Here is a 72,089-nt window from a genome sequence, read left to right on the forward strand (position 1 = left end):
GCTATGCTTTTATTGTTAGGCCACCCAGGGACACCCTAGATCATCTTGTGACATAAGCTTGCATTCTTGGGAGCAATACCCCCTGGGCAGGGAAGGGCAGGGAAAGGTCAAGGCAGAGGAAGCGCAGATGTCAGAGATCTGAGAGCCTGTGTGGAGCCTTTAGCTGGAGTACAGCTGCTGCCTTGGCTTCCCCCCCCCCACTTCCTCCTCTTTGACAAAGCTTTCATGTTCCTGTTCCTGTCCAAGGCAAAATAGAACACAATCGAATTACCTAAAGAGGAACCAACCGATGTTCCTGTTTGCCGTCAGGTACGTGGACAAGGATGTGGCCATGTCTGTAAGGGGCTTCTGCAGCCTTTGGCTATTGCATTTCCTTAGCCCATCTCCTGAAGGAGTGGGACACCGGGAGGTTCAAGAGCAGGGTTATTTTCATGGAGTACAATGGCCGGTTCAAAAAGGACTGCCATTCAGTTGGGTCTTACTAATTTGTCCTCAAATATACTCTTGGGCAGAATAATTTATGGAGTCAAAAAGATCTTCTGATTAACAGACTTACTCTGTGTATGTGACCCGTCAGATCAATGGTTAGGGGATGGTTTACAAACAACGTAAAAGAAGCCCAGAGCTAAAGGCTCATGCACCTTGTTTTAGGTTTGTGCTATATCTGAATGAGGTCTTTGGAGAAAATTATTTCTGTGACTTTGGATAAATTTCCTCCAGCTAAGGCAGTGAGATGAAAGAATATGCATGTGGTTACAGTCAAAAGGAATAGGGCCCGATGTGACAAAGAAAGGTGCTCTTGTCTACAATGATAGTCACTCAGGGACATGGAGGAGGAGGACAGGCATCGATTTGAGGCTAGGCTAAGCTACAAACTAAGCCTCTGATGCAGAAGAGAAAGGGGGAAAAGGAGAAGGAGTGTGGAGGGGAAGGAAAGGAAGCAGAAGAGGGGGAAGGAGGAGGACAAGAAGGAAGAAGAGGAGGAGAAAAAGAGGAAAAGAAAGAAGCAGAGGAGGAAGGAGGAAAAAGCACATGGGTTAAGAGGTTTCAGTGAAATGAATCAGAACATAGTCTCTTTCAGAAAATTACTACTTACATTTCCAAACTCTTGATATGAAGATAGTCAGTTTGGAGCCCAAATAAATAAATAGAAGCTCAGGGTCCAGTAAAGGAATTCAAACAAATAGGAAAACCTAGCTACTTAAAATTGACACAGGAAGTTGATGGTTTCACATTCATGGGCTTAATAGCTGAAGGTGAACCTGAGAAAACATCTGTCAAACATCTAGAACAGTCCTGGCTGCACAGCTTTTGTTTCCCTTAAAGCAGTCTTCATAAAGACAGGAAATCCGGAAGTCTGTTCTCTGTCTGGTGGTCAACCTTACAGTTTCTGAAAAGGGCCTCAGCTGGGCTCATATTACTTAAAAGCACAGATGGGCCAGTTACAGGCCCTGCTTTTGTACAGTCTACAAGCAGAAAATGGATTTGACCTTTGTAATGATGAAAAAAATCAAAGCAAAAATACTAGCTTATGGGATATGAAAATTGATTGAATTCAAATTTCAGTGCCAGCAAACAAACTTTATTCAGAACATAACCATGACCAGTGTTTCCATTTTATTTGTGGATGCTTTAGGACTCTTGTGGTACAGTCAAGTAGTTGGGACAGAAAAAATATGCATATATGCGTACACACATATCCCCTCTGAAAAAAATATTACTTAACTTTATGGACATACTTTGCCAATTTCTACTCTAATAGGCAAAGACTAATTTAATCTGAGAGTAAAAGCAGGAAAAGATGGATTAAAAAGAGAAAGCTCTGTTCAGAATTAATTCTTCTAGCAAGATGTGGTGGTGTGTGCTTGTCATCCAAGCATACAGATGGCTTGAGTACAGCCTGGGCTATATAGTGAGATTTGACCCACTCCCCACAATAGCCAGATGTCAGTCTTCTTACATGGCCATGAGAGCCTCTCTGGCACATAGGCTGTCCTAGCCCCGTCTGATCAGAACACTATTCTCTCATGAAAATATTGTTATTCCTGATGTTCCTTCTGTAATATCAGAAGTGTCTTAAAATTCTATAAAGGGTTAGAATTAGCTCTTATTTTAGCTGTTCAGGGTTACCTAGGTTACACAAGAAACCTAAAATAGCTGAAATCTTCATCTAAGTGTAAAACAAATGTCTACAGAGGAGGAGGACTCATAATTTTTCAGAAGACAGTGAAATGGTCTTTTGGATGGATACCTCATACACACACACACACACACACACACACACACACACACACACACACACACGGACTCTTTTCATTGCTAATACATTCCCCGGAGCTAAGAGAAGGGACTTCTTCTGTAGGTCTCAGGCAAACCTCCAATTAGTTGACCTTTGTTGAGTGGAGGCCTAGGAAAAAAAATTAAGATTGCCTGTTTGGTACTGATGCTTCAACTTCAGTGGGTATTGTGATGATGAGCTCCCTGTAGTTTCACAGTGGAAGAAGAACCATACCTCTGAGGATTAGACCTATTATACAGTGTGTGGGGTTTTTTTCACAGTTTTTTTCCTGTCTAGAACACTTTAGACATGCCAGAGGTTAATATAACCAGATATAGCCCTTGCTGTTACAAACAGGTTTATAGACGAGCAATACCAACATCCTTTTGGAACTTATTAAACATGCAGAATTGTGGATCCTACAGATGCTTCAGAAGGTTAAGGTGCTTACTACCAAGGCTGAAAAGCAAAGTTCTGTCACTGGGACTCACATGGTGGAAGGAGAGAACTGACTCCTACAAGCCGTCCTCTAACCTTGATGCAGAGACCATAGTACATGCATACACACATGCACACACACACACACACACACACAATTTTATAATTCAATAAACAAGTATCTTGTGTTCTCCTACTCATATCTGCTGAACCAGAATCTAAAATATTTTAAATATTTATTTTATTTAAGTGTGAATCAGAATCTAAAATATTGTAATTTTTTATTTAATTTTATTTAAGTGTATTATGTGTCTGTGTGGGTGCACTGGTATTCCTGAAGCTAGAGTTACAGGTAGTTGTGAGCTTCCTGGCAGTGTGGGTGCTTGGAACTGAACTTGGATCCTATGGCAGAGAAATAAATACTCTTAACTGCTGAGACATCTCTCCATCCCCAGAATCTATATTTTAAAAGGATTCTTGGGTTATCTGAATATTGATTAATTTCTCAGAGGCATTAGTCCGAGAAAGTGTGCTAGACTTGGGCTCCTAAAAATCCAACTGCACAATTTCTGGTGGTAATTGTTGGTGCCTATGAACTAAATGCTCACCAACTTTTCTCTTAATTCACTGTCTTAGTCAATTTGAGTTGCTCTAACAAAAATGCCTCAGACTAGGCAGTGTAAACAATTTGTCACAGTTCTGGAGGCTTTAATTTCAAAATCACAGCTGGGCCAGTGTTGGAACTCACTTCAGTGTACAGAGTGCTTTCTTATACACTCCTAAGGAAAGAATGGAAAGGGGGAAGGTGTTCCCTTTATAAGATCACCAATCACTTTCATGAGGGCTCCACTCTCCTCTAATTTCTTCATTAAGTTCTCATCTGCAGTATTATCACACTGGAGGCTAGGATTTCAACACATGAATTTCCGGAAGCCACAAACTTTCAGAGACACACACATTCAAGTCTGTTGCGATCACCTTCCCCTGCTTCTTGAACAATGATGTCTGTCTTAGTGTTTCTATTGCTGTTAAGAGACACCAAGACCACAGCAACTCTTATAGAGGGAAACATTTAGTTGGGGTGGCTTACTTAGAGTTCAGAAGTTCAGTCCATTATCATCATGGTGGGACATGGCAGTGTGCAGGCAGACATGGTGCTGGAGAAGTAGCTGAGAATCCTGCATCTCTCAGGCAACAGGAAATGGATTGTTTCATTGGGAGTAGCTTGCACAAAGAAGACATCAAACCCCCACAGTGATGCACTTCCTTCAACAAGGCCATACGCACTCCAACAAGGCCACATCTCCTAATAGTGCCACTCCCTTTGGGGGGGGCATTTTCTTTCAAACCACTACACTCATTGAAAATAAGAGAACAAAGTCAGGCATGGTATCTCACACCTGTAATCCTTGCGCTCAGGAAACAGAGGCAGACCGATAAGGATTTCAAAGCCAGCCTCAGCCACATAGAAAGTTCAAAACCAGCTGGGCCTACTTGAGCATGCATCTCAAAATCAGCAAATTAAACTAAAGGAGATGATGAACAGGAAATTGCTTGGGAAAGTGTTTCATACCCCATGGTTTGGAAATAACGTGAAGGATGATGGCTAATGTCTGCAGTAACTTTGTCTAGTCCTGCTCTGCTAACTTCTGAAGACCACACTTTCCTCAATGTCACTAAAAGTCTTGGATTAAAGTACTAATGTCAACCTTAGATTACAGATGAAGAAACTAACCTAAGGAGAATTCAGACTCTTATAAATGGCTGAGGCTATAGCTCAGCTTGATAGAGTGCTTGCCTACCACCCATAAAGGTCTGGGTTCAATCCCTAGGACTGCATAAATTGGGCATGGTAGTGTCTGGTATAATTCAACACATGGGAGGTGGAGTCATGAAGATCAAAAGTTCAAAGTCATCCTCAGCTGAGAGGTGAGTTTGAGGTCAGCTTGGAATACATGAGGCAACATCTGAAATAAAAATTTTTAAAACCAAAGATCACTTATTTCCTTAGTCGCAGAAGTAGAATCTTTTCCTGAAGTTTATTTCCTTTAGCTTGTATCTAAAACATAGTTTTGAACATGAAAATATCATAGTGAGCCCCATTAGGCAACATGATTGATAGCTTTTTACCTTCTCATATTCATGCTTTTTCTTTTGTAATTTTTAAGTGTTTTATGAGAATGTATTAATTATATATAATAATAGATTTCATTATGATATTTCATGTACAATTATATTCATCCCCATTATAATCTCGTCCCTTTCCCACTCCCCTTAATCCTTCCCTATTATCAACTAGTCCTAGCTTTACTTTCATATAGTGTGTGTGTGTGTGTGTGTGAGAGAGAGAGAGAGAGAGAGAGACAGACAGACAGACAGACAGACAGAGACAGAGAGAACGAGCCAATGATTTTCATTATTTACTTATAGGAGTATGGATGAGAGTTTATTTACAACATTCTCTTCCTTCTAAAATAGGGTTGAGAGCTAGGGATAGAGACCTTACCTGAAAAGCAAAAAGAGCTGAAATGAAAGCTAAAGGAAAGCCAAAAGCTTTAAACATTTCACTTATTTGTTGACTTCATGGTGGGTGGGGGTGTGCATGACCAGGGCAAGCATGTGATAGTCAGAGGACAACTTGAAATAGCTGAGGTTTTCTCTTTCCATCATGTGGGTTCTAGAGATCCAGCTCAGGTTGCCAGGCTTGATGGCAAGCACTCTTCCCTTCTTAACAGCAGGTCATCTTTATTTTCTGTTTGAGACAGGATCTTGTGCTCAAGCTAGCCTTGAACTTGCAATCCTCCCGCTTCAGCTCCCCCTGCTCAGTGCTGGTACTACAAGCATGGATTGCATTTAATGGAGATCAAGTCTTTATTTATTTATTCATCCTTAATAGTTTTGGACTTTTGAGATGAGGTATCAAGTTAGCCTCACACTCACTATGCAGACTAGGGTGACCATGAACTTTTGATTCAGCCTTCTCCACTTCCTGAGTGCTGAGATTACAGTTGTTCACCCCTGTTCCTGCTCAAGGCTTAAGATTAGAGCCCTAGAGAGTTGATTATACTGTTACAATTTCGCTGCAGTGATAGAGATATGGAGATGTTTTGTACATTTCCACAGGATCGAGGCTGATCCCTTTGGCCGCAGAATCCTAAGGCTTTAAAGTATTTCTAAATAAATGTTTTTAAATCTGCAAACTTCTTGCAAATCCCCATACTTCTCAGCTTCAAGCCAAGGATCATATCTTTGTTTGCTCTGTGCTGGGAACTAGTCTAAGCGCTTTAGAAATGTTAATTCAGGGAGCTGGAGTGATGTCTCAACAGTTAAGGTACGTGTTGCTCTTGCAGCGGACCCGTTTCATTCCCGATCTGAAAACTCCAGTTCCAGGGTATCCAACACTATCTCCTGGCTTCCTCAGACACCAGGGACATATGTGGTGTGTGTTCATGTAGGCAAAGCACTCATACATATAAAATTTTAGAAATTTAAAATAAATATTGAGTGAGATATCAACTTTCTCAATGATTTTTTTGGCATGTGGGATTACTATTTTTCTAGGTTATGATTTAGAGTAATTGGGTTATTAGTCACTGAGAAGGCACAGAGAATTTAAGCAACTTCCCTAAGATCACAGAGGGAGTAACTGGTAGAATTAGATTTCTTTTGTTTTCAGACAGGATCTCTTGTGTACCAGTCTGGACTCAAACTCACAGTGTAGTGGAGGGTGAACTTGAACTCCTGATCGCTCTGCCTCTACCTCCTGAGTGCTGTTAACTACAGAATCACCTCCAAGCACCACCATGCCTGGCTCCTCTCCTCTTCCCTCTCCTCCATTCTTTTCCTCCTCTTCTTCCTTCCCTCCTCCCTGTTCAAGACAGGGTCTCATATTGTAGCCAACCTGCCTGACATTTGCAGTAATCCTCCTGCCTCAGCCCCCTGAATGTTGGGCTTGCCATTGAGTACCACAGTCAGTTGTGCTCTGTTTAAAAATTGTATTTCAAATTGAAATAATTCATTCCACATTACTTAGAGAATCCATGAGTAAACTGACTTCCTAGACATACTTAAAAATAGAAAAGAAAAAGAATCTTGGTTTCAGTGAGATTTTAAAGATCTAGGTTTAAAGCAGAATGTGAAAACTGCCTTGGTAAAACATTGGTGCCTTCTTCTAAAGTAGAAAAAGCAGGGTAAGCTTCCAGGTATTTTAGTAGTTGATAGTTGGGAAGTGTACGTGTGAGTAAGAACCATGTGAATAAAACCATTGAAGCCACATTGAGGGCAACTTGAAAATATTATGAGTAGGTCTGAGGAAGTAGCTCAGGTGACAGAGGGCTGACCCAGCTTCCATGAAGCCCTAGACTGTGTAAAACCCAGCTGTAATCCTAGCACTTGAGAGATGGAAGCAGGAGGATTAAAAGTTCCACAGCATCCTGGCTACATATCAAATTAGTGGTCACCCTGTCACAAATCCCTAACAAAAATGTATAAACTTTTGTATTTATACCCACAGATAAGTATGATCTTCATCCCTTATCAAGGAAACTTCACTTTGCAACAGCAGAAAAGTAGAACCAGTCAAAATACAGAGTCACAGAGTCCAGTTTCAACTGATGCATTTACAACATTTCTACACCTACAGTTCAGAGAACGTTGCAGAAAAGGCGGCAGAATGATTGTGAAGAGCCACAAGATCAGAGAATTTGCTGTGAGATTGTGTCTCCTAGTGACATCAGAAGCTACACCCACAAAGTCTCACCAATATGACTGCCTAAACATGAGCTGAACATGAATGACACCAAATGTACATTCCAAACTGCATAAGGAAAAAGCCCACAATGCCTCCATGCTACATAAAAAAAAAATTAGGCAACCGAGGAAAGCTGGGAGTAGGAGAGGTGGTCTTCCCTAGGGAAGAGCACACCAAATGCTTGTCCAGTGCCAAACGATCAGCTCAGAAAACATGTGTGTGTGTGTGTGTGTGTGTGTGTGTGTGTGTGTGTGTGTGTGTGTGTGTATACATTATAAGTACTGAGCAGGTTATATTTAGGAATATATATATATATATATATATATATATATATATATATATATATAATGCATGCAATAAAATTTAAGGAAAATAGAGGCCATGAATTTGAAGTAGAGCAGGGACAAGTATATAGGATGATTTGAAGGGAGAAATGTTCTAATTACATTATAATATCAAAACAATTAAAGTAAAAGAAAATCAAACATATATGCATTTGCACACACACACACATATGAAGTAAAAAGAAATGTTTGCAGAAGATGGAGATGGTGATTTAGGTCTATAATCTCAGCATTTGGGCGGCAGAAACGGAAGATCGACTACAAGTTCAAGGCCAGTCGGGGCTAGGTAGTGAGTTTCAGATCTGCTGAAATTACAGAGTGAAATGCTGTCTCAAACAAACAACAACATTATGTATGCATAATCTTGCAAACTTCAAAGTTTAGCAACACAAAGCACTGTGTGGTAGTGGCTGTTTCTAATGCTTAGCCTCCCAATAGAAGATCACACATATATCACTGACCTCGGAAGACATCTAAATTCAAAATTTGAAAGACCTGCTGGTACACCCCTATAAACACAGTACTTGGGAGATGGCAATAAGAGGACCCAAAGTTTGAGGCCAGCCTCTGACCCTGTCTATAAAATTCTTCTACAAGAGAGTTTCTACTAAATTGAATGTGTGAACGAATTATTCTTTATAAGCTGGGAGCCATCTATATTGTTCTATAAACGTGATCCCTGAGCCTTAAGGAGATATTTGGCAATGTTTGGAGGCATTTTTTATTTTGGTGTGTTGCCCTTAGCATCTAGAAGGGTAGGTTTGCTGCCAACATCCTGCAGTGCTCAGGATGGTTCTCACCAAAACAATTATTTGGCTCCAGAAATAGAATAAGTTGAGCATGATGATGTGTGTCTGTAATCCTTGCAGCAATAGGGAAGAGGAAGCAGGGGTATCAGGAACCCATCCTCAGCTACACAGTGAGTTCAAGGGCAACCTGGCCTATAGGAGACCTTGTCTCAAAAGAAAATAATTAAATTAAAAGGCATTAACACCTCCCCCACCTCAAACTGGGCTGGAGAGATGGTTCAATGGTTAAGAATGCTCGTTTCTCTTTCAGAAGGGCTGGGTTCAATTCCCAGCACCCACATGTTGGCACACAATTGTCTGTAGTTCCAGCTCTAGAGAAGCCTATGTCTTCTCTGTTCTTCTTGTGTACCAGGTATGTGTGTGGTGCAGAGACACATATGCAAGCAAAGCACCCATACACATAAAAATAAAATTGAAAAAAATCAATAGGACAAAGACTGTGAAACTCTGTTTTATGGAAATAAGGATAGGTATCAATTATCTATTACTTAAAATAAAAGGACTTGTTAAGAATAGTCAAGGAACAGGCAGAAGTGATGGCAGACACTGTGATGGCAGACACTTGGAAACGCAGGGTTTTTGAGGCCAGAGATGCAAAGCAACACATACACACACATAGACACAAGCTGAAGGAGAGAGGAATGTTGAATGTTAGAAGTGACAGATAAGCAGACAAATAGAGAACCACAAGAAATGTTCTGGAATAAATACTGCAGAGTTCGTAAAGGTAGGTTACTGTTCAGTGTTCACATTCAGCTGGGGCTGAATGTTCTAGAATGAAGTGGTCATGTTCCTCAGCTATTTAAGTTTCCAGAGCAGAGGAAAGAGCAGCCCATGACTTGGGTTCTGTTTCATTTGGCTGTGACTCCCATACATCTTGTGTAGTGGTGGCTTGTCTTATTGCCTGCATTCTGTCTGGGACCCAAAGGACTTCTCTCTTTGCCTTTTAAAAACATTAATGGAAACCTTTGGAAAGCACAATTCCAAATTACATGCAATTATGAATTTTTCAATACAGAAAATCTCTGTGGAGGGTAGAAAGCCCTATCTAACTGTGCTCTGAAGGAAATGACCTTGAATTCAGGCATAGTGGTGCACACCTGTAATTCCAGTACTCAGGAGGCAGAGGCAGGAGGATCACTGCAAGTTCCAGGCCATCCAGGGCTGGAGCATTTGGTCTTGATGGAAAGAGGGGGGGGTGGGGGAGGAAATGAACTTAGAAGCATGGTCATCCCGGGTGTGGTAGTTTGAGTGAGAATGACTTCCATAGGTTCATATATTTAAATGCTTGGTCCCCAGTTGGTGGAACTGTTTGGGAAGGATTAGAAGGTGTGCTTTTGTTGGTGGAGGTCTGTCACTGGGGCAGGCTTTGAGGTTTAAAAATCCCTCGCCATTCATGTTGGTTTGCTCTCTCTCTCTCTCTCTCTCTCTCTCTCTCTCTCTCTCTCTCTCTCTCTCTCTCTCTCTCTCTGATGAGATGTGGGCTCTCAGCTCCTGCTCCAGTGCCATACCTGCCTGCTGCCGTGCTTCCTGCCATGATGGCCATAGACTCTAATCCGCTGGGACTCTGAGCCTCCAAACGAAATGTTTCCTTTTATTAGTTGCCTTGGCCATGATGTCTCTTCACAGCAATAGAAAAGAAGCTAAGACACCTGGAGTTTGGAGACTTGCAGGAAGTAGCAGTGTGAGGTAAATGTTCTGGTTTACTTGGGGGCAATAAAAACTTTAAAGGAACAAAATATAGCACCAAAATATAGAGCTAAATGATACTAAGAGAAACACTGCCATCCTTCCTGTCAGGTTTCTGAAAGCGAATGGAAGATTACCAAATGCTGTGATGCTAAATGTTCCCCATTAGTCAATTTGCTTTTCAAGCTCCCAAGGAAGAGGTTAAGCTAAAGGGTATTAGAATCTAAGCTGCTAATGCAATATGTCTAAACCACCTGAGCATCACAGTGATAACTAAATATGACATCCTGTTCTTTAAAACCTCTAATTATAGACAAGTTTTTTTGCTGTTTGCTATTGTTTTATACTGAGAAGTAGTTTTCATGACACCCATGGTGCCTTTGAACATAGAATGTAGCCAGAACTGGCCTTGAATTCTCAATCCTCCTGCCTCCATGTACTGAATACTGGCATTATAGGCTTGTGTCATCATATCCAATTTATATGGTGGTGTGCTCTGTACCTATGGTTCATGTATGTAAGACAAGCACCCTACCAAATGAGCTATATCCCCAATCCTAGCGTGGTTTGGAAGACATATTCTCCTGTAAGGTTCCCTTGCACTGGTAAAATAGACCAATTAATTATAAGGAAAACGATGAGACACAAAATAACTTTATTAAGGCAAAGGGCACTGCCCTCTCCACTCTTTGTAAGACTGGTAACAATTGAAATAAGTTAGCAATAGATGAGTTTATGGACAAAAGGTACACATGTGAGTTAATTATGTGGGCAATTTTAAGGGAGAGTAAAAGACTCATAGGCAAGAATAATGGGACCCAAGGATACGCAAGCAGCTAGGAAAAATTACACCTAGACTTTGGGAGCACTGTCGAGCCTAATTTTCTTCCCTAGTATAACCAGAGCTCCTTGGCATCTATTCTTGTCATGTGTAGATGCCAAAGAACAGAAACAGGAACTGAATTTTTAAAGCTGAACTTCATTCAGAGAGCTGGCAATCTCTGAGAAGACAGAGGATTGATATCCTAAGAAGTCTGTCTCCCTGGCTGGCAAGTCTGTGGGTAAAGCACTGGCTTCATCACCTTGAATTCAATAACCAGGACCTGCTTGCCGGAAGGAGAGAATTGACTCCAACTCCTCCAAGTTGTCCTCTGACCTCCACACACATGGCCTCCCCCCCACACATTAGTAATAATAAATTTGTCTTCCATCTCCATCTATAGCTGGCAGATGATAAAGGAAAGGAGTAGACAAAACTACTTATTCTTTCCCCTCTGGCTAATTATAAAACATCGAGCTCCAATGTTTATTCTAAAAAAGCATTTTATCCATTGTGGCCCCTCTTGGACCCCGTTGCAGTACAAGGCCACACATTCAAGAGCATATGGGCAGCAAAACTGGACTTGATGGGCTTAAAAACAGTGAAAAAGAGAGGAAGACATGAAGGAGGGTGAGTAGGGAAGGAGGTGGATCTGGGAGGAGCTGGGGAAGAGAGGTGAACATGATCAAATTACATTGTACAACATTCTTAAAGAACTAATACAAATTGCCCCCAAATAGTAAAGTATTTTATTCAATTCCACTGCTGGAGAGAGTTGGGAATGGAGCAAAACTGCCACAATATGGGAGGGAGTCCATACGCTTTTTGTCATGTTTTATTCTGTGACCCTTTGCGGGGAGGCGCGTAGAGTTCAGGTCTCCTTCTGTAGCCCTGAGTGGCCTTTGCAGCTAAAGCTGACTTTGAACTTTTCATTCTCCCTCCTCTGCCTCCAGAGTGCTCAGATTACAGGCCTGTGCAACCACAGCTAGCTCCTTGGTGATTTTTACAGTAATAGAAGCTGGCACAGTGTGTGACACACGTTTAATCAAGGCACATGGAAGACTAAGACAGGAGGATGGCCACCAGTTCAAAGCCAGCCTGTTACTTAGTGAGCTCAAGCCAGCTTATGAAAAAGAATGAGACATTATTTCCAAAAAAAGGGCTAATGATAACAATGAAAAAGAATAAAGTAATAGAATGAATACAGCTGAATGTCTCCCGTTTTCTAGACCATGCTCCAAGTTTTAAATCGTTTCGTCTCTGCAGCAGTCCTTGATGGAAGTTATTAAATCTAAAGATGATGAAACTACCAACGAGAGGTAACTCCTACCCCAAAGCCATTGTTCTGGAAACAACCCAAATAAGGAAAGACAGCAAACACATTCCTTCTACTTTCTAATAAAAAAAAATAGTAGATTTCATTGCAGATGCCTTCCAGTGGAACTAATCAGTGTTCTGGCAGTTTAGCAAGATCCTGCTAAATCCAGAGTTAAAAAAACGTAGTTCCAAGAGATGAACTTTATTTTTTTTAACTTTCTTGACATTTTATGTATTTTTATTTCATGTGTATGAGTGTTTGCTTGCATATATGTCTCCGTATGCCACTTAACCACTGAGACATCTCCCTGGTACCCTCACAAGATGAACCTTAAAGAAAACTTGAATTCTTTTGCCATAGCTTTATAAACACCTCACACATTTTGATTGCTAGAAAGACAAAACTTCATGGGCTCAAGGAAAAATTAATGTCTTACTGATAAGCCTAGGCCCTACCCTGCCTTTTCCATTGTAAGCAGGGGGCAGAGGGTTCAGAATGTTCCTATGATAACAGTGAACAGGCCTTAAATTCAGGATGGAATAACATGGCCAAAAAGACCATGAGGGACTTCATATCTTCTCCATCTGCTGGCTTGCCACCAACCTTTAGCAAATGCCCAACTATGATGTCTTTAAAAAGAAATCCAGTTGAGAGTAGCCCTTTCCCTAGCCTGCCTTTCATTAAAACTGTTTAGAAAAAAACTTGGTGTGAACAGCTGGGTGGAGGAGCTGGCCACTTCTGTATTTGTTCCTCATTGCAAATGGCTATGAGAAGTCTCCTAGGATACGGATCCTCGGGAAGAATGGTCAGCCCAACAGTCCTGTCCCGAGGCCTTCCAATAAAGCAACTTAGCCCTGACATGATGATGTAATTACATACCACGCTTCAAGGAGGCATTGTGAACGGCAGTCAACAATCTGGCTTTGTGAAGCAGTTTGAGGTGTGAACTACATCAGGAAAAAGGCTGGTTCGATAGCTAGAGCAGAAGGACTTGTTCTGGCTTTTGCAGAGAAAGAAGAGTGGAAAGAGAACACAAAGGGGTCATGGTGAGAAACAGAGCATTGGACCAGTGTGATGGCTCAGTAAACGTAATCAGTTGGGGACCTGAGGTTGATTGCCTGAAACCAAAGTGGAAGGATTTGTCTAGAAGTTGTCTTCTGACCTCCACTGTCGCCATGGCTTGTGTGTGACTGCTCTCACACCTACACATCATCTAACACACACACACACACACACACACACACACACACACACACACACACACACACACACACACACAACTGTTTTTAAAAAGAAGCAGAACATATTCAAGGGACCTCCTGTTCTCTTGCTCTTTTTTTTGTGCCTGCTACTGAACGTACTTTATAGTTCAGGTGATTCTCCGGTTTCCTGTCTCACTGGAGGAGTTCGGGGATTACAAATGAGGGCTACCACTTCTGGCTTTTTATGTGGGTACATCCTAGGGATTTCATCTGTGTTTGTGTAGCTAACACCTTTACACACTGAACCTTCTCCCCAGCCTTGTGCTTCTTTTGAGACACGTTCTCACTATAGAAGTTCTCAATGGATTGTTGTTGTTTTCCCTCCCTTTCCCTTTCCCTCCCCTTCCCCTCCTCTCCCCTTCCCCTCCTCTTCCCTTCCCCTCCTCTTCCCTTCCCTCCTCCTCCTCCTCTTCCTCCTCTTCTTCTTCTTCTTCTTCTTCTTCTTCTTCTTCTTCTTCTTCTTCTTCTTCTTCTTCTTCTTCTTCTTCTTCTTCTTCTTCTTCTTCTACTTCTTCTTCTTTCTCTCTCTCTCTCTCTCTCTCTCTCTCTCTCTCTCTCTCTCTCTCTCTCTCTCTCTCTCTCCCCCTTTCCATTTTTGTTGTTGTTTTTGAGTGTTGTTTTTGAGAGTCTTGCTTTGTAGCTCTGATGTGGAACTTGCTAAACCAATTATCTATATACAAATCGATACTGGCACTCCTGTACAAGTGCATTTGTGGACTGTAATATAAGTCAGATCAGAGCTACAAAGCAAGACTGTTTCATCTCTTTGGGATACTGGAGACATGGCTCAGTGGTCAAGTGGTTTTCATGGGGACCAAATGCACTTGCTGCAGGCAAACACGCAGGTAAATACTCATACACATACAATTTAAAAAAATCTCAAGAGAAAAAGCTCATCCCTTGAAACTACATTTTTACTCTGTGTTTAATTGGATCCTGTTAAAACGCCAGAACATTGATTAGTTCTCCTGAAATGAATCTGCAATGAAATTTACTTTTTTTATTAGAAAGTAGAAGGAATGTGTTTGCTATCTTTCCTTATTTGGGATGTTTCCTGAATAGTGGCTTGTGTGTGTGTGTGTGTGTGTGTGTGTGTGTGTGTGTGTGTGTGTGTGTGTGTGTGTAGGGGGAGTGTTCTTTTCTCAAGCCAACAATCGTAGACACAGTAAATTCACTTACGGAAACTGTCTGGTTTTGGTCTGTCATCTGTGTTTTTTAAATATACGTGAGCTATTCTACTATTCTTGTATTTAGCCTCCACCTGTATGTGGAATGCTTCCATTTTGTGTGGCAGACATATACATTTTTTCTCTTCTTCCCAATTTAGAATTTGGTTGAGAATTTAAAATTTGTCATTCAGGCTCCAGGACGGACAGAGAAAGATAATATCAATGCTTTCTGTTGTTGCATTCTGTATGTGCTATTTTTTTCCAAGACAAGGTCTTGTATGTCTCAGGCTGCTGGCCTCAGACATTTGTAGCTAAGGATGACCTTGAACTTGGCCCTTCTGTCTCCATCTCCCAAACATTGAGATCATAAGTTTCTTTCACCAATTCTGCCTTAAGACACTATTATTTTGGGGGGGCTAGGAAGATGGCTCACTGGGTAAAGTGCTTGCTGAGTAGGCATAAGGACCTGTGTTTGGATCATGAGTAAAAGTCTGACACAATGCTCGTGTCTATAACCTAGAGGATGGGAGGCAGAGTAGGCAGAGCCCAGGGACTCAGTGGCCTGTCAGTCTAGCCAAAACAGCAAGCTTAAGATTCAATGAGTAATTCTCTCTCTCAAAAATAAATAACAAATAAATAAAGTCATCCTTGGCTACAAAGTTAGCTGGAGTTCAGTCAGGGATATGGGAGACCTTGTTTCAAAATAAAACAAAAACAAACAAATTAAAAGAAAAACACAAAATCCAACAAACGTTTACAAAGTGATGATGTACTTCTGTAGTAAAAATATTTTTATTAACCAATAGGATTTTACACTAGTTGTTTATTCTTTCACAGTAGCCTTACTTTTTAAAAAGAGTTTAACATATTCATTGGAATATACAACATAAGCAACTGAGTAATTATACAGACAAAAATATGGACTATGAAATATGAAAACTGAGGAACTTCTCTATTATCTATTTCATCTGTGCATGTTGTAAATTATTGTGATAATGGAAGAAATGAAAAACAAGTAAAATCAAAGTAAGCTCCTCAGAAAATTGAGGCCAGCCTGGGCTACACAAAAACCCCATCAATCAGAAGGAAGATAAGAGGAGGAGGGGTGGGGGAGAAGAGGCAAAAGTAATCAGAAAGTTAAATGTAAGATTCATGCCTATGAATTTCAAAAAAACAATTGGAAATAGGGACTCAATAGATGCTTGCATACCAATGTCTACAATAGCGGTGTTCATAATAGCCAAAAGGTAAAAAATAAACAAACAAATAAATAACAAACAAAAAATCCTAAATGTCCATCAACAGGTGAGTGGATAAATAGATATGATATATATGATTACAATGGAAGGTTACTCAGCTATTAAAAGGAACAAAGGATCAATACACAATACAACATGGATAACTTTTGAAAACATGAAAGAAGCCAGTCATCATAGGTCACATATTATATTCTTGAATTTATATAAAATTTCTAGAATTCACAAATCCATAGAAACAGATTGGGAGTCACCAGGATCTATGAGGAGAAGGGATTGAAGACTAAATTCCATTTTTCCTTTAAGATGAGGATACCACCACAAGCAATATGAAATGATTGTGTCTGGCTATGTTACAATAAAACTTTATTTGTGGACACCAATATTTGACTTTGAAATATTTTTCAAATGTCATGAAATAGTCATCTTCTGTTTTGTCTTTTTAAAAATATAAAGTCTTTGAAAAAAACGTAAAGGATTATCAGTGGGAAAGCTACATAAATGCAGGCGACCAGGTGGTATTTAGTGCAAGGCCAGAATGTACTAGGTCCTAGCCTTACTGGAAGGCAGGCAACCAAGGAGGACATTGTAGAGAGAAAAAGTGAAGCGTAGTTTGAGTTAAAATGTAGAGTGGAGGATGAAGGGAGAAGGAGAGGCCACTCTTTTCCCAGGGTTAGTCTACATAGGGAGCTCTGCAAATTCCTGGTCTCTGTAGACTGAGATAACAGCTCCAATAAAAGAGAGCTTATCAGCCCATGGCATGGTGGAATGCTTTTGAAAGCACACTCGAATCATAAGGTTCATATAAACAAGGCAGACAGTTACAGAAGGGAGCAGCAGCAGGAATACCCCAAATTCTTTCTTTTGAGAATTATTTATTCAATTTTATATGTATGCTTTTGCCTACATGTGTGTCTGGGCAGCACATGTGTACCTGGTACACACAGAGGTCAGAAGAAGGAGTCTGATTCCCCTAGAAGAGGAAATACAGATCATTGGGAACAACCATGTAGTAGCTGGGAACTGAACCTAGGTCCTTTGCAAGAGCAGTAATCTCTCTTAACTGCTTGGTGACTACTCTTAACATCTGAGCCATCTGTCCAGTCGCCGAATTCTTTTTAATTTCAGAATGTGATGTAATTTTTAAACCAACTGAAGGAGACTTCATATTTCATCACCCATGTGCTAGAAGAGCTTCCCTACATGTCATTCCATGGCACATTAGGTGCTGACCTTCTTGCTATGAGAACATCAAAGATCTGCCAACCTGAGATAAAAGCCAGAACCACATTGATACCATTTTACTTCAATTAATTGACTCTGATTTAATTTTTAAAACTTTTATTTATTTTTTTAACTTTTTATTTTATGTTTGAGAGGGTCTCAAGTAGACCAGACTACAGACTGGCCTTGAAATCCTGCACCTTTTGCCTCCATCCCCTGACTGCTGGGATTGAAGGTATGGATCACCAAGGTCAGCTTCCTTCTCTTGAATGCAATTAAACAGAAATCTGAGTGTGATACCAGTGCTCTATTGAAGGGGTTAATGAAACTCTTTGCTTCCCAGTGTACATCCTATAGAAGTAAGCGAATACATTCAAGATAAAAATTGTAAAAGATTAAAATTACTTTAATGAAACATTTCTTTCAATCTATTAATGCACATGTATTTTGAGGCTTTGATTTTATTCACAGGCATAAGAAGCCCAAGAAAATAAGACCATATTAAATTTTAACTCCAAATGTTTAAGCTAATGACCTCTATCTGATCTTTTTTTTTTTGGTTTTTGAGTTTGAGATGCAATCTCATGTAGCCTAAGCTGGCCTCAAACTGACTATGTAGCCAAGTCTGACCTTGAACTCCTGATACTTCTGCTTGGCCTCCTGAGTGATGGGATTAGAGGCCTGGACCACTATGCTTAGCTTCAATTCTTTCTTTGAAAACTGCACAATTTCAGGGTGCATTGGTACACATTTTTAATCCCAGGACCTTGGAGGGAGCCCTGTAAATTTAAGGCCAACCTATCTACATAGCAACTTCCAGGACAGCCAAGACTACATAGAGAGACCCTGTCTCCAAAACTAACTAACTAACTAACTAACTAAATAAATAAATAAATAAATAAATAAATAAATAAATAAATAAATAGACAAATGTAGACAATTCTGTGGTTACTAGAGTATTCACAGACACACACAAACATCACTAAAGCTAACTTCAGAATATTTTCTTCACCCCTAAAGGAAACTCATACCTGTTAATAGTCACTGTTCCTTCAGTCACTAGCAAACTCTAAGGTGCTTTCTGGCTCTGGGTTCAACCATTCTGGACATTTCTAATAAAGAAATCACATAATTTGTGATCTTCTCTGACAGGTTTCCTTCACTTAACCTAATGTTTTCAAGGTTAACTCACATAATAACTTGAATTGGTGCTTCATTTTTAAAACTGAATATTACTTCACTCTATTATCTATCACATTTTATTTACCTGCTCATCTGATACTGATGGGGTAGTTTTCCTCTTTGTGATGGGTAATGTTAATTGTCAACTCAGCAGAATCTAGAAGCCTTGGGAGATGAGGGACTAGGCATGCTTGTGATCTTGATAACATTAATTGATGTGGGAAGACCCAGCTTAACTATAGGCAGAACCATTTCCTGAGCAAGGGATCTTGGATTCTAAAGAAAAGAAAACTGGGCAGTGTGCACTCATCACTCTGCTTTCTGCCTGTAAATGCAATGTGACCAGCTGCCTTATGTTTCTACCGCCTTGACTTTCCTACCGTGACAGACTATATCCTTGAACTGTGAGTCAGAATAAACCCCTTTCCCCTACAATATTCTTCTTGGCTGTCACAAATAATATTGCTGTGACCATTTGTATAAATGTTTCTGTGCAGATGCATGTTTTCCTTTCTCTTGGGTGTAACTCCCAGGAGAGGGCCTGCTAAGCTATGTTACAGACAAACAGCTGGAGAAAGAGGCTCTACCATTTTGTATTCCTAGCAACAGTATGAAAGCTAGGCTCAGTGACTCATGCCTCTGATCCCAGCACTTGGGAGACTGAGGTAAGAGGACTCCCATTGAGTTCCAGCCTAGCCTGTACTACACAGTGAGATCAAGGCCAATGTTGGTTACATAATAAGACCTTGCCTCAAAACAAAAAGTAACACAAAACAATAGAAAAAATCCAGTGTATGGGAATTACAGTTTGTCTACATCCTCACCAACACTGGGTTTTGTGCTTTGTGTAAATGAGAGCCACTCTTATGGGTGTGGTTTTGATTTGCATTTCCCTAATGACTAATTATGTTGAGCAATTTTTCACGTGGGTATTAGCTACTTGAAAAGCTTCTTTGGAAACATGTCTATTTAAAATCTTATTCCCTCTTAATTTATTTGTTTGTTTTTCTGATTTTCTTTAGAGACACTTTTCCTATGTAGCCCAGCCTGGTATGGAATTCATTATTCTCACTCAACCTCTCAAATACTGGTGTTATAGGCCTCGTGTATCTTATTTATTTATTTGTTTAGAGATAGATCTCAGGTATCTCAGGCTAGCTTGAAACTCCATATGTAATAAATGATACCCACGAACTTCTAATCCCAAGTGCTGGGCATGAGGATATACCACCATATTCAATTCAGTTCCATTCTAGGGACCAAACCCAGGGATTCACACATGCCGAGCAAGCTCTGTACCAACTACGCTATTAATCCATTTCAAGCCTCCTAATCACACTGTACGGTGGCTTCTATATCTGCCTTTCAGCTTTTTACTGAAAACCTCAGCTTTCTACCCCTGTTCATTTGGGAGTTTGATGGCACACTGTGTACCCAGGATCCAACAGGGAGTCCGGAACATAGACACCCATCAATGCTGTGCCTGCATGCATCATCTGCTTCCTGCTGTGTTAACTAGAGCCTTCAGAGAAGCAGGAGACTGGATGCTTCCATCTATAGCAATCTCTCTTCTGAGCGTACTGAATCTCTGTACAACCTGCTTTGACTTGTAATAACATCTCCCTTGGGTTTAACAAGGACGTGATAATTGGATTTTTATTTATTTTTTGGTGGTGCTGATGTAAGAAATACTAAATGTGAGCCTTTTCTATCAAATACTATAAAACTTGTGTTTTAAGACGAAGAATTCAAATGCTTTCGTCTTCTATATCTTGAGACTTTTATGCAAAAGTTTTAACCCCCCTCCACATCCAGTAAAACCTTTGTTCACACAAAAGCTCCCAGCTACATTCCAGGAATTCAGTGGCCTGGAGCAGTGACCCCTTTCCCCTCGGAGCAACCGCCCTTTTCCCCCCCCTCTTTCATTTCCTGTGCACAAATTCTTTTCAGATTAGCCAATCAAATAAGACTGTGAGGTCAGACCCCAGCCAATGAAGAATTGACACAGATACCAGCTGCCTTTGCATAAAAACCAAGTGTACTTCCTGTTCTGTGTTAACTCCCCTGAGCACATCCTCTTGATCAAGAGTGAAGTTTGCCTTGTCCAGACACTTCAGTTGGAGCGGTGCTCTCTTTCTTTGTGACCCTGAAACTTATCTCTAGCACTGAGAATGGAACTCAGGGTCTCTAGCATGTTAGGCAGGCATTTGACCATGACCATCTAACTATGCCAGCTCTAAAAAGCCTCTTTCTAATCTCAGTATCAAAAATTGGGTTGGGATGAACTACTGAATCTTTGCTCCATCCACTGGATGTGCCGTCCCTGTGCCATTTACCCACAGCTTTGCTGCTTGATTCTCTGGCATTCCATGGTACATCAGAGCTGAAGGAAAGGGAAATGGTGATTACTGAATTCTAAAAACACATTTTTTTCAAATTAATATGGCTAGAGAGAGAGACAAGATTGAATGATTTTTGCTTAGCTTTTTCATCCAATAATAGGAATGTCATGTGTTTAAAAGAGTATTTCTCACCATTCTCAAATTGAAGACTGCAAAAAACAGAAGAAGTGCTTCCTTTAGTTGTCCTTAACATGGGGAGCAGAGTTACTGCTTGAACTTGCCAAGTCTATCCCATAGCACTTTACAAAACAGTCCTGAAGCTTAATCAAATAAAACAATTGGGCACAACATTTGGCTCTTCCAAAAACTGGAGTTCCTCTGAACCATTCAAATGGTGATCAAAAAAATATGTAAGATTGCTCTGGATTTACTTTGAAAGTCAGACCTCACCCCACTTGTTATTTTTCTTCTCCTTGCTTGATTTCACAGCCACTTAAAGGTCTATGAGACTGGATCAGCAAGATGGGTATTCAAGCCTGATGATGTGTGTTCAGTCCCCAGGATCCAATGGTGGAAGGAGAGAACTCAAATTGTGCTCTTTCCTCTGTAAGCACACTATGGGGGTACAACAACAACACCTACAATAAACGAATAAGTGCATGCATGAAGAAATGAATACAAGTTTGTTTTTAACTTCAATTAGGTCATCTCAAAGGAAGATTAACTTTGTAAGAATCAAGAATTCAATGAACAAAGGGGAAACTGAGTACTGACTAAGATCATCTATGTCAGCTATTATCCACTACTATTTGACTAAATACTTACATTTTCATGATAATTATGATGATGATTATTTTCGTTTTTATATTAAGTGTGAATGTTTTACCTCCACGTATGTCTGTGTACAACATGTGTGCCACTAGAACACATTTGCAGATGGTTGGGAGCCATATTGTAGGTGCTGGGAATCTAACTCAGGTCCTGGGGAAGAACAGGAAGTGCTCTTCCAGTCCTTGATCATTACTTTTCATTATTGCTGTTTTAAGCCAGGGTTTCAGGTACCCACCCCAGGCTCTTCTTGAACTCTGTATGTACACAGGATGATCTTATGTTTAAATGATAAAGATTCCTTCTAGATTTAATAGAGAGAGATGCAGTAAGAGAGATTTCAGGTGAAATATCCTTTACTCTTGTAGCCCACCATTTGAAGCTGGCCTAAGAGATCCAACAACAAAATTAATTCTTTACTTTTAAATATATTCAAAGTGCGAGGTCTCTGAGATTAGAGGGTAGGAGTCTCCGAGTTTAGCTCTTTCATGAAAGTGCTAGTTAGGATATAGGGTCATTACTCAGGAGGCTGATCCTCCTGGCAATTCCTTACCTCGGGGTTGCATCAGGCTAGGATCATAGCACTTTAGGGCAGATACTAGGTAGGCTCTAAGACATGGCTGGTCCCTTCTGTAAGGGCAGTATCATTGTTTCTTTTCTGTTGCTATGATAGGATAAGTCAACACAAGAAATCTAAGGGAGGAAGAGTTTTTTGGGTTTACATTCCAGACTGCAGTCCATCCTAGCAGGGAAGCCAAGGGAGGGGGAGCTTGAATCAGCTGGTCCGATCACATTCGGAAACAGAAAGCAGAGCCATGAACATATGCTGCTCAGCCTTATTACTCCATTATCTGTAGTCCAAAGTCCCTGCCCAGGCAACAGTCCTGTCCACAGTTAAGATAGGTCTTCTTCGGTTTATCAATTTATTCAGGGCCATCCCTTTGAAGCTTTCTGAGATATTAATCCTAATCTAAACAGCCTCTTGTAGGTGTCTTCAGAGACCTGACTCTCAGGTGTCAGATTGGCAATTAATATTAACCATCACAGGCAGCGTCTTCATTTAACCCTAGGAACTCCAGTTCCTCCTCTACCTCCCTGGTGCTGGGATTATGCATATGGTCCATCGCTCTCAATGTATTCTATTCTGGGGATTGAACCCAGAGTCTCCTATGTACTGGGCAAGCACATGAGCAACTGAGCTACTGCCATAGCCCATTTTTATTATTTTCAATAGTTGTATAACATGGCACTATAAGAATTTAATATTATTATTTATCACCGGGTGGAGACAGGCAGACAACAAAATAGTGCATATAAAATCACCCCATCATTGTTTCAAAACTAAGTAAAGGTGGGCATGGCAGTGCATGCTTCATGAGACACTGTCACAAAAACAAACAAAAATTAGAATAAAATAATCAAATTGTGTAGAAAGAATGAATTATTGCACAAATTCTTATTAATAGTGTTGGAGGTGATGGATGCTTTTAGTTTATATCCTCTTCCTTTTCCTTCTTTTGTTTTGATACAGGGGTCTCACTGTGTAGCCCAGACTAGCCTTAAACTCACTAAATATTTCAGCCTGGCCTTGACTTTCAGCAATCCTCCTGCCTCAGCTCCCTGCATGCTATAATTATAGGCATTAGCTGCTATGGCTGATCTACTTTTTCTTGATACATGTGCACTTCAAATTTTTGCTCCAGTGAAAGTATATGAATTGCACAATGTTTTATGGAATAACAATGATTTGCAGACATTAGGAAAGAAGATCCTGTGTTCACAGTCAGCCTGTGGTGCCTGTGACCTAGAACAGACATCGCCTGCCTTGCTCTGCTCTGTTTGGGGCTCCTCCCTCCTTCCCCCTGGCCCTGTTCTGTCTGCTGATCTCCTTGTGAGTCATTCTTTGCTCTATTTCCCACCACACCCAGTCCCCTGGGTGAGTGACTGTTCACTTCCTTGACTTAAAGTTGATGTCTGGTTCTTCATCCACAGTAGATCAAAGTTCAGACAGCAGAGAATTTACTGAGCGTTTCAGTTACCGGGCTACTCTTTTCTGCTATGGAGTTACTGTCTACTCTGGAGATCCATGCAATCCTTGCAACTCCCCCTCCACCTTACAGCCTTACAGCAAATATGCCTTCTGCCCACACCTGAAAAGTCCCTCTCTGTAGGGATTTTTTATGGACTTCCCTAACTTCCATCATAAGAGTAAACATCTTCTAATCTCTTCTTAGCTGAAAGAATGCCCTCCTATGACTCTCTTCCTAAAAGGTCAACCACTGTCCATGTTCCTTCTGCCTCTACCCAATACCACCTCTCTTTGAGACTGTAGAGGTTTAAATTAATCTGTACTGCTAAAGCATTAAAGTACTGGAAATAACCTAACTGTCCAACCAAACGGGATGAGGTGAGAAGCACTACTCCAAGTGTTAAGAACTTAGACTCTGGGGGAGCAGGAGAGCTAGGGCAGTCAGGAAAGTACTTACCTTGCAAACGTGAGGATCTAAGAGTTCAACCCCGAGAACCCATGTTGGAAAAAATGTCTAAGATTTGGGGGTGAATATGATATATATATATATATATATATATATATATAGATAGATAGATAGATAGATAGATAGATATCATATATACTCAATTGAGGAAAATATATTCTTAAAAATTGAGTGTGGTGGTGTGCACCTGCAATGCTAGCACTAGAGAGCAGAGCTAGGTGGATCACTGAGACTCTTGAAAGAGCCAGCCCAACCTCTTTGGTGAGGGGTCTCAGGACAATGAGAAATTCTGTCTCTAAGAAATGGACAGTGCCTCAAAAATGCCAAAAAGAACACTCCAATCCTCCAAACCAAAACAAAATGAAATGTAATACAGAATTAAAAGAACAGAAGAACAGATTTCCATTTGCAGGACAGCACCTACAATATAATTATTTTACTTGTATATTACTTATTTACTGGTATATTACAGGGTCTCACTCTCTAGCCCAGGCTGGTATGAAACTCATAATGTCACCCAGACTGATCTCATTCATGAACATTCCACCTCCCTCTGTTTCCCCAGTGCTAGGATTATAGGTATGTACCAGCACATCCAGCTTTGATCCTAATTTATATATACATACATCATCTACATAGGGAGATTCACAGGAATATTGCTATCAATGGTTTTTACTGGGTGCTAGTTTTAAGAGCTTTCACTTATTGATAGGCAATTTCTCTACTTTTCTAATATTTCAGTGTTAATTATGCATGACTTAAATGTTTTAGAATAAAGAATATAATTTTCTGCTTTCGTCCTATGATTCCATGGCCTCTGGTTTCAGGTCCCCTTTATGTGGGAGGCACATATGGTTCAGACTGCTGTTTATTTGTTTGCCCTGCTTTGGGGGTGAACTATATTTAGAGAGAGGTTGACCATTTTGGTTTTAGTCTTCTTACAAATTTGTCTCCTTCAATATCTATTCTCATGTAAGCTTAAGGAGGCACAGTTAAGCTTGGGCAAGCAAAAGGACACAGGTATTTTATTCTTTTTTTTTTCTTTTTAGGTTTTTAGGTTTTTCGAGACAGGGTTTCTCTCTGTAGCTTTGAACGTTTCTTAGAACTCATTCTGTAGACCAGGCTGGCCTCGAACTCACAGAGATCCTGCCTCTGCCTCCCGAGTGCTGGGATTAAAGGTGTGTGCCACCATCACCCGGCTGGACACAGGTATTTTGCCTCCTGATTCATCAAGTAACAGTTTTGGTCACTTAGATTTACCAGAACCCAAAGTGTTTGAGTTGCTTTAGAACATTTGGTGACACTACATAATTAATGGAAACATTCATGCTGGGGATGTTGCTCTCATGTGCCTAATATGCATGACTTCTTGGGCTCCAACTTCAGCATCTCATAAAACTAGCATGGAAGCTGTGTATAATCCAAGTATTTGTGGAAGCGGGGGCATGTGAAGTTCAATGTCATCCTTAGCTACCCAGTGAGCTCAAAGCCAGTGTAGAATACACGGGACTATACAAAATACATACATACATGTGTGGATGCATATATAGGTGTGTGCATCTGTGTGTGTGTGTGTGTGTGTGTGTGTGTGTGTGTGTGTGTGTGTGTGTATTAGAAACCTACCACAGGATTAAAGTAACATGTTTTTAAAACAATTGTGTCAACAGAGAAGCACCAACAAGTTTGAACAATAACTTTTGATCAATTACCATGAAGAATCAGGTCAGTCCCAGTTGGCTCCTGTTGGGAGATAAAACTTACATCACGCTGCTTATATTCATGTGATGCCACAGCAGTTTGTCAGATTCAGGAACCGCTCCAGGTCACCTGGCTGTCTGCTAGCACAGAATCCAAATATCTGCTGTGGAGACTTTCCAGGGCTGAGCGTTCGGTTGCTATTTGTTTCCTTTTCTATAACGACAATGTTGACACTCCAGCATCGTTCATTGGCTTATATGCAAATAAACCAAATAAGTTCTATTTTTGTCCAGAAAAATAACTATTTTAAGTCTAAAAATGGTCCATGTGTCACTAATAAGAAAGGTCCCGATGATATCCTATAAGAACAGGACCTGAGGAGAATGTACCAGAACCCTTTGCAACCCCATAGCTGCCCATCTAATTCTCCATGGAGAGAACACTATTAAGGATGGAGATTAAGAGCTTACTGATACTGTTGTTGTTTTGAGACAGGGTCTCACATTACCAGGGCTAGCCTTCAACTCACTAAGTAGCTGAAGATGACGTTGAACTTCTGATCCTCCTGCCTCTCTCTCTTTAATGCTAGGACTGCAGGCATGTGCTACAGTGCTGTGGACTTGAACCCAGGGCCTCCTTCATGTTTAGCAAGCACTCTAACAACAGAGTTACTTCCCCAGCCCCTGACTTTTAAATGTACCATAATGTATGTATCACATGTGGGCTGGGAAGATGGTTCAGTTGGTAAGAGTGCTTGCTATGCAAGCATAATATCTGAGCTTAAATCCCCAGCACCAATGTAAAAAGCTGAGCATGGCTGTGTGAGCCTGTAACTCCAGCATCAGCCATAGCCTACGATAATGGTCAGTGAGAGACCCTGCCCCAACAAAATAAGGGGAGAGTGACAGAGTAGAACACCAGACATCCTCTTCTGGCCTCTGTACATGCATAAACATGCCCACATACCACATATACATATGTCATAAACACACATGTACACACACATACACACACACACACAAATAATATGACAACAAAGTTTTTTTTAAATCACAACTAAAAGTCAATATTTTTAAATTTTAAATTTTATTTTAATTTATTGCTTTTGGAGATGGTGTCTCATCTAGCCAAGGAACAGAACTGCTGATCCTCCTGCCTCCATGCACCAAGTGTTGGGATTGCAGGCCTGAACCACAATATTCACTCTGGTTTTGTTTTTAAGACAGGGTCTCTGTAACCCAGGAACTCACTGTGCTTCCAGGCTGGCCTCAAACTCAGTGATCTTCTTGCTTCAGCATCCTGAATGGTGGGATTCCAGGGGTGAGCCATCATGCCTAACTTGAAAGCCACTTTAAAAAAGAGGAATGGTGAGATGGATCAGTAGGTGAAGACCTGGGTTCAACCCATGGAACCTATGTAAAGGTAGAAGGAAGAATGGCATATGACATGGCATGCTCACATATGACATGGCATGCTCACATATGACATGGCATGCTCATGCCTATGAAGGACTAATAACTTTTAACGGAATTTTTTCCCATAAAAAGGGTTTAAAATACCTGTAGAAAGATTAGAAATTCAAAGGCATCCTTGGTTACACAGCAAATTTGAAAAGTTTGAGGCCAGTCTGGGATCCATGAGACCCTGTCTCAAAACAAAACAAAACAAACAGAGATTAAGACCACAGCAGAGCAGGGAATGGATGAGGAAATAGGCTGAATGTTCAGTAAAAATTTCCCACCATCCCTGCATTTTGAGTGCTTCTTTCCTTTTTCTTTTTTCTTTTTTTGTTTTTTGGATTTCAGAGACAGGATTTCTCTGTATAACAGCTCTGGTTGTCCTGGAACTCACTCTGTAGCCCAGGCTGGCCTCACAGAGATCCTCCTGCCTCTGTCTCCAGAATGCTGGGATTAAAGGCATGCCGCCGATGCCATCAGCCAGCAGTGCTTCTTTTCTTTTTGTCTAGTTGTGTGACATTCCACTGGTTTGTGTCAACTTGGACATAGGTTCTGCATTGATGTGCTATTTGTGCACATATTACCATTCACAGATGTGCCCAATTGTCACTGGTCCTTGGATGTTCAACTTCTCAGTCTTACCCAAGATTCACTTGTACCAGAATAACCTGTTTTTTTTTTTTTTTCTTTTTTGGCATGTTTAGTTCTTTGAGATAGTCTCATGTAGCCTGAACTCACCAAGAATGACCTTGAACTTCTGATTCTCCTGCCTCTACCTTCAGAATGCTGGGATTACAGGCATGTACCACCATGCTCAAATCTAAGGAAGAACTAATTTTTGTTGTTTAGTTCTTTCTTTGTTTTGAGACAAGAGCTCACTCTGCAATCCAGGCTGGCCTGGAACTTTCTATGTAGTTGGGCTGGCCCAGAGTTTATTACAGTAAATTTTCCTCTGTCTTCTGACTGCTGGGATTACAGGCATGTACAATCATCCCTGGTACAATTGGAACTTATATTCTTTGGGTGCAAACTATATACTTTCTTTTTTAACTATTGTGTTTGTTATGTATATGTGTATGCATTCAGATGAATCTCACACAGGGGAAGTCAATTCCTTATTTTCATGGCATGCTCCAGGTTAGCTGGCCTACAAGCTTTTCAGTGATTCTCATGTTTGTGCCTTCCATCTCACCTCAGGAATATTGGGATTTCGCGTGCATGTCATTAAATCTGGATTTTTTTTTCATCTGGGCTCCTGGAATTTAACTTGGATTACAAGGCTTGTGCAGCAAGCATTTGTACCAAATGAGCAATCTTGCCAACCCTGTACAATCTCTTTTAAGTTTTTCATAAATTAGAATACAACTTTGTAGTTGTAAGATATTTAACAGAATAGAAATAGACACACAAGAGATTTCATTGGGAGCATTGTTCGTAATTGCCCTAAACTAGAAATAACCCAAATATTGTCAAGAGTTGAAAGTATAAACAAACCTTGGTACCACTATGCAAGGAAACACTACTCAATCATACAAAGAAACAAATGACTAGTGATTAAAAAAAAATATGAATGACTCTCAAAACCATTGTGGAGAGTCTAAGTATGTAGGTCAGATGATAGAGTGATTGCCTAGCATGATGAGGAACTGGGTTTGATCTCAAGTATTTCATAAACCATGGTAGTGGTACATAACTCAGGGCTCCAGGGGTAGAGACAGGATGATCAAAAGTTTAAAGTCATCCTTGGCTGCAAATGGAATTTGAGGCCAGCTTATTCTACGTGAGAGCCCATGACAAAAATCAAAAGCAAAACAATACAGAATAAAAATTGCAGAAGGCAAAACCCCACATATTTCATCTGTATACTCTTCTTTAACAACAACAAAGCTCTGGGTATGGTAGCATTCGCTTGCAAAGCCAGCATTTAGGAGTTAAGAGTGAAAATTAGAGGATAGCTTGAGCTTGATCTCATTTTGAGATGCAGAAAAAGAAAAGAAAAGATAAAGAAAGTTAAAGGAAAAGAAAACAAATCGGTGCTTTCCAGGAACTAGGAGTTAGTTGGTGGGAGCGGGGTGACTTCAAAAGAGGCAAGTATAAGTTTATGGGGTAATATAAATCATCACTATCTTAATTGTAGTGGCACTTCCAGACTGTGCTCGGTTCTCTGAACTCATAGAACTGTAGACATAAAAAGATTATGAATTATACACCATTAAACAGGACATTAACAACCAACATGTTACGATGCTATCTCCACAAAAGGCATTTGTAGTGCGTTGCTCACCACTTCTCAAGTGAAGACTTAATTGTGCTAGAGCAACTCCAGTAGTAAGGACGACTCCAGAAACAAATATACTGGGGAAGGAAGCCGACCGTCCAGTCCTGTGGAGGCCTCTGAGGGTAGCTTCCAATGGCAGGTTCCCTGAGCTCAGGAATAAGGGAACCTCCATCTGGGTTGTAGCTCAGTTGGTGGAGCACTTGCCTAGCAAGCACAAAGCCCACATTCTGTCCCCAGTATCACATAAGCTGGCCTTGCTAACACATACCTGTCATTCCATTACGTGGGAGGTAGAGGCAGGTAGATCAGAAGTTCAACGTCATTGTTGGCCTAGTGAGTTCTAGGCCAGCCTGGATACATGAGGCCAAGTACCAAAAAGAAAAAGAAAAATAAGAAAGACAGAAAAGAAACCAAGAGGAGGACATTTGAATTTTTAAAAAGGAAGCCTTTGCTAGACTCCATGCTCACTTATTCAGCAACCCCACATGCTCTTAAGAGGAAGAAGTAAATGAGAAGAAAATTGTGACAGAGCTAGGAAGAATGTACTGAAATAACTCGTGGAAGTTGAACTGAAGAAAAGCAATGTGAAAAAACCTAGGAGCATGGCTAGAGAAAAACATGAATTTTGTCTCAAGGCCAGCTCTAGAATAAGCTATTCAACAAGTCCTCAAATGGCCAAGGAGGGGCTGTGGGGGTGGGTAACTCAGTGGTACACTGAGGGCTTGTTGTGTGTGAGATCCTGAGTTCCATGTCCAGCGATAGCCCCACACACACACACACACACACACACACACACACACACACACACACAATATCAAGTAGCAGGGAATGTTTTCATAAAATAACTATTTACCCAGCAGGACAATAATGGAAAAAAATACATGGTTAAAAACAAATAGAAAAAAAAAGAGAAATACTAGATTACCATGTTGTTATTGACTTCCTGGAACCAAGCACAAAACCTGAGTGATGGACATTTCCCATTTGCTGACTCGGCCAGACTATTTGGTGTCACATGGATGTAACCAACTTTTTCCATGGATGGGAAGAAAGGAGCAAAGGAGAGCGTGAAGATTTTAGGGAAACTCAGCAAAGAGTGAGTTAAGTCTGGAGGAGCCTAGATCCCTTGAGCGGCATCCAAACTCTCTAAGAAACGATGGAAGATGTCTTACAGAATCAGGATGCCTTTGGGGAGGAGTAAAATGCACTGCACAGAAAAAGACCTGTTTTTAAACAGAAGAAAGAGTAGGAGGGGATAACCCAGACACAATGCAACAATGATATAGAATGAAATTTTTGTGCATGTTGAATGCTGCTCGCACGAAAGATGGCTGCTGTTCATGTCCACCTTGTGGAAAGATGAGCATGGGCATTCCTCTTTCCTTAGAGTGGCGACAGCACTACTACTCTCCTTAAAATTCCTTCTCCTTCTATGGTTGCTTTCCCAACGCTGCTTGGGATTTCTAGAATTCAGGGGCACTCCAGTGGGGAGCAGCTGGCATGCAAGAATTCCCTTTTGAAGGGAGCTGGCAGCTGGGAGAGCAGGAGGGCTGCTCTCTTTATGCCTGGGCTGGGACGGAGCTGTCACTTGGCAAGAGACGAGGCTTCTTCTGATGCCCCTGCCTGCCCTCAGCTCACAGGAGCCACGTACTTCTCACTGCCTGCAGGTGCCATCTCAACTGGGGCCTCAGCACTGAGCAAAGTTTCCTCTTCAAATATTTGCTCTCAGAGACTGACAGTGTCAGCACCGCAATCAGTCCTAGCACCAGGAAAGACCGGTTAAAAAAGATACAGCTTGGCACAAAGTGATCCTAGGCATGTGCGTCTGATGGATATGTTTCTGCTCAGTTCTTCAAGCACAGTGTCCTTCTAACATTCAATAGTGCTGGTTTAGTCACCCATGCATGTGGCCCAGGAAAGGGCTTCTGTTTCTTCAAGCAACTGAAGGCAAGAGAGGTGGCTCTATGGGCAAAGGCTTGCACTGCATGCATGGAGACCTGAAGTCTGAGCCTCAGAACACACACCAAAAGCCAGGCTCAGTACCGCACATCTGTAATCCCAGTGCTTCTACACAGTTATGGAAGCTGGAGACAGGAGAATCTCTGGGAGCTCACAGGCCAGCTAGTCCAGAATACACAGTGACAAACAAGAGACCCTGTCACAAACGAGGAGGAAGGCAAGGACTGACACTTGAGGTTGTCTCCTGACCTCCACGTGAGCACCATGACACATGTACATGCACATGTAAAGCACACACACAATCAATAAATAGGCATTTTTAAAAATGCTAAGAGTGCACAGCTTGGGCTAAGACTGGGGGCTCAGTTAATGTGGTGCTGGCCTACCATTTACAAAGCTGAGTTCTACCCCCAGCACCCCTTAAAACCAGATAATAGTGGCGCACACCAGTAATTCCAGCACATAGACAGTGGTGGCGTGAAGAACAGAAGTTCAAGATCATCCACAGCTCCACAATGAATTCAGGGCTACTTTAGGCTATATGGCACCCTGCTTCAAAACTAAATAAACAAAGGAGAAAAAGAGAAATACTACACAGTGTAATATGGGCTGGGTGCATGTATGCATACACATCTGTGCATCAGAACTCCAGATCCAAAGGGATAGGAGACCCTGTAGCTGTGAACTTTATGATGGTGATGTCATATGATTAGCTGGATAGTCAGTCAGTGAACACTATTGATGGGTAGAGGCAGAGAGGAGGCAGGTGCCACATATTAGACCAAAACAAAGGAATTTTCCATTGCTTTTCTTTGGACTTGTCTGCAGAACAGAGTTTGCCCTTCAACCCCAGTGGATGAATTTGAGACTGTAGGGGTATCAAGGTAAATTAGTCTCTTGGGGCTGCTGTAACAAATAGCCACTGACTAATGATTTCTACACAATGGAACTTTATTCTCCCACAGTTTGGGGAACAAGGATTTTGAGACCAGTATCTCTGGGCCAAAATCACAGTATGGGTTGGGCTGTGTGTCCCCAGGAAGAGAACATCTGTGCCTTCTGTTTTTGCAGATTCTGGTGCCCGCATTCTTTAGCTTGTGGCCTCATCACTCTAATTTCTGCTGCTATCACATTGCCTTCTCTGCTGTGCATCTACTCTATCCCCCTCTTCCTGCTTCTTATAAGGAGCTAGTCGATACATTGCCAGTCCTCCTAGATAACGCAGAAAAATTTGTCTTAAGATCTTTAACTTCAGAGCTGAGACTATAGCTCATTTTGTAAAGTGCTTCCTAGTGCGTGTGAAGCCATGGTGGGATCTCCAGCATGAACTGGCTGTGTTCATACATGCCTCTAATTCCAGCGCTCAGGAAGTGGAGGTAGGAGAATCAGTAGTTTAAGATCAACCTGGGCTATGAAATCCTGTCACAGCGCGCGCGTGCGTGTATGTATGTGTGTGCGTGGGGGGGGTCTTTAATTCCATCACATCTGTAAAGACTGTCTTTTTTTCACATAAAGTAACATTCACAGAGTGATACCTTAGGATATCATGTTTTAATCTATTACACAAGACTAGCCCCTGCCTTGGTCCTGATGGCTATCAACAGAAACAAACACTGACCTCTCTCTGTCAAGAAGACAAATATAGTCCGTTAAAAGCCATGTGTGTGGCTCTGTCTGCTCTCTGATCCTCCTTCTAGTTTCACGGGCTGCTGACTTCCTGCTTGCACAATGACTCTTTGAAGAAGCCCCAGACGGAGCTTCCTGTGAGTGGTAGCTACAATGAACCAAATGAAAAAGACAGGGTTTCTCACTGGGAAAAGATCAACAGTATTGGGGGCCACATCCTCCTTTGTGGTGGGGGCTATACTGTTCATTACAGGATGATAAGCAGCATCCCTAGCTTCCAATCGGTCGAAACTGGTGTAATCCTTACCTCCGCACCCCAGTTGTGGCAACTAAAACTAACTCCAAACATCCCGTAGAGGGCTAATAACTGACTCATGAACCTCACTGCTATACTGAGTGATGAAGGCCCACTGTGCTTCCTAGAGGCTGGGCTGCCTTGTACTCTTCTTCTTAGGGTTTCTCTACCTGTGAAAACACAAAAAGACTCTACTTTGGGGTCTCTATTCCAGACACTTTGCTATCCTCATAGGGATGGTTTCTAAAGGAACTAGCTTAGCAGAGCGGAACGAACTGTCACAGGCTAGGTAGGGCCTTAGCATCCCTCTGCTCCAGGTCTTTTCTTAGTTTTGCTCTTTACAAGTTGGAGTATCTTGAGCAAGTTATATTATCTCTCTGCCTCTTTTTAAAATTATATATGTATGTATATGTATAAATATATATATGGGTTTCATTATGACATTTTCATGCATAATTATTTTGGTCAGACTCATCTCCCCATTACCCTCTTTTGTCCCTTTCCCATTCCAGTTAATTTCCTTTTCTTCCCAGCTACCTGCCCATCTACTTTCAGATCTCTGTTTTCTAACTCAGTGAGTTCTATTTGTTTACAGGAGCATGGATAAGGGTTTACAAAGAGGAGAGTGGGTGGGAGTCTGTTTGCAGTGCCATGTGCACCTTTCCAGTGACGACACCACTAAAGAAAATGTCGTTTCCTCCCATCAACTGCTCTCTCCATATAAGTCCTTAGGGGAGAGTTGGGGCCCCAGGAGCCCTTCTTCCTGCCTCAGCTTCCCATCTGCAAACTGTAAGAATTGAGTCTGGGGTTGTGATGGGAAGAAAGTAGGTGACAAGGGGCAAATCGTATTCACTTAAAACTCCAGTGGGGCTCACCACATGTGTGTGTTCCCTACAAGATTCAGTCATCTTCCTCAAGCTTGGTGGCTCATGCCTGTCTTCTGAGCACTCAGGGGACTGAGACAAGGGGGTAGTCTGGAATCTCAGGCCATCCTGGGCTCCATAGGTAATTCCAAGCTAGCTCAAGCTACAGAATGAAGACTGTGTCTCAAAACCTACAAAGAAGAAAGAAGAGGCAGGGCATTTCTTGCTTTGGTGCTCCGAAAACCGACCTCCAAATCAGACATCGTGGGTAGAATACAGTAAGGTCTGCAGCACTCTGTGTTCTTCAGCATCCTACACTTTCACAGGTCTGCTTCTGGCTAGAATGACATAGGAGGAACTGACTTTGCTTTTATATTCTTTTTTCATGTAAATAGCGTAAAGCCAGAAGCTACAATTGAAGTCTGTTTTTGTTTTCTTAAGTGACCCCAGCTCTCTTCACTTTGCAGCCATACTGTAAGTTTCCTGGCAGCTCCATATGCATAAAGATAAGACTTCCTTTGTAATAAGGAGAGAGAAAAAAAAACATTTACGGAAGTCTTGCTTTTCTAGTGCGTATACCATAAATGTAGTTGAATGAAGCAACGTTATAGCCAAATATAGACAGTACATGCTACAAAATCTCACTCATGATTGGCTCCCACACTGGCCCCAAAAGAAGAACATTGTGGTTTAAATGCAGCCGTCCCAGGAAGTCTTGAAATCAAGCGAAGGGGTTTTCAAATTCATTCTTCATCATTTCAACTGGGCCCCAGCCCAGTGCAATTGGTGGCTGGAGTGGCCTGAGTCTCAAGTCTAGGGATGACATTTTCAACCCTCCTTTGACAGGACATAATTAGAGGAGAAGCCAAACCCCAGTGTTGCTGACATTTAAGCCTCTGGAGCTTTCAATCCCAGCCATAGATTGGATTTCAGTTTCTTTCTTGCGGCACTGCCAATTTGTACTGTTGTAAACTGAGCGGCCAGCAACCCCTGAAAAGCCAGCTGTAGCTGACTGGTTTTCAAAGGCCATTGAAAGCTCAGAGCTTGTAAAAGGCCATGTTCGATGGAGCTTCAGCTGGTCCCTCTAGGAGATGGACTGGGCTGATAAACCGCTTTGCAGCTTCAGTTCCCGTCGCGTGTTCTAAAACATTGGGGTTTGTTTCGGGCCTGGGTAATTGTTTGTTATCGGCCCCACAGCCGTTCTTTTACCCTTGTGATCAGATCATAAGTCCCTTGCACAACCAGCACAGAAGCTCTGTAAGGATGAAGGCTCTTAACCCCGGGGCTGAGTGCATGAGCAAGCCTATGCCTCATTAGCCTGCCATCTGTGAGAGATGTGTGCACCCAAGCCAAGGCGGCACTTCCCTTTCAATCGTTCGCGCTTGCCCTCCCACGGTCTGGCTTCCAAGCTTTGGATAAACAGGAATTGAGCCCCAACTATCCCTGGGGAAGTGGCCGGCTATTATTATTGCCACTGGAAAAACAGACAATGGTCAGAAGCTGCAGAGAACAGAGTCTGGTTGCCTTCACCTTTTAGACCCGATGACCTCCCAGTTTAACTATAGCACACTTTCCTTTGAACAGGAATGAAGTACACACATGCATGTACCTTCTTCTCACGGAAACCTCAAATCTTAAACCTTACTAGGCCACCTTGTCACAGACTGTGACTTCAGTAGATATGTGTGGGTTGCGGGAATATGAAGAAATTTTGGACGACCTGTCTTTTTCTAACTTCCTTTGAATGACTTCTGTACACTAGTGTCACTGTAAAAATCAGTGGCTCGGCCAAAGTGCTCATTTCTTTCCAGAAAGTTCTTTCAAGCCCACGTCTGACAAGTATTCCTCTTAGATCTTCAAATCCTACATATGGAGTTTTTTTGTCATTATTAGTCCTAAATTCCAACGATCCTTTACTAACAAAAATTTAAAAAAAGCCTGATGTGGCCACAAGTTGGTGTAGCAGGTTTTATAGATCAGTCAGACAATCCATTAACCTTGAACATTTTAATTCAAGGATGTAGGCTTGGTTGATATTCATAAATACAGTAAAAAAAAACAAACAAGCAAACAAACCAAAACAGTAACAACAAAACTACAGAGAGAGAAAAGTTCTCTGCCTCTTAAATATTCTCCCAAAGTAATCTAAACACACATCTGACATGCTCCTACAATAAACTTAATTACTAATAGCCATGTTTCAGGAGAATGGGAATATATGAGTAAAATTTCATACAACAAGAAAAAAATAAGATGACCTGGGTTTGTCAAAAAAGAAACATGCATTTAAGAAAACATATAGACAAGGACCCCCAAAATATGTCCCAGCACTTGAGTGGCAGAAGCAGGAAGATCAGAAATTGGAAGTCATCCTCAGCTACATATTAAATTTGAGGCCAGTCTAATGTACATGAGACTCAGCCCCCAAAATGAAAAAAAAAATACATCAGACTAGCATCAGCAATTTCTCAGTAGCTAAGGATAAAGCTTTTTAAAGGTTTAGTGCCCCTCCCCAGTGATTGAGCTTTTCTGTATTGTTCAAATCCCCTATACAGTAAGTGTTTTTATAATGAAAACGTCCTCTTGGGAAAGTAATAGCCCACCCGAGCTTGTTCTTCTTTAATGAATTAATAATATGAGAAGGAAGAAGGGCAACATACTAACAGTCCAGAAGACAAGATGAGGCGGAAATATCAGCCTTGCATTCATTTGAACTTTATTCACTCTTGCTTAAAAAAGAACTTCATGATTACATATTCCATGCACCCTGCTAAAAGCCACGACTTTCACACTCAGACGTAGTGAATAAAAAGCTCACCCAGGCAGACTGCAATGGAGGTGGCCGCTCTTGCATTCTAATTGAGGGACTGTGTGCCTCAACCATTCTCTTGACAGATGGAGAGAATGAAGAAATCACCAGCTGCCAGAGCACAGAGAAGGAAGGGACCAAGCGAGGGCGGCTAGTGTCTGGCTAAGACATCTTTCTGTTTTCTTGAGTAAACATAGGGGGAAGAGAACGCCTCCAGCCATTGCACGCAAGTTAGAGTGCATGCATGCAAACACGACAGAGTTCAAGGGAGGGGCCCTGCAGGCCCAAAGTGAATGCCTATTTTGGGACTTGTGGTTGCGACCACAGAGTTCTACCTTCAGTAAACTGCACATGTTGTGATCAGAACTTTGACACCAATGGCAACTGGGTAACCAGATGCTAACTCTTTTTTTTTTTAAGAGGTGGAGGTGTTTTGAGACAGGGCCTCAAAAGGGTTAGGTAGCTGAGAATGACCTTGAATTCCTGATTCTCCTGCCTCCATCTCCCAAGTGCTGAGATTACAGCCCTGTACCACCACAATCTTTCTCGGGTATTTGTTCTGCATAGATAGTAGATTCAGCAGGAGAGGTTGAAAGTCTTCTGGCCTCATATCCCAACTACCCATAGCAGTCCCATAGTGCTCTTGGTCATCTAAGGTTTCCTGTCTCAGGCAATGCATCCTTGTAAGTCCTTCTGTTGAACTGCATTTAGTCCACAGAGGTGTCTCAGTTTCTCCCCAGGGATTACATGGAGGAGCCAAACCAGACAGATACATAGACTCCTCTCCATTGTCTTCTGTCTGCATCTGCATACTAATGGGGAGATCTAACATATTCATAAATGCCTTAAAATAGGAAGCCTAAATTCTCCTTTTTTTCCTAGTTTGAAAATAGCAGTGACAAATTACATTATATTTTGCAATCTTTATCATGGGCCACATGAAACAGGAAGTTCCCAGAGCTTTCTCACAAGCAACTGAGAAGAAGTACTGGTTTCAGTATAACATTCAGGTAGATCTATATTCAGAAACAACACACAAGTGCAATGGCGTACACAAGACTCTAACATTCATCACATGCAATCCCTTAACATGTGAGCAAAGGCCGTTTGTTATCTCATATTTCTGTTTTCTTACTGTCATGTAAAGGTACCACACAAAGAATGGCAAGCTGGATCCAGTTGACAAAAGGCCTGGTATAAGCCTTTTCTCAACTGCTTTTAAAGATGGGGCACTTTCACTTGAACAGGCACCCCTGTGGCTCCACTTAGGGAAGGGAAGAACGTTTTACATTCTCATAGCTGGGCGCAATCTCTTTTGGGAAATGAAGGTAAAGGGGAGCCCTTTTAACTGTCTTCTGTTATTAATCTGCTCTTGGTTCCTTCCAATCAATGTTATTTATCACTGCCGAACAAGCATTAACGGAGAGTCTGAAAGGGCTCTAACGTCACTTCTAAGATGCTCAGAGTCGACAAACCAAGCTTTCAGATCCTAGTGGTTTTGAGTGAAGCATTTCCCTCCAAGGCACATGGTGCTCATACTTTAAGATGGATGCTTATGAGCTTTGCAAGCAGGTAACATTTCCATTGTGTACTAAAAAGCAAGCAAACAAGAAACTTCCTGTACCATTAATGTGGACTGCAACCACGCTGTCAGAATTCAAGATGGTACATCTTGTGCAAGAGGAGGGGCAGCTTGTGTACAGGTTTTTATATTATCCCAGAGAATGTTTTTATTATCTTTTCAAAACTTCGAAGTGTAGGCAAAGGAAACAGATCTAGCCCACAAGATCTTAAATGGAGGAGGACTTCTCTTATTCTCCTTCCATTTTCCAGTTTCTCATTTTCAAAGACACACAGTTTAACAACTAACCTTAGAGACACTTAGAAATATTGCCCGGCTAAAAAATTATTTTTGTGGGCATAGTAACATATACCCCTAATCCCAACACTCAGGAGACAGAGGCAGGTGAATCTCTGAGTTCGAGGTCAGCCTGATCTACAGAGTAAGTTCCAGGACAGCCAGAGAAATACAGTGAGACCTTGTCTCAAGAAATCATGTATGCATCTAATACTTGATTGACAATCTATAGCCACTGTGGTAGCCTGCTCTTAAAAAACCATGTCTGTTATCATATTAACTTTCTTATTCCTCTATTATAAAAATGAAAATAAGTCAACAAACTGTGAGCCAGTTTCTTTTTCAGTTCTAGGTCATCAAACCCAGGACCCTGTGTATGCTAGGTAAGTGCTCTACCAGTGAGCTACACCTCCAACCCCTTACATCGACAAATGCATAAATAGATAAAATGGGTTTGAGATTCAATGCCATTTGCTCTTATGTCCCATTGAAATTCAAGTCCACCAAAGAGAGAAAAAAAAAAAAAGGCAAGAGAGTCTCAGGTAAAGTGCAAACAGCAAAATCATAGCCCAACTAATTGCATGCAGCTACAAAGAATAACCTACATAGCCAAATGCTCTAGGTAGGCGGTGTGGACAGGGAAAGAAAATTGGTAGAGAAACAAGCAGAACTCAGCTTCCTCGGGTTCCTTCCGGGCTTAACATGGGTGCGTCCTTTCCTGCAAGGCACCTGCATGCTCTGTGGTGTGACTTCCGGCCAGAGACTTCCTGTAAAAGGAAAAAAGAAAAAGAAAACTAAGTAGTATTGCTGTTTGCCTTCTGGTTTTGTGCTCTTGCCTAGTGTTTTCTCTTGTTTTCAGCTTTTAAGAGCGTCCCAGGCAGTGGTACTTGTTATTCCTTGCTTCCTGGAAATCTCTTTACATACAGAATGGCTTGGAAAATTTGAAATTAGCTAACATTTAGACTGATGTTAAGATAGAAGTTAGTTCTGTCTAGTGGGAGGGAAGAGTCGGCAGGGTCAAACAACACCCAGACTCAGTGATATGAATACCTGAGTCCCCTCATCACAGAATCATAAATAGATTTGGACACTGGGGAATCATCAATTCTCTGATATAGACATCCTGATTTCAGTTGTTCTGCCAAAGGAAAAAAGGCCTTCATTATCTGCAGTGCTACGGTAGCAGCATATTACTGGTAAATATTTTTTCTTCCATTGGATTAAAGGGCCAACCTAGGGTTTCATGAGCTGTCACTTTATTTCTAAGTTGGGAGAGCTTACTAGAGATATTTGGTGGCTTAGTGAAAATTTCGACACCAGCTTGTGCTTAACTATTTTAGTACTATTGTTTCTTTCCTTAAAAGTGACCGTGGAGGTCATAACCTAGCACCTTTGTTTTGCAGATAAGGAAACCGAAGTCCAATGTTATGGCGATAAGTGCTGACACTAGTTGTCAAGTCTGCTTTTCCCCAGTTATCCTGCCAATGTTCTTTGTGCAAACCACACAAGCGGTGGGCAGGACTTTCTGTATTTACATTCTCAAAGGACCGTGGGCTTCATATTTTAATAACCTTTAGTTTCCTACTAGGAAAAACCCCAAGCTCGATTTCCTCTTCTGGACAGCAAATCAAAAGAGCCACTGCTGAGGAGTACTGAAGCATTGGTAGCTGGACTTGGAATATTTTCTTATCATTTATTGCATGGTTTTAGCATGCAATTTGTTCTTTATTCTCAAACTGTAGAACAGCAAACAAGTGTTTTATTCATGATACAACAACAAAAACACCTTTTCATATTTCTTCCTCACTTGTAATTTTCGTAAGTTTAGCCAATTGATATTAAAGCTGCTCTCAATTTTTTTTCATTCCTACAGTTTTGGTAATTTCACTGGGCATATAATAATCTCTAGAATGTCAGAAATTACAGTGAAACATGTTTAAGGAGATTGTTCAAAAAGTCTGTTTACTTGAACAGATCCTGCTTACATTTATTTGATGGTTTCTACGTGGTGGAACAGAGGAAGGAGGGAGTAGTACTAATGGGATCCTTTGGCTATTGTTTTATCAGACTATTGTTCTGGCGATGTTTCAAATGGCTTTATGTTTAGGACTGGGGGTAGGATAGGATTTCTTCATCTGGACTCTAGTAACATGTGGAGTCTGGTAAGTCTGTATTGGAGGGGCTAGGATGGACAGGATCGCTCCTCCTTCCCACCTCCCTGCCCACCAGTGACAGGGTACAATGACTCCAGACAGGGGCAAATGTTTCCTCTGCCATTTTGCTCTCCTCTACCTTGAGTAGAGAGTCTCTGCACTGTATGGGGTAGGGTGCTCTCTCTCCTAGAGAGCACTCAGGCTACATTGTAGAAACTCTCTAGGGAACACCACAGACTGTACCAGCTCTCCTGGCCAACATTCAAAAAAGCTTATGCTAATCTCGGAGGAGTAGTCTATGGACTTGCTTCTAAGTAAATGAAGGAATTTTCTTTTTCACTACCCAACAAAAGTTTGCCATTTGTTACAAAATGCAATGCAGGGATGCGTGAGAGTTTTTATTTCCAAAATCTTTTCTGGTTCTAAACAGGCCAACTCTGCCCTTGGAACACAATAGCTTCCCTTGTGGGTACTAACAGAGTCCTCTGACTATGAACCTCAGCGCTATACTGAGAATGACCTTGAACTATGGACTGAGCCTATTTTGCACTGTCAGAAATCAGAGCAGTCAGTCTCTTTGTCTCTGTCTCTCTGTCACACAGACACACAGAGACACACACACACAGACACACGCACACACACACCCCATCTCTCCCTTGCTTCCTGAGCTTTGCTTTCCCCAGGTCGAATCCATGTAAATGGTGGATGTCAGGATAATGGAATAGAGAGTCCCAATGCATTTTCTTAAGCAAAGAATGGTAACTAAGGGACATAGCAATCCTTTGAATTCCTTGTTCAAAGCTGAAACTAGATGCTCAAGAACTCCCCTAGCAAACTTCTGCTGTCGGTTTCATTGCTGTTTGCTTGTGTGGTACTCCATATTGAACCTGAGGCTTCACACATGCTAGATAAATGCTCTATCACTGAGATACAGCCCCAGCCCTTTCTAAATTATCATCACCACCACCACCACTATTATCATCATCGGGGGTCTTTTGAGACAGAGTCTCACTATGTAGCCCTGGTTGGCCATAATACAGCCTTGAACTTGGGAACAATCCTCTTTTTTTTCTATCTTCCAAGTGCTAGGACTACAGATGTGTAATGCCTGTATTATTCTGAGACAGATCTCACTGTTGCCCAGGCTGACCCTGAATTTACCATCATTCTGCCTCAGCCACCTGAATATATAACTGACAGTCTTGCACTCAATCTCCCACACTTGGTGACATTCTGCCACCATTACACTCAATTTCCTGAAATGTGGGACAAGCAGAAGCACATTTTCAGCCTTAATGGTAGTTCTGAAGGAAAGGTATGAACACGTCTTGTTTCTGCATTCTTTTCCTCAGCATCAGAGTACAGAATCTCTAACCACAGTAGAGATTCAAATTAACACTCCATGAAACAAAACAAACAAACAAAAAGCACAGCCACTGGGAGATCATGATGCTGTTTTCTAATCCCAGGGCGGGCCCGTTTATGCCAGGCCATGTGTAAGTCTGCGGCCTGGCTTTCTGAAAGCAACTTCCTGTACTTGTACAAAAGTATTTCAGACAGTGATCCATTTCTAAACTCCTGTCCTTTCTTTTTCTGTTCCTTTTTCCCCCCGTCTCTCAGACTTTCACTTGATTTATGCTAGCTCCAGTTGTCTCCCTTTAAGTAATTCCTTGTGTTCTTTGGCCTTCTCACAAGCATCATGAACACTTTGCAACTTATTTTACCTTTAGTTATTTATCTCTTTATTTATTCACATGCATGTGGTGTACGTACATGTATCCACCTATACTTACCATGGCACATGTGTGGAGGTCAAAGGACAGACAGCTTTCAAGAAATCAGCTCTCTCCTTCACTTGTGTGGGTCTTGGGGATCTGTCTCGGGGTCCCAGCCTTGGTGACCAGCTCCTTTACTAGCTGGGCCACTACACCAGCCTCTTACAACAATATAATGGATAAGGGAAGCTTTCAAAAGTTGTTTCTGGGGCTGGGGCTATACGTCGGTAAGCAGAGGGCCTGCCAATAAACTGAGTGTTGGATCTAACAGGCCTGTAATCTCAATGCTGAGGAGGTGGAGGCGGGAGAATCAGAAGCTTAAGGTCATCCTTGACTACAGAGCGAGTTCAAAGCCACCCTTTGAATCCAAGAAACCTTATCTCAAAGAAGAAAAAGAAAGAAACAGTTTGTATTGACCCCTTCTCTGCTCTCAAAAAATGATGTTAGAACCTAAATAGACCCAGGATAAAAACAGAAGCAACATTTTTCCTTTTTTCTTTTCTTTTTTTTTTTTTTTGTTACAGGGTCTTTCTGTGTAGCCCCAGCTGTCCTGGAACTAGCTCTGTAGACCAGGTTGGCCTCAGATTCAGGGATCTGCCTATCTCTGCCTCCAGAGGGTTGGGTTTGTGTGCCAGCACACCCAGCTACATTTCTCTTTAAGGTACTTTCTCCCAATAGAAAGTGTTGTACACTTGTGCCACCTTCTCTGTAACTTTCTTTTTATTACTGCTTTTTTGACATTAGCACGCCAAATAATGTATTCCATCAGAGCATCTTTATATATGTGTGCCAGATTAATAGCTTTCAACCCAGATTCCTTCCTGCAGGCTCAAAGCTCACGTGACTTGTGATAAAGGAAACTAGTTTTAACTTAAGCCTAAATGATCTGAGGCCTCCATGGAATATATAAACATTAGCAGAGAATAAAAAACCATAAACTTGCTTCTCTATTAGATTTGAGACTTCATTTTCTGTGGATATTTCCCTCTATTGATTCTGTTGGAATGTGTAATTCCTTGTTATTTGATTTTGTAGGCCTTTTAAAAAATTAACATAAATCAAGCCCAGAATGTAGAAACTTATTAAAATCCTTTCTTGATGGAGCCACATTCTAGTTATTGGGAAGAGAAGGAGAAAGAGAAAATACAGAATAAAGAAATTAAAATATACAGTTCATTAAGCAGGAAAGAGGTCAAGCAGAGTAGAACAGAAGGAATGGTAGTTAAAGGTTGGTATAATTGGAAATAGGGTGGAGCTAGGGAAGATAGGCTTCTTAGAAAGTAGAATTTGAGCCGGGCAGTGGTGGCGCACGCCTTTAATCCCAGCACTTGGGAGGCAGAGCCAGGCAGATCTCTGTGAGTTCAAGGCCAGCCTGGTCTACAGAGTAAGATCCAGGACAGGCACCAAAGCTACACAGAGAAACCCTCAAAAAACAAGAAGAAGAAGAAGAAGAAGAAGAAGAAGAAGAAGAAGAAGAAGAAGAAGAAGAAGAAGAAGAAGAAGAAGAAGAAGAAGAAGAAGAAAGATAAAAGGAAAAAAGAAAATGAAATTTGATCCAAGAAGTGAGAGGGGCAGCCAGTCTGGGGGCATATCCTCAGGGGCAGAAAATCTGTCTAGCAAGCCGGAGGTCATCAGTTAGAAGATTGTCAGTATCCTAAGTTTCTTCCAAGCTAAAGGAACAGAGTGTTGAGGACTGGGAGAGAACAATAGATCTGGGATGGGAGAGGAATCGCATAGAGCCCAGTGTGCTCAATGAGGGAGTAAAGGAAGTTGGAGAGATTTTTTCATTTATTGTTTCTTTGTGTGTGGGAAGGGAGGGGCACAGTCACCACCGTGTGCAAGAGCCAGACAGAAGAGAGCATGCAGGAATCAATTCTCTCCTTCTACCATGTGGGTTCCTGGGATTAAACTCAAATCATTAGTCTTAATGGCAGACCCCTTTGCCCTCTGAGTTAGCTCTCTAGCCCCGAGAAGTGATTTTTAACATAGATTGAAGCATGGAAGCCAATATAAAGTAAGACACTAGGGGAAAGACTAAGACACACCCAAGAGCATGGATGTGGGTTTCATAGAGGTCAGTTCCAGTTCATTGTCTTGACTCGAGCTATATAAACATTTTAGTGCATTCTGAAGTTATTCTCTTCAAAGGCATGTTAAGGACTGTAAAAGAGATGGGAGTGGTTTCTGAGGTGTGTTGGTTAGGAATACAAGCTGGGAAATAACACCCTAGATCACAGGAATGGCATGGCAAGATAGGTTATCTTTATTACTGTAAGTAACAATTTATACCCTTATTTGTGGGCTTACCTGAAAACTGCAGCTAAACAGTTAGGAGGAAAGTAACACTAACCTCAAGGTCATACAGATCTAGGTCTTAAGCATGGCCCAGTGCTAGTTTAACAATCTTATTTTCTGGAGAGATGGCAGTAGAGTGAATACTGCTCATCCAATTGCCAGCACCCACCGGGCAGCTGCCAAACACCTGCAACTCCAGTTCTAGGGGATGTAATGCCTTCTTCTGGCCTCCTAGGACACATACACACATGTGTATATACCCTCGCACAAAGATGTACATGTTTAAAAATAAATTATAAAACATATCTGTTAGGATTCTGCCACTCCAGCCATATGACCACAGAGGCGTAGTTCAGTAGCTAAGTAAGGGGTCTCATGTCTTAAGTCATCTGTGCGCTGCGTGATTACATCATGGGTGTGGCACAGTCACACAATCAGCACATGCTTGACATAGCTCCATAAGCCCACCTTCACATGTGCAGAGAAATCCTTAAAAAGCCAGACACAGACTCCTCCCCTCTCTTCTGCTCTCCCCCCCTCTCCTGCATGTGTCTCTCCCCCAGGCCTGGCCACACTCTATTCTGTCCCCTGCCTCCCCTCCTAATAAAGCTCTGATACTGAGTTTTGTCATGCCTCTGACCTTTCCTCATATGGCAAAATCACCTCATTTAAAACCAACAATATCTCTATCTATAAGGAATATTGTTGCTGGGCAATGGTGGTGCACTCCTTTAATCTTGGCACTTGGTAGGCAGAGGCAGGCAGATCTCTGTGAGTTTGAGGCCAGCCTGGTCTACAAAGTAATTTCCAGGACAGCTAGGGCTGTTACACAGAAATACCCTTCTAAAAAAAAAGAAAAGAAAAGAAAAAAAGAATGACTACACATAGGCAGGAGACATTTCACAGGAAATGGTGACGTGCTGAAATTCCTGAGTGCCAGCTGGTGAGAGGCTTCAGCCAGATGCTGGAGTGAAGGCTTTCCCCCTTCACTTTCTCCTGTGTTTCTTCCCAGCCTCAAATCTGCCTCCCAAGTGCACCATGACACCTTTTTACTAGAAATTAACCATTCCAAAGCGAACAATTCTACATTCACAATATCGTTCAATTCCATCTCTATTTAGTTCCAGAACATTTTCATCACCTCAAGTGGAAATCCCCTACCCATCAACTGTCATTCTCTGTCTTCCTGTTTTTCCAACCCCCCACAGCCAGCAATCTTTCTGTCTTTAAGGTTTTGCTTTTCCAAGACATTTCATACAAATGAGGTCATACAGTATGTGACCTGTCATTACTTACTTCTTTTATTTATCACACTATGTTGGTAGTTCATCTATATTGCAGTATATATCAGTATCTCACTCCTTTTTATGGTTGAAGACTTTTCTATTCTATGGATATACCACAATTTGTTTACCCTTCATCAGTTAAGATTTCTATCATGTAGCTACTCTGAACTGACCTGCTATTATAATTATATATTTTTAAATAGAAAAGAGAGACCACTTTGATTCTGTTTTACATAATACATATTGGGCTGTTTTAGAATAAGTGAATTCATGTTAAAGTGGTAAACACACACACACACACACACACACACACACACACACACACACACACACACTCCAAACAGCTTGCAGGAGTCAGTGCCTTCTGCCATGTATATTTTGGATAGCAAAGTCAGGTCTTAGGACCTGTCACAAGTGCCTCTACCTGTAGCTGGAGAATTTCTCTCCAGCTCCCGCCAAGTCCCACCAGTCCCAGGGCCCACTTATAAAATAAACACACAAACTCTTACATTATTTAAACTGCTTGGCCATTATCTCAGGCCTACCATTGTCTAGCTCTTACTCTTATATTAAGCCATTTCTGTTAATCTATATGTTGCCACGTGTTCTGTGGCTTTACCTGTTGCCTTTACGTAATGTTCCCTGAATGGCAGCTGCTGTCTCCTCCCCTCTGCCTTCCTCTGCTTTTTCCTCTCTCCTCTCTGTTAGTCCCACCTATACTTTCTTTCTGGCTACTGGCCACTCAGGGTTTTATTTATTAACATATTTGCCATACAGAACATCCCACAGCATCTACCCAATGAATTACCTTGCTGGCCTCATTTCTTTAATTCTCAAAAAATTTCCATTCTATTGGCAAATAAAGGCCAATCAACCATGAAATATGTGTCCTTGGTATCTGAAGAGTAACTATTTCTCACAATTTATATAGGGAGTCCTGTGAAAGATGGACCGTGATATTTTAAGGATGAAACTAAAAGAAAACACAGGTGAACTAAATGCAATATGTAGGGCTAGATTCTATCCTAAACAGAGAAGGTGGATCCAGGGAAGGCAATTCCCATGCACCAAGTTTCTCCTTGCTTTTGAAAAAGAGTTTCCAGCCTGCTGGCTGATCAGCCACCAAGGATCTCTGCGTGATGGAAATGACTCATATAAGGAAACTGAGAGGTGTTCCAGGTGAGTCTGCCTCCTGACTCTGCATGCACCTGTTCCAGTTGGAAAGGCTGGGAAGGCCCTGCTGAACTCCCAATTAAGGCTAGAGCGACAATTTTGCCTTTGCATTCTTGAGATTTCCTCCCTGTCATGGCTCTAAAGAAATCAAAGACTGAAGCAGAAAAAGATCTGTGGGATGACTAGCCCTGCTGTTCCACTTCTCCTGAGCTCTCCATCAGCTCCAGAGAAGCTGAGTTAGTTGCTTTTGTGATTTCTGGAACATGACTGAATATGGGCCTGATGGCTGAGAAGAGGAGAAAGGGGAGAACGAGGGTGGCCCACGATAACTGTAAGAGTAAAATCAGCCTCCTCCATTCAAACATGGCATCCATCTCCATCCTAGTACCTTCTTGGCTGGCTAGAGGAAGGACAGGTGAGGGACAGGGCGTAAAGGGTGGGGGTCATAGGCTGGTGTGGAGTTGACAGGTTATCACAGAATTACTCTCCATCTGCAGATACTTTGACAAAGAAGGGGCTCTTGGAAAAACTAGAAACAAACCAGCACTTGCTCCAGGGCTTCTCTCCTCAAGAAGAGATTCTATTCTAAGGAAACTTGGTAAAATACAGCTGTGGGCACTATTCCATACTTGTGGACACCCCCCACACACACACATACACTTGGTGAAAAGGGGCTTTGAGAAGTTCAAATGTGTCAACTCCACTGCCCTAAGAGACTTCAGTTCCCCTTCATCTTAGTCTTCATTCACCCATGCTGTGTCCTGCCCACCCCTCACCCCATTCTCCTCTTCCACCGGCTTGGTCAATGCTACCTGCAAATCTCAGCTTTTCTATCAATGCCTCAGAGAAGGACTTTCTCTTACTTTCTTCCCATCTAAAAACCTTCAGCTATAGGTGCCTGGCGTGGACCACAAACTATGGCTGCTTGGCAAAGTTCCAGTGTTTCAACATTGCAGACCACACTTCTCCAGCGCCGTTTACTTTCATTTTTTTATTTTTATTTTATTTTATTATTATTATTATTAATTTTTTTTTTTTGGTTTTTTGAGACAGGGTTTCTCTGTGTAGCTTTGTGCCTTTCCTGGAACTCACTTGGTAGCCCAGGCTGGCCTCGAACTCACAAAGATCCTCCTGGCTCTGCCTCCCGAGTGCTGGGATTAAAGGCGTGCGACGCCGCCGCCGCCGCCGCCGCCGCCGCCGCCGCCGCCGCCGCCGCCACCACCACCACCACCCGGCTTACTTTCATTTTTAATGAGTCTCAATATTAATGCCTTTCCCTCTAGGAAATTTTGTGTGGGCTTTGGTAAAAGGATAAAAATGTGTAAAATGGTAGCCTCTCTAAGCAAAATGACTCTTTGAAAAAATTCCCCCCAACTCAGAACAGGGAATTCCTTTGTCCTTCCTAATTACACTAAGGACAGGCACCTGACCCCAGGGATAAAATTCCTCCAATTCAGATCCAGAGCCTGAGACCATTAAGAGCATGAGGGTCTCTACTCCCTTAGGAGCTTGAAGACAGTTCCTGCTTGATAAAGCAGTCATTCTTCTTATCTCTGGCAAAAGTAAATTGTGGCCCTTCCATTAATATGTGACTGGTGTCTATTGTCAAGGTCAAGGCTAGCTTCCTCAATCCCTGATTTCAAGCCACACCCTAGTTCACGCACCCCTGTCTTCCCCTTTAATTCTTTGTACAATAAAAGGTGTAGCCTTTTTGTCAATAAGGCCACTGGCAGCCCACCTGATTCACCCTCAGATCATGTCTGTCTCCCCCTTCTCTCTTTCCCCCCAACCCCCCCCAGCTGACTCCACACATCCTCTTTGAGACCTGAACCAACAACACCCTTCCCCCAAGCAGACCTCTGGCAGGTACCCATTCTGAGCACACTATACTTGTTCTTTTTTGGCACCTCTGTCACACTGTAGCCCTCTTTATTGTTTGAGACAGGGTCCTGAAGCTTAGGCCAGCTTCAAATGCACTATGTAGCTGAGGAGGACCCCAAACTCCTGATCCTCCTTCCTCTTGCTCTGATATCACATGTATTCTAATGCCATACCTTCATTAATGTGGTACCTGAAAAGGCTTCAATAAATTTGAAGGGTATGGAAATATGGAGGGTATGGAAAATGGGTGAGTGGATGAATAAATTAAATTTGACTATAAACAGAAAAATGCTTTATGTAGTACACAAACAAAAATCAATTAGAGTTTTATGGATCTCCAAAGAACTAATGTTCTTTATTTTCATTTCCTTGAGGTTAAGACAGCATCACATCCAGTAGATGTCTTGCCCACATCACAGGTGATCAAGTACTAGGCCATTGGAGATGATATTGTGGGTGCTCTTTGCAATTTTCAGCTTCATTTTACTTGAAAATAATATGGTAATCACCTCCAAGTTGATGACAATAATTCTATAGAGAACAAGTACTGAATAGAAGAATACACAATTTTAAAGTTAGAAGGGCGGGTGTCCATAGGGTCCCAAGCAACAGGGAAAGTAAAGCTTGAAGGAGTTAGGTGACTTTCTTTTTTTTTCCTTTTTTTAAAATTTTATTTTTATTTTATTTTACAATACTATTCAGTTCTACATAATAGCCACAGATTCCCTTGCTCTCTCCCTTCCTGCCCCCTCCCCTTCCCCCCAGCCCACCCTCCATTCCCACCTCCTCCAGATCAAGGTCTCCCCCAGGACTGGGATCGACCTGATAGACTCAGTCCAGGCAGGTCCAGTCCCCTCCTCCCAGGCTGAGCCAAGCGTCCCTGTATAAGTCCCAGGTTTCAAACAGCTAACTCATGCAATGAGCCCAGGACCTGGTACCACTGCCTAAATGCCTCCCAAACAGATCAAGCCAATCGACTATCTCACCTATTCAGAGGGCCTGATCCAGTTGGGCCCCTCAGCCTTTGGTTCATAGTTCATGTGTTTCCATTCATTTGGTTATTTGTCCCTGTGCTTTATCCAACCTTGGTTTCAACAATTCTCGCTCATGTAAACCCTCCTCTTTCTCACTAATTAGACTCCCAGTGCTCCACCCGGGGCCTAGCCTTGGATGTCTGCATCCAGATTCCTCAGTCCTTGGATGGGGTTTATGGTACAACTATTAGGGTGTTTGGCCATCCCATCACCAGAGTAGGTCAGTCCCGGCTGTCTCTCGACCATTGCCAGCAGTCTTTTGCGGGGGTATCTTTGTGGATTTCTGTGGGCCCCTTTAGCTCTTTGTTTCTTCCTTTTCTCATGTGGTCTTCATTTACCATGGTCTCCTATTCCTTGTTCTCCCTCTCTTTTCTTGATCCAGCTAGGATCTCCCGCTCTCTTTCCCTCGAACCTCGCCCTTCATTGTTCCCACTCATGTCCAGGCTGTTCATGTAGATCTCATCCATTTCTCCGTGTCTTTCTTGGGGTCCCGTTTTCCAGGTAGCCTCACTGGTGATGTGAGTAGCAGTTCAGTCATCCTTGTTCCACATCTAGCATCCTCCTATGAGTGAGTACATACCATATTTGTCTTTCTGAGTCTGGGTTACCTCACTCAGGATGATTTTTTTTCTAGATCCATCCACAAGTGCATGTGGCAGCCCACCTATAATCCCAGAAGTCAAGAGGCAGAGATAGGGGATCCCTAGAGCAAGCTGCCTTACTAGATGACCCCAACTGTCAAGCTCTGGGTTCAAGTGAGAGACTGTATCTTCCTCAATACATAAGGTGGAGAGTGATCAACCTCAGTAGACTTGTGTCTTAGGTGAAGAACCCAAAATGTAGGAAAGCCATTTTTTTTAAGTAGCCATTGGCCTTTTTCCTGGGGAGAAATATTACCTTTACAGTGGTGGACCAGGTTTGGTAGACTGGACTTATCTTTGCTCTAGAAAAAGGCTCTCTAACTCCTTCTAAAGCTGTTCACTATACAAAAATCCTCAGGAAGCCAGTTAGGAAGATATGTGGAGAATGGTGGTGGCTTAACGACATATGCATTATTCTGATGTACCTTGTACTCCAATAAAAAGCTAACTGAGGGCCGGGCGGTGGTAGCTTTAATCCCAGTACTCAGGAGGCAGAGCCAGGTGGATCTCTGCGAGTTCGAGGCCAGCCTGGTCTACAGAGCAAGATCTAGGATAGGCACCAAAACTACACAGAAAAACCCTGTCTCAGAAACAAAAAGCCTATTTAAAGTGCTACATTAAGGACTTGTGAGTCACTCTCTACCTTATACCATAGAGACGGGCTCTACTATTTGGCCCAGAGCTCACCAATGTGGCTCATCTAGCAGGCCAGCTTGCTGCAGGGATTTCCCCATCTCTGCCTCCTGAATTCTAGGATTACAGTTGGGCAGCCATGCCTACTTGCCATTTGTATATCTGCTAGGGACCTGAATGAACTCTGGGCCTTCTGCTATGGTGGCAAGTGCTTTCTCCACTGCACCATCTCTCCAGCCCCAGCTAAGATCTTTTAATAAATCAAAAGAGTTCTATAGTCAAATAAATTTGAGAAAATCTAAAATAACCAAATTCTTTACCACTGAACCTGATAGAACCCTTCCAGATGCTCATGCATACTATGTACCTTTAGAAAAAAGAACACAATTTGAAGCTGTCAACATTCAGTGCTTCTCCAACTCTTCCTACACGTAATTGAGAATTGTCTGGCGAGCTGGAGATGCAGCTCAATGGTTGAGCACCTGCCATGCATGCGTGACGCCCTGAGGCTGATCCTCAACACTAAGAAGGGAAAAGAAGAACTACGTGGGGGTCTTGTTAAGTGCTGATTCTCTGGGTCTGCAGTGGGACAAGATATTTTGAATAGCCAAGGCATTCAAAAAAGTTTAATGTGATATTGCAAATGGGTGGGGGCACTTAATCTAATGTGAAGCTGGATGAATGGAGGGTGTAGGCTTCATGTCGGTTCAAGTTTTTCCTAAGCTTCTAACAACATGGTCTCCTTGAGTCACCCTCACCCTGATCATCTGTTCTCCATAGGTGATGGCCATGGACAGAAAGTTGATCTCACATGACAAGAGGACATTCAGAGCACATGGAAATTATTCGGCTGCACCTTACCTTGCAGTTATAGACCTTAAAACTCTGGTTCCATGGCCTGAATACATGTTAGAATCCACACCCCACTGTCAGCAATGCTTTTTAAACTCCTGATTGCCAGGTCTCTTCCAGTACAGTAAACAGTAAATCCCCTGTGTTGGGGACTATGTGCCAGTAGATTGTAAAAGTCCCCCCCCCCAGTTATTCTAATGGAAATTTACCCTTAAACCCCTGACAGACATCAGTAAAGGAAGTGAAAGCCATAACAGGCGTAAGTGGAGCATAAATCCCCAAACTACACCTGCTTTCCTCTCTTCCGCATCCCTGATGCTGCCAGGAAGAACTGAGAGAAGAGAGATGAGCAAGCACAGGTTCATTTCCTTCTGAGCATCACCATGGCTCATCTCTATAACACGTGATTATACTATTTGGGAAGCCCAGGAAACTCCTTAAGTAGGAATTTTGACCAGGATGAAATGAGTTACATTGTGTTTATGATAAGTTAAACTCAGCATGATCTCAATTATTACACTGAATGAAATAAATGTGCAGTAGTGTCCTGTGAAGGTAATATTTCCGGGTTTAGGCCATAGCTCTCTGCAGTTACTAGCTGGGGCAGCACAGTGAGCAAGTGACTCCAGTGCAGCAATCTTAATTTGGCCACACATACAGTGTGCAAAGTGAAAAGTTTATGGCATTTTGAGGTGTATTAGCAGAATGCAATCCATATGAATGAGTGTACACAGCATCTAAGATATAGCAAATCTTGATAAAGACCAGATATTTTTTAGGTTGATTCAATAGCATTTAAATGTCTGACGCGTAGATTGGTAGCCATGTATGGGCTGTTTATTATTTACCTTCAATGAGATATGTTAATTGAGATAAACTGCTCAGAAAATTTTATACTAATTTAACAGAGTAACTATATCAATTGAGTCAAATAATAAAATTTGTGTCCTTGGATTTTGTGTGTGTTTATTGAGGTTTTAGAATAATTCATTTTATGAGAACATTGGCCTGTGGGCTGATATTTCACATGCCTTCCTTATTTAATTTTTCTCATGATTCACTTTTATTTTATTTTATGAAAGTATTTTTGAGATAGATTGTAGATTAAACCATTGATTTCATAGAGAAGCCCTGAGAATAACTAGTTTAAATGTAGGTTCATAAATATTGTGTCATGGGAATGAATGGAAAACCACTGTATCTGTCTTCTTATGCTATGCAATAAATGGACACAAATCCAGTGGCTCCAAATCACACCCACTTGTTAGCTCTCAGTTTCTGTGAGCGAGGAGTGTGGCCATACATGGTATGGCTGAATTCTCTACGAGGGCCTCATGAGGACAAAATAAGGAGGCCAGCTGTGCTGCAGTCTTACCTGGAGCTTGGACAAAGGGTGGGAAAATTGAGTTCCGTGAAGTTGTACGACTGGGGTCCTGGTTTTTTATTGGCTGTCAGCAACATAGTGAGGAGAAAACACTCTAGATTTTGAAGGGGGTCCATCCATTGTTGCTTGCCACATAGCCCTCACATGGCTTATTCAGAACGTGGCAGTGAGAGAGGTTATATAACGTCAGTCTGCTAAAACTGGTTTACATGATGCAATTGAGCAGGTCATATCCCATCACCTATGTTGTTGACTGAAAATAAGTCCTTGCAAGTACTCCAGGAGAGAGTATTAGACAAGGATCTTACTATGGGATGTGCCCATCATACTCATATATATATATATACATACACACACACACACACACACACACACATATGGTTATTCTAGCTGGTAAGTCTTCCAATTTTAAATTGCCAATTATCCGATCAACCAAAGCAAGCAGCAAGAAACACACATCCATTTAGGAGGCATGGATTAGAATCACAGAGTGTTTGATATTCCTAGAGTTTCAGACCAAGAAGCCAAAATCTCTGGATTATTCCTGCAGTGCTTTTTCAAATAATACACCATACAGGAAGGAAGATTTTCAAGGTTTCCAATTTTAGTGTTGCTAATTTTTCTGCAATTATTTCTTGAGGAATGTAGAAGCCAACATAATTGCCCTCGGAATGAAGTATTTAATGTTGTGACAGCTAATGACTATGCTAGTGATGATTCCCAATAAAGACCTATCTCCCTGAGGTCCCTGGGATATACTGTGTGTGGTAGCTTTGGAAATGCCTTCATAAACTTCTTTTAGAATTAGTTAATATTAATAGACTACGGGTTTTACTTTGCAAGTACCTTTTTTGTTTTTGTTTTTGTTTGGTGTTTTTTGTTTTTGTTTTTGTTTTTCGAGACAGAGTTTGTCTGTGAAGCGGTCCTGGCTATCCTGGAAACAAGCATCTTCTTTTAAGCCCAAATCTCCACCTGAGTCTACAAATAAAAGTCTCAATGAGCCTGTATGTACTTGGTGTCTGCAGAAGAATTGATCTGCATTTGGTATAACCCCTGGTTTGGCAAAACAACAGTAGAAGACAGTGTTTATACCCAGATGGTAGGTACCAAAAACTTCAGAGGCTTTTAGAAAGTGCTTCCTACATAAATATCAAAAGAGTAAATGAGTTGGTGAAGGGTTAAGTGAGTGAATAGGAAACACATTACTTCCAAGGAAAGAAAGCCACCACTACTGGAATACAATGGAAAACATTCCAGCCAATAGTTTTGCCTCAGAAGTGGCTTGGTCACCATGGCATTGCCATGACTTGAATGTTGGTTCCCTCCAGAACTAAATAGAAATTGTAGTCAATATAACCCTGTTAAGAGGAATGTAAAAGACAATTAAGTCACGAAAGGTTCTGTTCTCAAAAGTGGTGTTATCACAGGTCCATTCGAAAATAGAGTTTGGGTCAGGGAGATGCCACAGTGGATAAAGGCAATTACCACCAAACCTGATGACCTGAGTTCAATCCACAGTTCCCACAATTAGGAAAGAGAGAACTACTCCTACAAGTTGTCCTCTACCCTCCACATACTCACTGTGACATAGGAATGAATGGCCACAGACACGTACACATGGAAAATAAATATATAAATGAAATAAAAGAAAACAGTGAGCTTGTTTCTCCACCTCCACAATTCTGCTGTGTGTGGACACACATTCCCTCCCCTTTAGAAGATGAAACACTCAAGGTGAGATCTAGGATGTGGAGACCAAGCTCTCACCCAACACCAAATCTTTTGGCACCTTGGTCTTGAACTTCTGAGTCTCCAGAATTGTAAGAAATAAGTTCTTATTCCTTACAAGTCTCAAGTATTCTGGTGCAGCAACACAAAATGATGGCACATGCTGAAGTTCAAAACCTTTAATGGAGTGGAAAGAATATGGAGACAAGAGCAAGTGGGACTTACAGGGGAACAAGTAGGGATCTTTTGGAAGGTATAATTTGTAACTAGATAATATGAAGGACCTTATGCTTTTAGCAAAGTACAGGTTAATGCATCTATTATGTGCCTATATGGCTTAAATGCTTACCCTACAAATACCCCCTTCCCCAAAATTAGAACTCCATTCCTTTACTGGAATAAGTGGCCAGAAACTGTCCTACAGAAGTACCTTTCTATCTAATCTCTAACATGCTAATGCACAGGCCTGTCTTTCACATACTTAAGGATTTGGGGAGGTGGGCAGTATTAAACCTAGGGCCAGCTTTCCTGTGCTGGATAAGCATGTCACCACTGAGCTAGATACTCAGCCCTTCTCCCTGGAATTTTGCATTGTTTGGTTTGTTTTTGCTTTGGTATTTGTTTGTTTGTGACAAGAGCTCTCCTAGCCCAGGCTGTCCTGTAGTCCAAGGATGACCTTGAACTTCTGATTCTCCTGAATCCACCTCCTTAAGGCGAGACTGGACTAGTTTATGTGGTACTGGGGTTCAAACTCAGGAATTCATTCATGCAAGGCATGAAGTACTCTACAAACTAAACTGAGCTCTATCTCCATCCTCCGGTGAGAAACTTTGTAAAGCTCATATCCCATAGAATAGCTACTGAGATGCCTATGTTGAGGGTTATTAGTGTCAGAGCAGGTGGTAATGAATCCAAATATCATTCACTCAAATATTGAAGAGACTTACAACCATGTAAATAACATTGCCACTTACAATGCTATAGTTTTCAAAATATGGTTTCTGTATTACTATTACTATTATTATTTAGAGAGTTTTTCTTGTTGTCTTAGGATGGCTTTAAATTATCTATGTAGTAGAAGATGACTTTGAACTTCTGCCTCTTCTGCCTCCACATCCCAGATTCCTGATATGACAGGTAAGACCTGGTTTCTGTGGTGCTGGTGATTTAATCTAAGGCCTTATGAAGGATACATAAGCACTCTACCAACTGAGCTACGTCCCCAGCTCTATTTATTATTATTATTATTATTATTATTAAAAATCATGACACATTGAGGACTATAGAGATGGTTCAGCAGGTAAAGGTACTTGCCCCCAAGCTTCCTGACCTGAGTTTGGTTCCTGAATTCTACATGGTTGAAGGAGAGAACTGACATCTGCAAGTTGTCCTCTGATGTTCTCAAGTGTACTGTGGCATGTTCAAACACACAGAAGATAAACCAATACATGCTGAGAAAATTAAAAACTGTGACATATTGACATGCAACCAGCTTTTACATTTAAATATTTAAATGAGTAAATGTGTCGAATTGTCCTTGTATTAATTGCTTTTGCTGTATACTTGCCTTCAGCTCCTTTAGCTGTTAAGAAAGACTCTTTAGTTGGGTGGGCTGGCATACACCTACAATCCCAGCATGCAAAAGTAGAGAGAAAAAGATTGCTGCAAAGTTGAGGCTAGACTAGCCAGGGCTATAAAGTAAGACCCTGTCTCAAAACAAAAAGGAAACAAACAACTAATAAAAAACAAAACAAGGCAAGTCTCTTTGAGGTACTCAATTCGAACATCCTGAAGGGGATTTGAGAGCACAACTTTAGGAGTCATATGTGGTGGTATTGTGTTCCCCAAAATATTGTGCACCCTAATAAACTTATCTGGGGTCAGAGAACAGAACAGCCACTAGATACAGAGGCCAGAAAATGGTGGCGCACACGCCTTTAATCCTATCACTTGGGAGGCAGAGATCCACAATGGAAACAGCCACCAATGATGACTCATGCCTTTAATCCCAGGAAGTGATGGCAGAAAGATATATAAGGCTTGAGGACCAGGAACTAGCTGGTTAAGCTTTTAGGCTTTTGAGCAGCACAGTCCAGCTGAGAGGCATCCATTCTGAGGAAACAGGATCAGCTGAGGAACTGGCAAGGTGAGGTGGCTGTGGTTTGTTCTGCTTCTCTGACCTTCTAGCATTCACTCCAACAATTGGCTCCAGGTTTGATTTTATTAATAAGACCCTTTAAGATTCCTGCTACAGTCACTGGAATGGTTATTTCCCCTGCCCAGCACCTCCCCCCCACATACACACTAGCTTTGTGTTTGGGTCTTGGTTAAGTGTCTTCATCTATTTCTCCATCCAGAAGCCTCTGCAGTGACAGTGAGAATATCACTGTGAGAGTTTTAAGAGGATTCCTCAGATAAACAAACCGCTTTAGATGCTATCTGGTGCATGGTCTGTGTTTAACAAGTGCTGCTGAATACGTCCAACAATCCAATAAATTGTTTATCCAACAGTCACTCATGAAGTCACTACTGTCCACCAGGTACTGTGCTACTCTCCAGTGTTATCAGTTTGAGAACTTCACTATTACAGTCCTCAAAGGGCCCTACCAAGAAGCTGGAGACCCAGAGAATCAGGTCATATTCATGTGGACTTGGCTAGAAAGACAGATCCCTCATCGAAGAAGCTTAAACATTTCACTTCACTGAGATGTTGCTGCGTCCTGCCTGGCATGGTCCCAGAAACCTGACTGGGGAACCTCGGGAATGGAGAAGAAAAAAAAAGACAACACTCATAGAAAAGCTGGTGGGCTGTGTTGACTGTGAAGGAGAGCACCTGATGCACAGCCTGGAAACGCCACGAGTTTATTAAGCACAATGCAAAGGGGAGGAGTTAGCTAATCTCTGTAGAAGAGCAGTCTCGGGTTGCAGTCACCTAGGAGGAGGGAGCTGCGATTGGTAGTGTTTTTTTCACACCTTGGTCAATCATTCCGAAACACTGGTACTTGGACCAGAGGAAGGCTTCGCCAATTCCCTGAGTCTGACCTGGAGAAGGCTTTGCCATTCCCATGAATCTGAGGTGATAGGGTCCTTCATGTGGCTGTGCTCCTGTTATCAATACACATTCACTGAGAACTTCATCCACTCCTTACAAATTTCACTCAGGGATTCCTCTGCTCCCCATAAGGTATCACTGAAAGAAATCCCTCCAAGCATCCAGAATCGTCTGAACTGACATATTTGTCCAGAATGTTTACAGAGCTGAGACCTAATGGAAGGAGGGCTAGCTTGGAGTCTGGTTAGCAGAGACACTCATTTTCTGACTTGCCTTAACAACTTATTTATGAAACAGCAAATGTCAGTTGTGTTCTTGGCAGTCTACAACCAGAGGGACATCAAGATGACTAAGATATGCTCCCTGCCTGGAAGGAGTTCCCACAACTGAGGAGACTTACTCTAAAAACACATAGAGAGAGATGGTGGAGCCATTGAATTTCTGATTCCATTCCATCCCCAAAAGAATAGCACTGAAGTGTCTTGGGGGTCTGCCCTCCAAGTACTCTGCTCTCATGGGATTGCTTCTCTATAAGCCATATTTAGAATTTGAAGGTTCCTCTCTCTTTAGGGTTACTGTGCTCTGGTGAACATTAACTCTCCCACTGTGAATGTGGAGAAACCAAGAACACACAGGGAAGACTGAGTCTTGCCTTGGTGAGTCCTCACTTGGAAAATGGAAGAACTCCAAGGTGGGCAGGGCTTCAGGTCTCTTTAGAGTTCATGGGAATTGGATTTTGCAACAGGAGATGAACTTCACAAATTCCTCTTTGAGAGTTAAGTTTGTTTTGGTTTCTGAGATAAGTTCTCATTGACAAAGGCTGGCTTCAAACTTGCTTATGTAATTGAGGATGGCCTTGAACTTCTGATCCTCCCAATTATAGACATTATTACCATAGCCAGTTTACATTGTGCTAGGGACTAAACCCAGTGCTTTGTTCATGGCCATCAAGCACTCCATCATTTGAGATACACTTTTTTTTTTGAGACAGGGTTTCTCTGTGTAGCTCTGGAGCCTGTTCTGGATCTCACTTTGGAGACCAGGCTGGCCTCTAACTCCCAAAGATCCACCTGCCTCTGCCTCCGAGTGCTAGGATTAAAGGCATGCTCCACCACTGCCTGGCTTGAGATACACTCTTATACATGGTTGTTTTGTTTGTTTATTTGTTTGAGACAGTCTTGCTATGTAGCCCAGACTGGTCTTGAACTTGCAGTAGTCTCCCAGGTGCTAGGATCACCAGGTGTGATTGACAACACTAGGTTGAGATTCAAGTTTAAGATTCCCCTACTTGATTATTTCTAGCAAATTTCCTACCCTTACTTACCACATTTTGACCCCTTAAGACAGTATACACATAGGTGAACTAAATCAACACAGTTATTGTCTTAAATATTTCATTTTCTCAGTTAACATTTACTATTTTTTCTCTTAGCATAACTGCAACTATGTACTTTTAACTTTAATTATTGTATGCGTATGATATGTCTATGTGTTTGAGTGCAGGTGTGTGGCTGTGTAAGTCAGAGGATGACATTTTTTTCCTTCCACAGTGGCTTCCAGGGCTGAGACTCGGATGGTCAGGCTTAGTCAGCGAGTGCTTTTATTACACTCTGAGCCGTTTTGATGGCTCATAACTCCAACTATCAGAGTGATACAATTAGGCATGCTAGTATTGAATTATATTTCAGAATTTGTATTTTGCCTTTCTTACCTTCTGATGGTCTAAAATTAGGTAGTGTTTATTAGACTATCCCAGATCATGGCTTTATTTTTCCCTGTATGCAGAAAAACATCTGAGCTCTCACTTATGCTTGCATAGTGAACATTGATTCTAATTGCTGGAGTATTGGATTTCTAGCTTAAATGTCTACACTAGTGGGGAAGCATTTTGCTAATGCTTTGGTAATCAGCCAAAGCTAAAAGAAATCTAGGTCAATCAAATAGAAGAGAAGCTGAATGTTGATTTTTTTTAGGCTGTTGCTTTCTTTCCCTTTACAAACAAAATCTGTAAATTCGGAAGACTCATTCAGAATTGAGTTCCAACCTATTGGGTCATTGATTGACTCAAATCCATGACCTATGGAAAGTCCCTGTGCCTTTTATTGTCCTCTGCTTCTCCATTCCAAACTAAGCAACATTATACATCATCCCCAACACTTATGATTTTTAAACACTAAAGTGCTCTTAAGGTAGAATCTTGAAGTTGGAAATATTCCATTTTTATATCTAGTTTGTTTCTTAGTTTTGTATTCTTTTTTTTAAGACAACTGAATTCCTAATCCTCCTGCCTATATTTCCCAAGTGCTAGGATTATAGGCATATGCCAGCAAGGCTGTCTCAATTTTTATAACTTTATTTTCCCACCGAACGTATGTGTTATCATCGTGGTATGGTGAGTTCTAGAAAAGCAAAATTTCCAGAATTCGACACTCCGCCTTCTCAGGCCTCTGTCTGGCACCTGTGTCTGCATTTCCCTTGTTCTTACAAACTGCTTCTAATCAGCCACTTCCCCTGCTCCCAGGCCTGACTAATCATATAATCTATGTTCTTGGAATTATTCATGAAGTAAAAGCAATCAAGGCCAGAGTCCGGTCCAGTTCCAGTCTGCTTGGAGAATGCATTAAGTATTTGACAGTAATGTGTGAAATCTCAAGAACAAATACCACATAACCAAGGAGATAACCAAAGTGACTAGTCTGGCCATTCTGCTATCAGTAAATCATCTGTTTCATCCTGAAACTATTTATGGGCCCAAGAACATGGTTCAACTTAGTTGGTCTGACGTTGCTTTCTCAGTTCAGGCTAGCTGACCTCTTCACCCTTTCCATGGATGACTCAGTCCATCAATGGGTCTGCCTGAGTCTCAAGATAGAACCTGACAGCTTCCTGTGGAAACTGCTTTGTATCCCCTTGCCTCAAAACACATGGCAAGATCACACTCCTTCTTAAGAAAGTGCACTTGGTAACCCACAAAGGAGGTAGTTTCTTAACGGGCAAGATAGAGGATAAAGATGCTGAAGAATTTGCCAGGAGTGTGCAGCAGACCCTGGCTGTAAGATAAGGACATATTGCCCTTGGATATGTCTTCAGTGACAATGTGATTTCCTTGACCCCTTTCTTAAAATGCAGATTCAAGTCAACCATGGTGGCTCATGCCTGAAACCCCAGCATGGGGGACATGGAAGCAGGAAGACTGTCACGAGTTCAAGATCAATCAGGGCTACAGAGTGAGACTCTGTCTCCAAAAATGGGAAAAAAGGATGGAAAGAAAAGAAGGAAGGAAGGAAGGAAGGAAGGAAGGAAGGAAGGAAGGAAGGAAGGAAGGAAAGAAGGAAGGGAAGGGGAGAGGGGGAGGGAGAGAGAGACAAAGGCTCTGTGGGTAGAATGCTTGCCTAGCAGGCTCGAAGCCCTGAGTTTGATCTCCAGCAGCTGATATACTGGTTGCCATGGTTCATGCCCATTCATGGACTCCAGTAGTGAAGGAGGAAGATTAGGAGTTCAAGGTCAACATCAGCTATATATTTAGAGGTCAGCCTAGAATATGAGAGCCTGTTTCCCCAGCAGAAAATCCGGCTCAAAAGACCTAGACTCCATCTGGGAACTCTCACTTTAATTTACACCCAGGAGGACTCTAATGAGAGCTTTCAGGGTACAATTCTGGGCAGAAATCAGCTTTAGCGACATTGTAGAGTTCATGGGGTGCACAGAGCAAACACATCAAAAGCAGACCCCCTTGGAAGAGGTGAGGGGTCCCTGTTCAAATTCACAGTAGAATTTCTGCAAAAGCCGGAGTAATTATCTCGCTGGAATGGAAAACACAGTGACAAAATAAGCAGCATGTAAAAATGGAATATTTTAGTTTCTTGTAGCCTCGTTTAACAAGAAAACTCTAAGAACTATCAGATTCACTTCCAGATATGAAAATAACAACACCTTTATCATGCCAGACAAGCTAAGCAGTGTCTAGAAGGACAATTTGGTGGTATATACCTGTAACCCTACCATTGAGGATACAGATCTCTGTGAGTTCAAGGCCAGCCTAACTTACCTACATGGTAAGTTCCAGGGTAGCCAAGGATTCATAGTGAGACCCTATCTCCAAGAGTAGGTGGAGATAAACAACAAAAAGCATCCATTTGTTTTTTGTTTTGTTTTGTTTTGTTGTTGGTACTGCAGAGATAAACCACCATATCCAGGACTAGTTATAACTCTGATCCTAGAGATATTTGTTCATTTATTCACTCACTCATACATTCTTTTACTAGATCATTAGTTGTTTAGAGAGAACAGCTTGCCTAATCTTCAGTTTTCAAAATTGACAATCCTTTCTAGTGTGCTTGAGTCATCTCTTTATTGATAAAATACCAAGGGCTTATTTAAGTACTTCATATCAAGGGGCAAAGTACTAAATCATGATGACTTATGCCTTATCTACAATAGATTTAAAAGAGTCATCATGAAATTTATAGTTTAAAAATAAGAAAATGTAAGCTGGGAAGACATGGGGATGAGCAACTCAGCAACAAATCCCAAGATTTTAAAACATACTCCAAGTGAGCCAATTATTTCAAGAAATTTACACAAGTGAGCATGCTCACAGGCTAACCTGATCTAGACAATCCATCATTGAGACTCTTCCCAGGAGATTCTGGGAGGTGTCAAGTTGACAATTAAAACTAACCATCACAAGAGTGTTTATACCAGTAAGGGGGTGGGGAGGATCTGGAATACATGTAACTATCAGGAAGCACCTGGTTAAAATATTTCAGATACAGCTGAATGCTGCGCCACTATTAATTAAGGCATGTATATATTGGTAACAATACTCATGGATGCTCACAATATGCTATTAGGTTACAAAAGATAATATCAGATTTTTAATATGGTCCTATGAGGAAAACAGAAAAAAGCCAGGTATGGTAGCACACTCTTGTAATGCCAAAACTTGGGGGATGGTGGCTAAGGCAGGAGGATCACAAGTTGGAAGCCAGTCTTGGCTATACAGCAAGACACTGTCTCAAAAAGAAAAGAAAAACAAAAGCTAAAACTATATATCAGTTGGTAGAAGCTGCTCAGAGGGTGACTGAAGAAGAAAGAACCAATGTCAGTGATATTTTATAAGCATACCAGAAAAGTTCTGAAAACTTACATAATGTTAACTTTGCTCTAAGGAATCATGCAGAGAATGGGTAAACCATCGTCATCTATCTCGAGTCTACATTATTTTCAGAATCAGGAAAATGCTGAGACTGTAGGAAGTAGAAAACCCTGATGTACGTCTGTGCACTACTCAGGAAAGTCTTCTGAATGAGCAATTATTGCTCATAATTAGCATGATGAATGGATTGTGCTGATTTTGAGCAACACTAATTTGCAGAGCACTATAACTTTGATTTTATAAGACTAAGCTATAACCTTTTGATTTTTATGATGCTTTACAGTTATCTAGGTAATGGCCATGGTGAATACTAATAGGTAAAGACCATGACTGTCTCAATTCCTTTTGTTTACAAACTAATATGGAATCAAAGTACAAGTGAGTATATGAATCCCAATTCTTTGGAATCTAAACAGAATGAGCTGGTGATTCAGAGATAGTTGAGTACTAAATACTGATAGAATCTACCTGACTAGTAGCCATCCATTTTAAGTTATTAAGAGGTTCATTTGTTGTGAATAAGCACCTCTAAAAAGATTCTATATGGACATGTAAAGGCATTCATGATGGGCATGGTGGTGACTCTCAGGAGGACTGAATATGGACACCAATCTGGACTGCATAATAAAACTCTGCTTCAAACAAAATATATGATAGCTTTAATATAGAACAAGATTTTTCTTTTGTTGTTGTTTTGTTTGAATCAGAGTTTCATGTAGCTCAACTTGACCTTGAACTCCCCTATGTAGTTGAAGATGATTTTGAACTTCTGATCCTCCTAAGTGCTGGAATCACAGAGGTATACCACCATGCCCACTTCATATGTTACTGAGTATCAAACTCTGGGCTCTGTGCATTCTAGGCAAAAGTACTCTACCAACTTGTTAGCTACATTCCCATCCCTAGAAAAATCTCAACTAAAACATCATTAGAAGTCTGCTAGTGACTGCCTATATCCCTAATTGTTTGATAGATGTTGCACAAAATATGATTATAGTAATGATGGCAGGTAGTCCATCTCAATTAGTTAGAAAACTTTCAGGTATGATCAACAGGTTTCAATGTTAGCTGGCCCTCTCTTTGTAGTACTGAGGTTATGTACGTTCACCTGAGGTTAAAATGAACAGAAAGCTTTTTTTCCCCCTTGAGGCCACTTGTGTGATGCCCTGGGCACAAGATCTAATCTGTGAGGTTTAGAGATCTTCATATCCAACACAAACACACACACACACACACACACACACACACACACACACACACACACCAGGAAAATATTGCCGGACACTGCGACATGCTTTAGGAAAATATTTCCTTATAGGAGACTCAGGAGACAAAAATTACAGACCTGCCACTGGAAAATTCTTATTCTATGGATATCTTTCCTTGTATACCTTCCAGATTTAAAGATCAGACAACATAGTTTCCATATCCAATATGGTTCATAAAGGAAAATGTTAAGGTGATCTGAAACTAGAGGCTCACACTCAAAAGAGATCTCAGAGAATCTTGTCTTCTTCAAGAGTCTAATTGGAGTGGCTACAGAGGTTGCTCATTAAGAGTGCCTTGCTCTTGCATAGAACGTGAGTTCAGTTCTCAGCACCCATATGATGGCTCACAACCAACTATAACTCCATTTCCAGGGGATCTGATGCCTTCTTCTGGCTTCCTCAGGCACCAGGCAGGCATGTGGTACACAGACATCCATGCAGGAAAAATACTCATGAAAAAATTTAATCTATTTTTTTCCAAAGGTCTAATTTAAATTATGGCAAAAGACCAAAGCATTTCTGTCTGTGATGGCCACGTGGGTCTTGACTCAAAGCTCAAGGCAGCATGTCAATTTCACAGTTTCTTCGGCTGATTTCACACAAAGTAATCTTGGGTGCTTGGGTGCTCTGCAAGTTTTTCAGTTCTTCTGTAAATGGCTTTCCCAGAGTACTGGAAGATATAATGCAAGTTGACTATAATCCTCTGACTTGGCACAGCAGGCCCAACTCCCCCAAACCTAGCATTCTGGGATTTATTTGGAAGCCTTTCCAATCACATCAAAGTCATAGTTGTGAGCACAAGTGGCAAAGGCAGAGTGGTCCAGGAGTGCGGAGTTGGACTGCAGTAGCCAACTGCTTAGAGTACTTGCTTAGCATGCAGGAAACTCCCAGTTTGATCCTCAGCATCACACAAATCTGGGCATGACTGTGCCTTCCTGTAAACCTAGAACTAGGGAGGTAGACAGGAGGATCAGAAATTTAAGTCCAGCCTCCACTGTACAGACTATTCAAGACAAGTTTGGGTGACATGAGACTCTGTCTCAAATAAAAAGAAAATGGTGGCGGGTGGAAGGATGGCTCAGTGATTTAAGAGTGCATACCACTCTTGCAAAGGGCTTGAGTTCTGTTCCCAATATTCACATCAGGTAGCTCATAATTGCCTATAACTCCAGTCCTAGAGGGTACAGTGCTCTCTTACTTCCATGTTCAGGCACCTGCATGAACATGGCACACATAAGCTCTTGCAGGCACACACACCTATACACACACATACAAATTTTCATACACATATGCATATACATACCATAAATAAAAGTAAGAAAGGGAAGAAAAAAGGAAAGAAGAAACGTAGGAAAAAAAGAATATGGGTTGTGTCTAACAATGAACAAGGAAGAATAGGGTGGGCAAGGCAAATTACAGTACCCTACGAAGCATTTTTTTTATATTCTTATGGGGTAAATAAGAATATTTATGTCAAAAAATGAAAACATGAATTGAAAAATCAAGACAGACAGCTACCTTTCCTCTTAGTAAACTGTTGTTCCACCATGTTTTGTGTAGCCAACTGCAGCTTTAAAAAACACTGTAGTGCTACAAATCTTTCCTAATTTCTCCATAATGACTTACTAAGAGCAATAAAGTCAAAATTAGGAATGCTTAATTGAATTTTCAGCAAGAATTCCAATAACATAACAACAACAACAGCAAAACAGTGACAGGGGAAGATAGTGGAGAGACTGCCTTGACCCTCTCCCACCACACAGTAAAGCAAACAAAGGCATTTGGAGCTGCTTTGGCTCTGGTGAACAGTCGTTTTTTGTCTTTGAAGCCCTCAGTGATATTCTTGAAATACATCTTCCAAAACAGGAAACTGTGATTTGATTTTCTGACAACCTCTCCCTTTCTTGTGAACTGCCAACCCAGCCATGAGCTATTAACTCTGCTTCACAGTCAAATAGGACAAAGGCGGTCACAAAAGTATTTCCTTTTCACTTCAGCCTCCAGATTTTCTGCAATCATCACGACACGATGTCCCTTCTGCTCATTAATGTGCTCCTAAACATCCCTGAAGCAAAGCCTGTACAAAGGACAGAAGTAGGTTTCCTTTAGTTGTAGTTGGCAGCTAGAATGGAGAGGAGCATTCGTCTTGATGAGAGGACAAAGTGTTGACTTACTCTCTATTAGAATAAATAGTATAAATAGCTCTTCAAACCTAGCAGTAAGAATGGATCTACTAGCCGGACAGGGGTGGCACACGCCTTTAATCCCAGCACTCAGGAGGCAGAGCTAGGCGAATCTTTGCTAGTTCAAGTTCAGCCTGGTCTACAAAGTGAGTTCCAGGACAGGCTCCAAAGCTACACAGAGAAACCCTGTCTCGAAAAAAAATTTTAAAAAACCAACACAACAACAACAACAACAACAACAACAAATGGGTCTACTAGAAGGTCCTGGAGGCACTTCTGCTTTGTCATAACAAGAAAGCAAATGGCTAGAAACATCAAATGGAGTATGGGGTGGTTTTTGTTGTTGTTTTCTCCATATTTTTGAGGGAATTGACCAAGAATTGGGTTAACTAACTTTCATTAAATGGGCGAAGAGTCAACATTTCCGATGTTTCTGTTTCACTTTTTGAACTCTGCTCTTGCCTTTTAAAGGTAGTCACACACAAAAAAAATTCCATCAACAAGTGAATACAGTTGTGTGCCAATAAAACTTTATTTACAATTATAAGTGGCTATAATTGCCTGACCCCTTATGGAGATTATTATATTTCATTTGCTTTGATAATAGTATTTTTGACAAATAGAATAGAAAAAAAAAACAGCAACAACAAAACAGTGCTGCATTCTTTCACTAGATCTGACCACTAGATTCTTTTTTTCAACTTCCATCCCAGGAAGTGCTGGCCCTCTAGAAAAAGAAATCTCCCCTTCCTTTTCTGCTAGTTTGACTTCTGTCTATGGTAGCCTGGCCTCCACATACATGGAACCTCAGAAGTAGTTCAGCAAAGACCTCTGGTGCCCTCCTGGTTCTCAAAGCTGGGGGTGGGTATCCTAGAGTTAACCATCTGAGCCTCAGAAATCTTCCACTGTACTAAGCATTCTCTAACTATAAAACCCCGACCTCTTCAAGTTTGTAGACTCAGCTTACCAGCTTGTCCTCCTATGCATTCCCACTATCCTACAGACTATAGTGTTGGCTCCTTTTCTTTCACTTTTACCAGTTAGCTTGATTCTTTCCAGTCCCGATTTTGAAAAAACACATCAACTCTTTCCTCTAACGTTCTTCCCTTGGGGTGATTTAGATAACCAGAACTTCATCTTCCATGATCTTTGAGCTAAAGCTCTTAATCACCTTCGGTACCTGCCCTCTGACCTATATAAACTATAGCACCACTTCAATGACTACCTTCACTCCCTGAGTCAGTCCTTGTCATCAGGTAGACATAACATGTCCACCGATGCCAGCTTCCCTCCAAAGATAGAACTGGGAGGCCGTAGATGATCACACAAAGCTCTCTTAGGAAAACTAAAATCCAGGGATAGAAAGGTGGCTCAGTGGTTGAGAGCAATTCTTTCAAAGGACCTGGGTTCGATTCCCAGCAACCACAGGGCAGTTCACAATTGTTCATAACTCCATTTTCAGAATGCACACAATACACAGACATACACTTGAGCAAAACACTCATACATATAAAAGAAAATAAACTAATCAAAAGAAAAAAATCAAAGCTGGGTGTGTCATGATACAAGCCTGTAATACCAGCACTCAGGAAGTATAGGCAGGAATATCAGGAGTTCAAAGCCAGTTTGGGCTACTTGATACCTGTTTTAAAGGATGAAAGAAAAAGAAGTGAAGGAGAAAAAAGAAAGGAATGAAGAAAGGGAGGGAGGGAAGGGAAGAAAATGAGGTAATATTGTGTGCTATCAATCAACTCTATTTCTTAACAGATAAGTTCACCCGGTACTTTTTTGTCCAGATGCTGACAAAAATACAAAAATTATTTTTTAAAAATTTGCTGGGCCAAGCATGGTGGGACATGCCTTTGAGCCCAGCACTCTGGAGGCAGAGGCAGGTGGATCTCTGTGAGCTCCAAGCCAACCAGGACTACAAAGTAAGACTTTGTCTCAAGAAAAGCTAATCATTAAATATTTCCTACTTGAATCCTTTTATTCATTTTAGAAGAAAAAAATGTAATTTTTACCAACAAGAAAAGAAATGTTGATGCAATTATGAAAACTGCATATGGGTGTGCCTTAATAATGAAATGAAAGCCAGCTACAAACATTTTCAGCTACTGTTAGAGAACATATCAATTGTAGATGAAAATGCTAAATTTTTCGTCTAAAGATCACATCCATTTGTTGCTTCTTGTCATACTTCATTTATTTCTTTGATCAGACACATTTCTCAAGCACAAGCCTTATGCCAAGAACTGTGCTGGATCCAACAATACTCGATTAATATGGTGCCTTCCCCTTTAATTGTGACATTCAGTACCGCATTAATAGATCTTTCAGAGTTTTCTAAAGTTGTTCCCACACAGTTGCTTCAATTATATATAACAACAAAGATAAGCCATGATTCTGATATTAGAAAGTAATTGATGCTTGAAATCTTACTGAGCTGAGAGAAGGGGACGGGCATGACTTGTTAATGTTCCCGTTTGTATGGACATCAGTTCCACACTGAGAGAAAAGAAGATGGACTTGGCTTTCTCAAATAAGAGAATCTGAAAAACCTAGGGTTCATTAGCAATTGCACGTAAAAATACAAATTTAGCTGGTGGCGGTGCCAGCGCACGCCTTTAATCCCAGCACTGAGAGGCAGAGGCAGGCGGATCTCTGTGAATTCCAGGCCAGCCTGGGCTACAGAGTGAGTTCCAGGACAGCCACAGCTGTTACATAGAGAAACCCTGTCTAAAAAAAAAATACAAATTTATCAGGGATCTGAGGCAACTTGTCTTCAAAATAAAATTCAGCTCTCAAATTTTTAATTAAATATGGAATCTATATAACTAATATAGCTTTCAAATTTAGAATCTTTGATCTGTCAAGAGTGTTGGGAGGAACATTACGCTCTATATAAAATGCCTAGTGCAAATAAAACACCTATTGAGTGTCATTTGCTGGAGTCAGTCAGACCTGTAACGTCAACAGTTGACTCAGATGTACTCTGGAATAACTGGGTGTGTAGCTGTTTATCTGAGGTCTGAGCACAGACACCATTTGTCTAGAGAAATGGAAACAAAGGAGTTACTTTGACCAAGAAACCCTAGACCCATCTTTGTCTGTTAATATGTTTATGGAGCTGCCAGCCATCAAACCCTGTACATTACAAATGGTAGGAAGAACTCTACCACTAAGTTTCATCTCCGTCCCTAGAAACCCCAGCTGATCTGGCAGCTGCCTCAATGCACTCAGGTGACTCAGTCTCCGCACTATGGGCATTTGAAGTCAGATTTCTCTGTCTCCCTCTTTCTCTTTTTCTTTTATTCTTTTTTGACAGTGTCTCATGTAGCCCACGCTGGCTTTGGACTAATTCTATACTAGAGAATGACCTTGAACTTGTAATCCTCCTTTTCTCTACCTTCCAAGTGCTGGAATTATAGGTGTGTACCACAATACATGCTTTATATGGTGTTTGGAGTAGAACTCAAGGCTGTGAGCATGCTAGGTAAGCACTCTACCAATTGAGCTAAAAATCCAGCCATGGATAAACTGTATGTGGGGTAGGGGGGTTAGGGGTGTTTCTGTTTACTGTAGGATTTGGGGCAGCATTTAGCACCCTTGACCTCTCTACCTGTTAGAAGCCAATAGCATTCATTCTCAGATGTGACAATCCAAAATGTCTCTAGGCATGTCAATTGTCTCCTGGGAGGCAAAAATAACTGCCAATTGAGAACAGACTTACTGATAATTTTGTACACTGGAAATGTAGTAGATCAGTGGTTCTCAACCTGTGGGTCATGACCCCTCTAGGGGTCAAATGATCCTTTCACAGGGATCAAATATCAGATGTCCTGCATATCCGATATTTACATTATGATTCATAATGGTAGCAAAATTACAGTTAGTTATAAAACAGCAACAAAAATAATTTTATGTTTGAGGGTCACCACATCCTGAGGAACTGTATTAGATGGTTGCAGCATTAGGAAGGTAGAGAGCTGCTGTAGTAGAGGGTCTTGAGAATCAAAAGATAGGCAAGTGAAAATGAAACTGAGGATCTGTAAAGCCTTAACCCAGGTGTTCTAGATGCTTTTAACACCCAAGAGAGTTTAACATCCTGCCACAAAACAAGAGTCCAGCAGGAGCTCCGTGGGCAGGACAGAGGCAGGACAGAGACATAGGCATGCTTTGGAATCACTCAGGGAGTCCAGGGAATGCCAAGTTAGAGAGGTTCCTGCTCTAAACCGCCATTTCATTCTCAGTACTTGGTGCTTAACTTTGGCATATGCTGCTGTGGGGAGCCGAGGAAGCCTTAAATGTGTATAGAGTGGATGAAGTCCTTGGTGAATGTGTATTGTTGACATGGTCAAGGTCATGTCAAGGACTAGTGCTTCAAACCCACGAGAAATTGGCAAAGCCTTCCTCTGCTCTGAGTTCAAATGTTGACAGTTTGTGCAAGTACAAAGGTCTATAAAGGATTGACCAGTGTGTGCAAAAACTAGCAACTACAGCATCCTCCTCCTTCTCCAGGATGTTTACAGCCTTAGACTGCTGTCCA

The 72,089-nt window shown here is 41.5% G+C and overlaps 1 long non-coding RNA gene across 1 annotated transcript; it reads right to left on the bottom strand.

Moving 5' to 3' along the window:
* Positions 1-15,630: 15,630 nt before the first annotated feature.
* On the bottom strand, positions 15,631-32,948 carry LOC121825861 (uncharacterized). Its single transcript, XR_013047933.1, has 3 exons — positions 27,462-32,948; positions 25,966-27,251; positions 15,631-21,496 (listed from the first exon to the last, which is right to left on the bottom strand). It is a non-coding gene; the product is annotated as an uncharacterized LOC121825861 (long non-coding RNA).
* Positions 32,949-72,089: the final 39,141 nt, after the last annotated feature.

The sequence above is a fragment of the Peromyscus maniculatus genome, chromosome X (assembly GCF_049852395.1).
Source record: "Peromyscus maniculatus bairdii isolate BWxNUB_F1_BW_parent chromosome X, HU_Pman_BW_mat_3.1, whole genome shotgun sequence".
Lineage (NCBI taxonomy): Eukaryota > Metazoa > Chordata > Mammalia > Rodentia > Cricetidae > Peromyscus > Peromyscus maniculatus.